Consider the following 72,089-nt stretch of genomic DNA (forward strand, 5'->3'; position numbering starts at 1 on the left):
ATTAATGGGATGCCATTATTATCACTATTTTAAATGAAACGGATACCTGAGCCCAAGGATAAATAACCTGTAGGGCTAAAGCATATTGTAACCTGTAAAAGAAACATTAGTGGGAATGTGTCAGATTAGCAATGTGAAATTAATGTCTGAAAGAAAATCTACTGGACATAGCCGGCATATTGTGTGTGCGTGTGCGTGTGCCAGATCAACGGCCATTAGTCACAATGGGATCTTAATATGGCTGCCAAGATCCCTGTGTCTCCATTCCAGAAGATATTAATGACGTGTTATTGCATGCAGATTCTGCTAGTGAAAGGGTTAAACCCCCTGCCTGCGCACATTATTCTGCATTAATGTCAATGATCGCGATGTGAGATTTGCATAATAATAGAACTTTATTCCATTCATGGACAACAGGAATGAAAACAGAAACACAACAATAACAGAATAAAACCCTAATGTTACGCGCTCGCCCCCCGCATACTCTGCAGCATTTTGTACATTTTCTTTGTGCTATACCACACGCTTTTCTTCATTCCTGAAAGACAAATATATTCATAGTTAGACTGACTGAAGTCCGTGGCAGCGGCTTATGCCAGCGCACTGGAAACGGGTCTCCCGTTAGAAATCATTCATTTCCGCCGCCTCCTAACGTCACATTTTCCATGGCGCAGTTCTGGGACTCGCGACGTACAATGTTCTCCAATCCATATATCTGATGGTAACTATGTAACTATGTGATGGTAACTATGTAACTATGGTGCTTCAGGCTAAATCTTGTGATTCATCGATTTCCTGCGATATCTGCCACGCTTGTTCATTTTGTTGCATTTAGAATATGCCGCTGTAACCACGATACCGCAGTATTTGCGTCAATCCTTTCAGATTCTGACCTGCTTCTAGTAACCCACTTTGGGATTGGTTGTATAAACCAAAGCGATCAGGTGAGCTATAGACACAGTTAAAATGACCATGTTAATATCTTGTACGTATACGTCTAATGCAGAAGTAGCCACCCAGAATCCGCTACAAACTATCAGGTTTTTAGGATATCCCTGTTCAGCACAGGTGGCTCAATCAGTGGGTCAGTCTTTCATCAAGCCACCTGTGCTAAAGCAGGGATATCCTGAAAGCCTGGCCTGGTGGTAGCCCTTGAGGACTGGAGTTGGCTAATGCATCAAGAATTGTATGTATGTTATGTCATTACTTTCTCTAGCTCATGTACGTGCACGTGCACGTGTGTGTAATGGTCAGCGCGTCTCGCTGTGTGTAATGGTCAGCGCGTCTCGCTGTGTGTATAATGGTCAGCGCGTCTCGCTGTGTGTGTGTGTAATGGTCAGCGAGTCTCGCTGTGTGTGTGTAATGGTCAGCGAGTCTCGCTGTGTGTGTGTAATGGTCAGCGCGTCTCGCTGTGTGTGTTTAATGGTCAGCGCGTCTCGCTGTGTGTAATGGTCAGCACTTCTCACTGTGTGTGTGTAATGGTCAGCGCGTCTCGCTGTGTGTGTAATGGTCAGCGCATCTCGCTGTGTGTGTAATGGTCAGCGCGTCTCGCTGTGTGTAATGGTCAGCGCTTCTCGCTGTGTGTGTGTAATGGTCAGCGCGTCTCGCTGTGTGTGTAATGGTCAGCGCGTCTCGCTGTGTGTGTAATGGTCAGCGCATTTCGCTGTGTGTGTAATGGTCAGCGCGTCTCGCTGTTTGTGTAATGGTCAGCGCATCTCAGATCCGTGATCTGCATCACGTGGGAGACAGCGGATCACCACGTTTCTTACATCGGACAGACGTAGAAAACACATTGTGTTCGACTTGCTTTTGTTTTTTCCTTTAGATGAGCTCGATACATCGGACCATATTTACCAAGCAGTGCTAAACCCTCTGGCAGCCCATTTACTCAAGCAGGACGCATGGTACTGTAACTTCACGGTTTAGCACCGTGTAGTAACATGGCCCTATGTATCTCAAGATAAGTGTAAGATACATCTTGTATTCTCCTGCTGGGAAATACTGCTGGAGATTTTATTTCTTGTTTATGGATATTCCGTCCGACATTATTTATAAAATATTTTACCAGGAAGTAATACATTGAGAGTTACCTCTCGTTTTCAAGTATGTCCTGGGCACAGAGAAAAACAAATAATACATGGTTACAAATACAGTTACATAAATGAACAAGGTATACATTATATACAAGACATTGCGTGCACAGTTAAAGAAAATATATATTATGGGCGTATGTAACAGTTACAGACCAGATTAAAATGTGAGACAGCCTTAGATTTGAAAGAACTTAAACTGGTGGTGGATGTGAGAGTCTCTGGTAGGTTGTTCCACATCCACCACCAGTTTAAGTTCTTTCAAATCTATGGCTGTCTCACATTTTAATCTGGTCTGTAACTGTTTCATTCGCCCATAATATATATTTTCTTTAACTGTGCACGCAATGTCTTGTATATAATGTATACCCTGCTCATTTATGTAACTGTATTTGTAACCATGTATTATTTGTCTTAACTCTGTGCCCAGGACATACTTGAAAACGAGAGGTAACTCTCAATGTATTACTTCCTGGTAAAATATTTTATAAATAAATACATAAATAAATAATATTTAAAATGAGACAAATTAAGCATTTGATGAAAATGTAGAATACATAGAGAAATCGTAAAATAGAGAAAAACCTGGCGCCAAATTGTCAGTGGAATGTCCTGTACTCCTCAAGGGATCCGCACACTTGCTCGACAGACCATGCAAAGAAATAAACACAAACAAACAAAAATCATAGCGCAACACTGTAGGGTGAGCAGTAATGCACTAATATATACAAACAATTAAGAATCCTAGCGACAATTAAAACAACTATTTATTAAAAAGAAGAACTATGCCAAGACAAAGGACCGCAGGTCATCTGGGACACAAAAATTGGAGCCCTACTTACAGACAGCAAGGCTTAAACTCGCATGGTAGGAACAAGTCCTAGATAGAGATGGTCTCCCTGCCGGGTGATGTCTCTGCTCCACTGCGGCTCAAACTCCAGTCAGTCCCTACGATGGTAGCCGGAACCTCTCCGGCCGTGGAGGCTGGTGTGCGGGGTCCACAGCTCTGCACCGCGTGTAGACACGCCTCACTTCCTCCTCCAGAGCAACGGGAAGTCTCTGCGCGCCCGCGCGCGATAGTACCCGTGGCCTTAAAGGGACAGCTGGCAGGCAGAATGAAAAGCAGGTCTCCAAAGCCAAATGACCTTAAACGTCCAAAGTCAATCAAACAGTGGCTGTGCCACTAGCCCTACGCGTTTCGTAGATGTCACTCTACTTCCTCAGGGGCTCTATTAGGAGGGAGAAAGACCACCATTGGATCTATATCCAGCAGAATGAAAGGGTCCTTTCATTCTGCTGGATATAGATCCAATGGTGGTCTTTCTCCCTCCTAATAGAGCCCCTGAGGAAGTAGAGTGACATCTACGAAACGCGTAGGGCTAGTGGCACAGCCACTGTTTGATTGACTTTGGACGTTTAAGGTCATTTGGCTTTGGAGACCTGCTTTTCATTCTGCCTGCCAGCTGTCCCTTTAAGGCCACGGGTACTATCGCGCGCGCAGAGACTTCCCGTTGCTCCGGAGGAGGAAGTGAGGCGTGTCTACACGCGGTGCAGAGCTGTGGACCCCGCACACCAGCCTCCACGGCCGGAGAGGTTCCGGCTACCATCGTAGGGACTGACTGGAGTTTGAGCCGCAGTGGAGCAGAGACATCACCCGGCAGGGAGACCATCTCTATCTAGGACTTGTTCCTACCATGCGAGTTTAAGCCTTGCTGTCTGTAAGTAGGGCTCCAATTTTTGTGTCCCAGATGACCTGCGGTCCTTTGTCTTGGCATAGTTCTTCTTTTTAATAAATAGTTGTTTTAATTGTCGCTAGGATTCTTAATTGTTTGTATATATTAGTGCATTACTGCTCACCCTACAGTGTTGCGCTATGATTTTTGTTTGTTTGTGTTTATTTCTTTGCATGGTCTGTCGAGCAAGTGTGCGGATCCCTTGAGGAGTACAGGACATTCCACTGACAATTTGGCGCCAGGTTTTTCTCTATTTTATGTTATTCTGTTAGTACTGGCAGTATCACCGGGCAGCCATCCTTTATTAGAAGTTTTTTTTTAATATCACACTGTGTTTTACACTTTAGCGCTAGTTCACATTTATTTTCACATAGAGAAATCGTGTTATAATCTTGCTATTGTTATAGATATCCACTTCCCCTGTAACTCCTGCTCAGCTCCCAGGTATTATTATCCTTAGTCAAAGGTAATAAAGAGGTGCAATAAGGCTTTTTTGTTTGCGCCCCCTGCCTGCTCTCTCCTCCCTTACCTTTCCCCTGGCACCAACGACGTCATGGCGACACGTCGCCAGAAGTCGCTGGAGAGACAATAACATACAGAGACCTCGCGCATTTTATTTAAGAGTTGTAAGGAAGAGCGAGCGGCCTCTAACCGCCACCCAGGCCGCGCACCCCTACAATAAGGGATACAGGACTAATAACTGGCCACGTCTCATTATAACACCCATCTCTGCAGAGAATTACTGCCCGTGTGCTGACGTTTGTCATGTTATATATTGAAAACAAATCAAACTTGATTCAAAATACTATTTTTATTTAAAATATACTTGTATGATTTTATTTCGATCCTCAAATATCAAGATTTATCACAAACCTAGCACGGCCATTACCTCACCCTGGGCCGCACCGTTAAGCCAGTCCCGGGCCAGTCCCGGGAAGAGCCGCGGATTGCACATGTGCAACAATAACACATGTAGTTAGTTACACAACGGCTTCCGTCCTACAGAAAAACAGTGTTAAACTTTCCAGAACGCATTAAAAAGGAATTAAATCCATCTCAACAAGATCTTATTAACCGTTACATTTTTATCCCGCGTTGCCCTATATTCGCACCTTTTTAGGGTGCTCTGGTCCAGGGGGGCCCCGCGCTTTTCCCCATAACATTACCATTAAATGGCAGGGGAGCGAGCGAGGCCTCTGTATATCCCTTCCCTGCTCTCCGGCGGCGTCTGGCGTGGGTCAAATGACGCCGTGTTGCCATGGCGACGTCACATGACGGAGCAAAGGGGAGGGGGAGGGGCGCAGATGAAGGTTTTTGCGCCACTGCTCCAGTCCATCGTTTATATGATATGTATTACTGCTGTGAAGCGCTATGTACATTTATGGCGCTATATAAATAAAGACATACAATACACTACACTAGCTGTGACCTGCATCTTCCCTTCACACAGTATCTTTTGCTCTAGTCCCGCCTCCTGTTGCTATGCTTCTTTACAACGGAGCTGTCAATCAGCCGGTTGCCTCAGCACCTCACTTTTCCCACCCCTGGGGTTTGGTGCAGCCAGGCCTGTTACCCTCAGAGCTGCCTGCGTTAGTTCTTTGCAGAGTTTGCTGCCTTGCTTCTCCCCACTGCTCCCTCATAGCGTTGTTTCTTACCCATTCCTGATGTTTATACATCCCCAAACGTTTTACCCTCATTTCTGGTCATGTTCCCGCGATAAAAAAAAAGCTGTGTGTGCTGTGCACGCGCATAGTAAGTGAAACTTCTTTGACTTTTGTCACAGAAATTGTATTTGTATTGGTGATGTTTTAATTAAAAATCAAAATACAATTTCATTGACAAAACGCAAATAAATTTGACTTAGAACATGCGTACACATCCCTTGTATTTGCACTAAGCGTGAATTCCTCGTGTGTGCGTGACTGTGTGTGTGTGCGTGACTGTGTGTGTGTGCGTGTGACTGTGTGTGTGCGACTGTGCGTGTGACTGTGACTGTGCGTGTTACTGTGTGACTGTGTGTGACTGTGCGCGTGACAGTGCGTGTGCGCGTGACAGTGCGTGTACGCGTGACAGTGCACGTGACAGTGCACGTGACAGTGCGTGTGCACGCGACTGACTGTGCGCGCGACTGACTGTGCGTGTGACTGTGTGTGTGTGCGTGTGACCGTGTGTGCGTGTGTGTGTGACCGTGTGCGTGCGTGTGACCGTGTGACGTATGCGCAGCCCCCCTGCACCTCACACATCCCCCTAACCTATTCACAGTCAGTGTGTGTATGTCAGTCAGTGTGTGTGTATGTCAGTCAGTGTGTGTGTATGTGTCAGTGTGTGTGCATGTGTGTCAGTCAGTGTGTGTGTATGTGTCAGTGTGTGTGCATGTGTGTCAGTCAGTGTGTGTGTATGTGTGTCAGTCAGTGTGTGTGTGTGTATGTGTGTCAGTCAGTGTGTGTGTCTGTGTGTGTATATATGTATGTGTGTGTGTCTGTCACTGTATGTGTGTCTCTCTTTCTGTGTCCTGCCCCCTCTCTCCTGACTCCTCCCCCCTCACAGACAGGCAGAGCTGCGGACTCGCGGCGGCTCTGCCTGAGACTCTCCTCCCTCCCCTCCCCCCCTCACAGACAGGCAGAGCTGCGGACCCGCGGCGGCTCTGCCTGAGACTCTCCTCCCCCCCCCCCCCCCCCTCACAGACAGGCAGAGCTGCGGACCCGCGGCGGCTCTGCCTGAGACTCTCCTCCCTCCCCCCCCCCCCCTCACAGACAGGCAGAGCTGCGGACCCGCGGCGGCTCTGCCTGAGACTCTCCTCCCCCCCCCCCCCCCCCTCACAGACAGGCAGAGCTGCGGACCCGCGGCGGCTCTGCCTGAGACTCTCCTCCCCCCCCCCCCCCCTCACAGACAGGCAGAGCTGCGGACCCGCGGCGGCTCTGCCTGAGACTCTCCTCCCTCCCCCCCCCCCCCTCACAGACAGGCAGAGCTGCGGACCCGCGGCGGCTCTGCCTGCGACTCTCCTCCCCCCCCCCCCCCTCACAGACAGGCAGAGCTGCGGACCCGCGGCGGCTCTGCCTGAGTCTCTCCTCGCCCCCCCCCACCCCCCGGCGAGACGCGGCCGCACCGGGCAGATACCTAATAAAGGCCCCCCCCCTCCGGAAGTGCTGCGTGGGCAGAGGCAGTGTCGGCGGGGAAGGGGGGCAGCGTGTCATCGTCAGCGGGAGCTGGCTTGGTGCTGTGGGGAACGCAGCTCACTCTACCCCCCCCCCCCCCCGTTCCATGCCTCGGCCGAGGGAGGTCAGCAGGAGTGGCGGCAATTAAATTTTGAGGGCTGCCGCCGCCGCATGTCAGCGGGTGGGGGGAGCAGAGCTCGTTATGAGCTGCGGCGGCGGATACCCTCCATGATCCCTGGGCTCCTCTCCTCGACCCCGGCGGCGCTGAGTCAGCGGGACGCAGGAAAGCGGAGGTAGGGAGGAGAGAGGCTGCGCAGCATGTCAGCGGCCGTTAGGAGCGGCGGCTATCGCCGCCGCATATGTCATGGTGTGTGGGGGGTGTGGGGCTGGGTGGGGTGTGGGGGGTGATTAGGAGCGGCGCCGGCGGCTATCGCCGCCGCCGCCGCATCTGATTTGTGGAGCGGGTGTGATGTCAGTGTTGGGGTCGGGCTGAGCCAGAACACAGCCCGGCCTCAACTGCCAGCACTGACGTCACATCCGTTTCATTTCTGTCTCCACAATTCTTTTTTGCCCCATCACGAATGAGGTGCCACTAAGGAAGTTTCACTTCAAAAACATCACAAATTCAAAGACTCCATTTTGTATGAATGTAGGAATGGAGTTAACTGCTGGTCCAGCTTATTCAGCCGCAGTAAACCGGGGAAAGAACATACTTTGCAATCCAAGCAGGAAAAGGGCTTGTAAATGAACTCATTATAGCCAGTAAAAAGTGACAATCCTTTTAAGATTGACAATTCTGTGCTTTGGCCTAAGTAGCATACACAATATTCCCAATTTATACACAATAATGCAAAAGGTAAGAAGGTCCATTGCACACCTCAAATACACAGCCAGTGGACAAGCCTATGTGCAGAATATCTGTGGCCTAGCTGCGTATCTCACACAGGAACTTGGACGGTTTTTCCTCTGCGCGACCGAAAGTTATAACGGGTTCATACAAAAATCACCCATCAAAAAAAATAAAAAAATAAAATTTCTCAATCTCAAACCTTTCTCACTGACTGCCCCGCACCTCTGGAATGCCCCTCAATACCCGACTAGCACCCTCTCTATCCACATTTAAGACCCACCTTAATACACACCTGCTTAACAAAGCATACGAGTAGCTCCGTGGCTGATACTATACACGATACATAAAGCTTGGCCCCCTGCAGACGCACTTACCAGAACTCCCTCCTACTGTCTCTGTACGTTCTCCCTACCTACCAATTAGATTGCAAGCTCTTCGGAGCAGGGTCTCCTCTTCCAAAATGTTACTTTTATGTCTGAAGCGCTTATTCCCATGATCTGTTAATAGTACTATTTGTTATTTATATGATTGTCACGTGTATTACTGCTGTGAAGCGCTGTGTGCATTGATGGCGCTTTATAAATAAAGATACATACATAATGTAAAGGCAGTCCTGAAATAGTTGCTGCTCCGTTACTAATTGAGTTATTAAAATGGACAATCCCTCCTAGGATCACAGTGATCTGATGGTAGTGTTTGAGTTTTATGGATTAAATGCAGGTGAATGGACATAAGGGGTTTTCCTGTACTAGGTGGGGTCATATTGAATAGCACCGCTTAGTAAATATGGTCCGTGCTCTGCCAACTGCACCCGACAGTAGCGTGCCGATGTATAATGGGCAGAATAACGGAGCAGCAGCTTTACAAATTGACAGAGTCTCCGATAAGTGAATATGGAAAAAACGGCTTTATTGGGACATAAAGACGATACTCTCCATAAAGAATCTCTGATGCGTTTCTCAAGGAGAAGGAAAGTGGCGAGCACACAAGGCAGTGCACTCAGAGTAGAATTCACTTAGGTGCACACCACATACATTTAAAATATAACCTTTATTGACATTACATGAAACATATATTACCGATAATGTAGGTGTAACCAAGATTAAAAATAAATTAAATTAAATTTGACGACTGTCTGTCATCTGATCTAGATATTAAGCCACTGAATAGCACATAAAGCTAATGATCTAGGAGATACAAGGCAGATACAGCAGTGGTATAGGTAAACCACCTAGGACCAAAACCTAGTTTGCACCTAAAGTTGCAATCATAGGTAGGGAGCTCCCTTAATAGCAAATGAGGTATGAAATAGTCCTAATACCAGACTACTGCTCCTAATATGATGGTAATACTAGGTCAGATACACATAGTGATTATCATAGATATAGTGTGATCCAGACAGAGACTAGAGGTGTATGCAGCAGAAAAGGTGGCACTCCCTAAGCGAGCAGGTTCAAATGTGGAAAAGCCTAATATCCTGGCCCAACACTGCACCAGTCACACAGATATCACCGCAGATGTAATGAGCCTTAGGCACCGCACATATATACACGGGCACAGCAAATTAGTGCCAGTATGTGAAACCCACGCTCAAACTATGAGAATGTAACTATTGGTCAGCTGTAGATTCGTCAATTTTAAAATAAAAGACTTCCAAGTAGGAGTCTTACAACATCAATACGTGCCTTTTATGCACCTACCTGGTACTATCAATATATGGGATTTTATATTCATATTTTCAGGACCTGACTCAAGTGCTAGCGCCATGGTCTCCATCATAGATCCCCTGACGACAAGCAAGTCTAAAAGATAAGACTCTTTGACAGCTAACGCCAGAGCGTACAACAGTACACACTTGCACATGATATAGAATGGGATATGTTTTTTCCTATAGCAGTATTTAATTGGCCTATAATTGGTGTCATTTTGATTTATACAGTTTTCTAACTTTGTTATTTCTTGAAAATATCAGAATTCTGGTTTTGTTTTAGTAAAAACCTCAGCACAAGTTGTTTTCACTAAATACACATCAGAAGCGTTCAAGTCATGCAGTATGTTTTAACGATCAAATAAGTGTACTACCAACTTGCTTACCGGCAGTAAGTATCCCCTTAGCACTCTGAGTCAGACTGGAAGATTTCACAATGCCAAAAATAGCTGCAAAAAATAAATACAAATAAATAAACAGATGTTAAGTCAGAAAATATATCTGAAAGCAAATCAGAACTGAAATATTTTGTTTCCTTGAATGACAGTATATACGTGCGTGTACGTAAAGAGATTCTAGGAATTAAAGTCATGAGAAAGTAATGTTTACTTTTAGCGATTTTTCCTAGTCGGTCTCACATTAGTTTGCTGCGTTTATTACAGCGGTGAAGCGCTAGGTCATGCTTGATGCTATACAAAGAAAGATATACATACAGCAAAGAAGAAAAGGACGAGAGGGACGGAGTGGTACCCACACGCAGTGAAACCCCGGTAGGAACAGCATACGCCTACGAAGTGTCGGGCGAACAAGGCACAAAATAAACAAGCAAATAGCTAAAGCCTAAAGAAGTAACCACCTCATAAAATGACAATAAAGTATACACAAAAAGTGTGTCACTGCATGGGTATTACAAGAAATAAATACAGATTATTGAACCGCAACGTTGTGCAAAAATACAAGGGGAATGATTATAGTACACACAGGAGATATTGAATACCATAGAATGATTTGGGGTAGGTGTCAGGAGTTATTAATATGCCCATGAAAAAAGATAAAATAACCAAGCGTAAAAGATTAAAATTATCTTAATTAGAAAAACAAAACATCAATCTGGAATCGGGCACAATAAACATGTATATGTCTCTCATCTTCCGCCTTTGTTGATCCACTGATGGATGAATTCCTCCCCAATGATCTTCCAGATAAACTGCGGTTACAAGCTGCATTTCTCCTTGCTGCTCCAACACATTGTCTGGTTGCATCGTCCCATCTTACTTTTGGTCGTTGTCTTGGTCTTTTAATCTCTTGGAATTCAGTCGCATATCATCTCTGTCCAACAGTGGTCATTTTCATTTCTTCACCCTTGTGATGATGATCGAAACCAAACAGAAGTCTGACATTTATATATACTGTACATATATCCATATACCTTAAAGAATAAAGGAACCACCAAAAGAGCACTTTATTAATACAGATTAAAACAGACAGTTTACAAACAGCACACTCTAGAAGTAGTAGACCCCAAACATGCACATAAGATAAAGCAGTGAGAAATAATGCGTTAGGAGAATAAGCCGGAGAACTGACCTTCCTGCAACAATAACGAACGGAGTGCAGTGATTTAATCAGACACTCCATGTGCATGCCTAGCCCTAAAAGCCGTGTTTAATTTCAGGCAAGTTAACACAAAGCTACGCAGCAAATGCAACACCAGACCCATAATAATCGGACCTAAACACTATGTTCCGGTTAGCAAAGCGCCTGCCCCAAAGCCCTCATTTAACTACAAGCAGAAAAATGTAATGAAAATGTCCGGTTCTTTATTAAATGGGACTTCGCCCCCGAATTCAGCAACCGCTCTCGAAATACACCCCGACCCCCACTGGTCCGGCCGCGCCCATAAAAAGCTGAAGCCCGATTTTGGATGCCGGCCGCTCCTCCCGTTGTAACACTGCAAAAACTCCAATCGCACCCCCAAATCCTTCCGGATCTCTGCCGTTATCAGAATGAAATGATGCGGACGCCTCCTCACAGCGTAGCGGCCACCGGCCGCTTGGAAATACTCTCCCTACCGACATAATCCTGGCCGCAAGAACCAGGTGTTTCATCAAGGACTGAAACTGCTGCAATGACACGGAGACAAACACCTCCAAGGAACTTTGTAATGCCCTCAGTTTATCATTGGGTAGTCTATACGCCAGGGGTCCCCAACGGCACAATAGGGTTCAGGAGCGAGTGGTGGGCACCAACCAGTAAACGCACACGCACAATACACTGCCATCTCTCCCCCCCACCCCCAGAGAGCGAGAGAGAAGAGGGCGAGTGGGATTGTTCCGTATTGGTGCATGTGAGGTAGGCAGGAGACCCAAAAAATAACACAGCACTGCTCCTGACAGAGGGACCAGGACCTGGTTTGCTGTAACAGTACGACTGAGCGCGGGATAGATGAGAGCACGGCTACTGCGGGGTATGTCCTGTGTCACAGAGCGCGGGAGAGATGAGAGCACGGCTTCTGCGGGGGTATGTCCTGTGTCACAGAGCGACACATTGGGCTGTTATTAACCCTTTGGGTGTCCGGTAACATAGCTGCGGATGTTCTATTTGCTTGTTTTCTATGGGAGATAACAGGAGCAGAGAATGCCGAGTGCTGAACGCGATCTGGCCGGCTGTGTGATGTTAGAGGACAACTCCTCCGTTCCGTCATCGCCGACGTTGCGATGGCGCCCAAGAAGCGGTCACATGATCGCGGAGTGTCACTCTGGTACCGCAGCTTCTCAGCACACAAACGGTTAACCAATATAGCCTAAAACTGGAAGCACACCGATATTAAACAAAAAAATGCATCTACATACCAAAAAAAAAAAAAGTGGGAAAGAACGTGGTAATTATTTTACCAAACACGGTTTAAAATAAATACAGAGGAGAGTGGCGACCGGAACAGGAAATTCAGGATGAATGAAAAAGACTTACAGATTTGCCAGCACAAAATATTAAACACGGCATTAGCAATTTTTCATTGGGGAGGGCAAACTTATTCTATCAAGTGACTGCAACGGGGTTTCTGTGCGGTATAAGGCCCTTAGAATGTAAGCTCTGTGGGGTAGAGATTCTTTAATCCTACTGTGTATATTCTGCTTCTTGAACATCTGTTTATCGCTGCGTCCGTGGATCGCTGCATCCGTGGATCGCTGCGTCCGTGGATCGCTGCGTCCGTGGTTGACACGAAGTAAAAACAATAAGCATGTACTGTTCTGGAATTCTCAACCTCCTGGTTTCTCCAAGACGTTTGGCGCCCTTAAGGCCACGCTTCGCGGTGACGCCTTCACGCCACTGGTATTATCAGAGGCTTAAATGCATTGACGCTCATTACCAATACGAATGTACATTACTTCTGTAAAATCCCATCTTATTCCGGCTTCTTCTTCACATGGCAGTAGATACAAGTTAGTGCCAAATAAACCTCAATGCACGAGATACTCAGACACATCATACGTTCCCACAAATCAAACACAGCGGCCGGCTTCCCGAGTGCGGTGAAGAACGCCGCAATCATTTTATTAGAGATTTTACGGAGTAGCAAACCTATACCTTTCCCACAGAGAAAACTGCATTACCGGTCCAACAAGTCGGAGATCCTGTTTACAGAAGCGTATTCTTTTTGTACATGGACTGGTGTATATTTTCCATAGTTACATTTCATTAAGTGATGAAACGCTTGCCAGCATTTTCCTGCAATTATGTCTAACATATATTGTATATAAAGTGTATATTAGATGATACATTATATCTTTTCTCCTCTTTAAATATAGATAGAACACAACAATACAGATTTCTATTGTTTAGCAATAAAAGTGTGCTAAACCTAGAGCATCCTTTTTTTTTTTTTTTTTTTTTCAAACAACTCACGCTTCATTAACAAATCCAATAATGTGATTATTTGTTCACAATATGCAGGTTATCGTGAATGGATGAAACACCGTTTAAATCAACCATAAGGAAGATATGTTTTCAAGCAATATCTCATATTCAGGAATGTAGTTTCTTTGAAGTACAGTTGTGTGTATATAGACAAGACATCAATAGCATATAAATGAATATAATGTCCACATGTACTTAAGGGATAATATTTACTTATCGTCAAATGATTATGCATTACGTTTATTGTATGGTATACATACAAAGAAAAGCTAGATCTAGTTAAGTCTCATTATGCAGTGTGTACATCGTTTCCCATCTTACACAAAAACCCAAACAAAAGCTGGCCGAAGAAATGATAGAGAAAGCTTGGGAAGGAAATACTTTGGTATTTAAAAGCTCTGTTGTCCATATGTTAAAAGGTAACAAGCAGTTAGTAGATCACACCTGGGACAGCAATGTGAAGGTTGGGATCACTCAACATACTGGGCTGTCTTTGTAATGAGCAGTTGTTAGGAGCTGACGGTTAGGTTTCCCCAAGGCAGAATAACACGAGCTTCAGATTCCATGTCAACAGACACAGAAACTGATCTAAGGAAATGTAGTTGGTGAAATGAAAGCCTACAGGTGTCATTAAAAGCAAGTCACGCATTGCCATGCAGTCCCTGCTCCTAGGTGTGACACTCAGGCAGGCGACATACAAACTTTTACTATCACATTCAACATGTGAAAATGGAAACGCCCTCCAAAAATATCAAAAATATCAGTATATTAAATGTATATTAAATGTGCCCAAATGTCATCTAACCCACTGGTTTCTTTTACTTAATAGGTGGAATACCCATAGGCAGAATGTAGCTATTTAATGCCCCTTGGGGCGCCGGAGGGGCGGACACGGGATTGAGGCGGCCCTAAAGGTAGAAACTGAAGTCCTCTTCCATTTCCCTGCGTTAAGGGTGCCAACCGGGCGCGATCTCCCCTAGAAAACGCGTACTATGCGGGGACGACATCATATGGCCCCCGGGTGGGCCCGACCCCATGTAGTGGCCACGTCTTGGGGCACCAAAAGGGTTGAATATTAACATTTATGACGCGCAGACATAAAGGAATAAAACAGGGATTATTTAAGATTCCATGTGTTTTTTTTTTTAAATACATCCTGGTTTGGGGGAGTTTCCAGATTTGAACATTCTTCGGGCAATTAAAATAAAGTATTAACGCCCTTAATGCCCGTTCCTTACCTACCACACGGGCATTGGGTTGTCCCCATTTTTAGCTTGAGAACAGCACAGCAAGTCTACGCCAAGAGAATCCAGGCTGTGCCATATCTTGGTGCCGTTGGCATTCCAGCCCTCCAGGAGTAATCAAACACTATCCAAACTACCTCCATTTTAAGAACCCAGACAAGTTTTCAGCCTTGCGCTGCAATCCGCCCCCACCCCTAAACGCACTCTTCTTACTTTAGTAGAACCGGAGGCTCCCGTAGATCACAACCATGGTGCTTCCAGTCCCAGGCACTCCCCGTGCTGCCGGTAACCAGAATATTGTAAATGTGAACTGGGGATGAAGGCCGCACCACTACCCAAACCTGTAACATACAGGGGTGCTCCCTAGAAACAATGTCAGCGAAAAAGTGTGATGGGGTACCAAAAAATGTCACATATAGTACCCGCTATACAGAAAAAGTACCCCTAAGAGTGCAAAGGGTGCAATAACCTCACAATAAATCTGTAAGGTCCCGGAGGGGTCAAAATATGACCTCTCCTGAAAACTGGGATGTCTGTCCAACCGGTAAAATGGAAGCAGGGGTGCACATCCAATCAGGGGTGCACATCCAATCAGGGGTGCACATCCAATCAGGGGTGCACATCCAATCAGGGTGTTAGTAAATACATATGTAAGAGTGTTAGCAAAACCAACGCATGTATGATACATAGTAACCCTGGTGGAAAGTAGCAATTGCAGATAAATACAGATGGTGATAATGTAGCTACTAGGTGAGGTATCAGATGCTGGGAGACAGTAGTAGATGCTGCTGGTGGGGGGTCTGTTATTGGACTGCGATTGTCACGGTCGCGCAGACAGAGCAATTAGGGTTTTTTTTTTTATAACTCTGGAGTATTTCCAATGATCTAGTTTACTACATTTATATAACTCGGCATCTTACCCTTTATCAATTCAAACACCAGAGCTCGTTTCTTTGTGCATTATACTAAGTTAGCGGGAAAGGGAGTTTAACGCTTGTGCCTAATCACATTCCCATTTCAGAACCCGCACATTCTGCTCACGCTTATAGCATTACCAGTTTAGTCATATAATATTTTACTTGTCACACGACGGTCAGCCACTCCAGCGTCCGCGATAATAACACGCTAAGAAACCGCTGTTATTTATGGGAGTACATCGGTCACTTACCCTGCTGGACCACCGTCCCACAATCAGGATCCTGAGCAACTTGCAGTAAGATCTCCTCCACATCCCGATTCCTCCCGGGAGGGTCTACAAGGGCTGTTATTTTCTGTTGTAAGGTCTTTGGCAAAGACATGAGCTGCGTGAACTGACCCTCTGGACTTTTATCTACCTACAAACACAAAATAAAACACACAGGATCTCTGTAACGTTAGGTGCATTACAGAGCAACATATATTTACCCTGCAATAAAAGCAGCAAGCACTCAAAATCTATTTAAACCACACGCAAGGCAGTGATAGGATAACCTTAGCATGAGGTTAAATTAAGGAGTTAAAGGGCCTTTGGTTTCTGCATATAATTACTTTTGTAGATATGCATTAAACTCAGGGAAAACAACATCTGTTATTAATTAAGGTAACCCGCCGACATAAGGGTGCGTGGTGGGGGGGGGGGGGGGGGGGGTGCGTGGTGGGGTGCGTGGTGGGGGGGGGTGCGTGGTGGGGGGGTGGGGCCCAAATAGAAAATCTTTACGATGTTTCATTGAAATACCCACTTATTTGTAACAGGCTATGTTCATTTTCAAGACAGAAGGGTGAGATTATTCAGCTCATAAGAAAGCAATCACTCTTTAAGGTGTTAGAAAATGTAGGTCATCAAACCTGTAACAGGACTTAACATTCACTGAGCATCGTTAGACACCGTGATAACCTTACCTCTACAGTGCTCTGCTGATGCTTATACACTGCTTGTGGGTACTCCTGCAGTATGTTACTGTACAGCTTCTGAAAATGTGGCAGGTTGGGTTTCACAATCTTCAGCACTTTTCTTTTGTCTTCACCAACGATCATTCGAAAATCCCCTAATTAAAAATTAAAGTGAATAATCAGATGACCGGGATTGTGCATCTGAACGGGAAACACTGGTGAAAAGCTCAAAACGTACCGGAATACATGATAGCAAATAGGTTTCTTTTGCAACCTCGTTATACACCATAAAAAGATTAAAGCACCAATAACGGATGTTTTATATGCAAGTCACTAAACTATTTAACTGCATATCAACCTGCCGGAGAATTAACATCCACTTCCCCGGCTGAAAGAGAATGAGGAGAATCGCACAAAGTACGTGAAGGTTTTATTTAGAGAATGCAGAGACACAGGAAACTAAAGAACGTGTCGGGGGGTGCAACGTGTCGGGGGGTGCAACGTGTCGGGGGGTGCAACCCCTTCCTCAGAATTAACACCCACAGAAACACGTGACCTAACGGAATCCAGCCACAGTAACTGGTTATTGGTACATGTTGGCACCAATGACAAAGTTAGAGAAAGATGGAGGGTCCTAAAAAATGATTACAGGGATCTAGGCCAAAAGCTTAAGGCAAGGACCTCCAAGGTAGTATTTTCTGAAATACTACCAGTGCCATGCGCTACCGCAGGGAGACAGTCAGAGATCAGGGAGGTTAATGCATGGCTAAGAAAGTGGTGCAGGAAGGAGGAGTTTGGGTTTTTAGAGCACTGGGACTCCTTTTCTGAGAGGTGCCATCTATATTCTAGGGACGGATTGCACCACAATGAAGAGGGATCTTCTGTGCTAGGGGGGAGAATGCTAAAAAGGTTGGATGAGATTTTAAACTAGGATGGAGGGGGAGGGGAATGAAACAGATAATGAACTAAATGGAATAGATGAGGATACAAGGTGGTATGGAGGTAGAATGGGGGCCAGTGCAAGTTTGACAAGCAGTGAGACACCCATAGTAAATACAGATAATACTACAAAACTTCTAAAGACTAAACCAAGTGGGAGCAGAAAGGAAGGAGCAGATAAGATAATAGTACAGGCTGAAAAAAAACTTAAATGCATGCTTGCTTAGGCCTCGGCCATGTTACGTGCTTGCTGGCGGAAGCGCGCTGAGGCGCGCTCCCGCTCAGCACTGAGCCCCTACAGCCGCAATTAGAGCGGCTTTAGTAGGGGCTCACCTGCGCTTCCGCGCGCTTGCGGAAGCGCAGGTCTTGGGGGAATTTAAAATTCCCCCGCTTGCCGGCGAGACAGGCCGGTCACGTGAGCGGTTCGCCCAATGAGGGCGAACCAGCTCCGTGACGTCACTGGCCCGCCCCCGGCCAGTGACGCGCCCGCCCCCGGACTGCCCCCTGACGGCTGCTGAGAGCGCTTGCGGTAAGCAACCGCAAGGCCAGGGAAAGCACCCGCTTTCCCTGCGCCTCAGCGCGCCTCAGCACGCCAGCAGGGACCGTGGACTCGGCCTAATGCAAGAAGCCTGACAGATAAAATGGGGGAGCTTGAATTAATAGCTACAAGGGAGCAGTATGATATCATAGGCATTACAGAAACATGGTGGGATGAAACTCATGACTGGACAGTTAATTTAAAGGGGTATTCTCTTTTTCGGAAGGATCGAACAAATAGAAGGGGAGGTGGAGTATGTCTATATGTTAAACCAGATCTAAAACCTATTATAAGGGCTGATGTCTATGAAGGGAATGATGAAAATGTAGAGACCTTATGGATAGAAATTAGCAGTGGAGGTAAAAGTATAAAGAAAATGTTTGTGGTAATATGCTATAAACCACCAAATATCTGTGAGATTGAGGAAGCTAAAATACATTTGCAAATGGAGAAGGCATCAAAACTGGGTCATGTTTGCATAATGGGGGATTTTAATTATCCAGACATAGACTGGGGCAATGAGATTAGAGTTACAACAAAAGGAAACGGGTTTTTGGGGGTGCTTAAAGATAATTATATGACCCAAATTATTGAGGAACCAACCAGGAGAGGGGCAGTTCTGGATTTGGTCATATCAAACAATGTAGAAGTAATAACAAATATTCAAGTCCTGGAACATTTGGGTAACAGTGATCATAACATGGTCTCATTTGAAATAAATGATCAAAAAACAGATTACTTGGGTTCAACAAAGACTTTAAATTTTAGAAAGGCAGATTTTAATAAACTGAGGTCTAATCTAGTAGTAATACAATGGGATGATGTTTTTGCAGGGAAAAATGTAGAAGATAAATGGGCAGTCTTTAAAACATTGTTAGAAAAGCACACTTATCAGTGTATACCCTTGGGTAATAAGTATAAAAGAAATAAGTCAAAACCAATGTGGCTAAATAAACAGGTAGGGGAGGAAATGGACAAGAAGAGGAAGGCGTTTAGATTCTTTAAGTCAGAAGGGACATCGTATCAGAATTATAAGGAATGTAACAAAAATTGCAAAAGGGCAATTAAATTAGCAAAAATGGATAATGAAAAAAGGATTGCAATAGAAAGTAAGGTCAACCCTAAAAAGTTCTTTAAGTACCTTAATAACAAAAAAATGAGAAAAGAAAATATAGGACCCTTTCAGTGTGAAACGGGTAGGCAGATTATTGGAGATAAGGAAAAAGCAGATGTATTAAAACAAATTCTTTGCCTCTGTGTTTACCAGGGAAGAATCAAGTTCAATAGTAGTGCCGCAGGAGGAAGCCACAACCTCCATATTAATGACCAATTGGTTAACTGAGGAAGAAGTTCATAAGCGACTTGAAAAATTTAAAGTAAATAAGGCACCTGGCCCCGATGGCATACATCCAAGAGTACATACATCCAAGAGTATTTAATATTCAAGGACTCCATTTCCACGGGCTCAGTACCACAAGATTGGCGTAAAGCAGATGTGGTGCCTATATTTAAAAAGGGAGCTAGATCACACCCGGGGAATTACAGACCTGTAAGCCTGACTTCAATAGTAGGGAAACTACTTGAAGGTTTAATACGGGATAATATTCAGGAATACCTAATGGTAAACAAAATTATTAGTAATAGTCAGCATGGATTTATGAAGGATAGATCTTGCCAAACTAACCTTATTTGTTTCTTTGAGGAGGTAAGTAGGAATTTAGACCAGGGTAATGCAGTTGATGTGGTCTACTTAGATTTTGCAAAGGCTTTTGATACGGTTTCACACAAGAGGTTGGTGTACAAAATAAAGAAAATTGGACTCAGTAATAATATATGCACCTGGATTGAAAACTGGTTAAAGGACAGACAACAGAGGGTTGTCATAAATGGAACGTTTTCAGGTTGGGCTAAAGTCATGAGTGGAGTACCTCAAGGATCGGTACTGGGACCCCTGCTTTTTAACTTGTTTATTAATGACCTTGAGGTTGGGATCGAGAGCAAAGTCTCCATCTTTGCTGATGATACTAAATTGTGTAAGGTAATAGAATCAGAGCAGGATGTAATTTCTCTTCAGAAGGACTTGGAGAGACTGGAAACGTGGGCAGGTAAATGGCAAATGAGGTTTAATACAGATAAATGTAAGGTTATGCATTTGGGATGCAAGAATAAAAAGGCGACTTACAAATTAAATGGAGATATATTGGGGGAATCCTTGATGGAGAAGAATTTAGGAGTGCTTGTAGACAGCAGGCTTAGCAATAGTGCCCAATGTCATGCAGTAGCTGCAAAGGCAAACAAGATCTTATCTTGCATCAAACGGGCAATGGATGGAAGGGAAGTAAACATAATTATGCCCCTTTACAAAGCATTAGTAAGACCACACCTTGAATATGGAGTACAATTTTGGGCACCAATCCTAAGAAAAGACATTATGGAACTAGAGAGAGTGCAGAGAAGAGCCACCAAATTAATAAAGGGGATGGACATTCTAACTTATGAGGAGAGGCTAGCTAAATTAGATTTATTTACATTAGAAAAGAGGCGTCTAAGAGGGGATATGGTAACTATATACAAATATATTCAGGGACAATACAAGGAGCTTTCAAAAGAACTATTCATCCCACGGGCTGTACAAAGGACTCGGGGCCATCCCTTAAGGTTGGAGGAAAGGAAATTTCACCAGCAACAAAGGAAAGGGTTCTTTACAGTAAGGGCAGTTAAAATGTGGAATTCATTACCCATAGAGACTGTGATGGCAGATACAATAGATTTGTTCAAAAACAGGTTGGACATCTTTTTAGATGGGAAAGGTATACAGGGATATACAAAATAAGTATACATGGGAAGGATGTTGATCCAGGGATTAATCCGATTGCCAATTCTTGGAGTCAGGAAGGAATTAATTTTTCCCCTAAATGGGGTTTTTTGTTTGCCTTCCTCTGGATCAATAAGTATAGATATAGGATAAAGTATCTGTTGTCTAAATATAGCATAGATTGAACTTGATGGACAGAAGTCTTTTTTCAACCTCATCTACTATGTAACTATGTAACAGAGGGTTACGTGACCAGAACATCTAAATGGAACAAAAACAAATATGTAATCTGCCCCCAAAATACAAACTTCTCACTGGCCTAAGACAGGGGGCTCAAGTCCAGTCATCAAGCCCCCCAACGGGTCAAGTTTTCAGGATATCCCAGCTTCAGCACAGGTGGTTCAATTAGCATATGAAAATCTGACTGGGGGGGTGGGGGGGGAAGAGGAGGAGGGCTTGATTACTGGAGTTGAGCGCCCAAGGCCTAAGGCATGGTTATATAGCGGGGATACGGAGCCCGTGCCATGGTTATATAGCGGGGATACGGAGCCCATGCCATGGTTATATAGCGGGGATATGGAGCCCGGGCCGGTTATATAGCGGGGATACGGAGCCCGTGCCATGGTTATATAGCGGGGATATGGAGCCCGGGCCGGTTATATAGCGGGGATACGGGGCCCGGGCCGGTTATATAGCGGGGATACGGAGCCCGGGCCGGTTATATAGCGGGGATACGGAGCCCGGGCCGGTTATATAGCGGGGATACGGAGCCCGGGCCATGGTTATATAGCGGGGATACGGGGCCCGGGCCGGTTATATAGCGGGGATACGGAGCCCGGGCCGGTTATATAGCGGGGATACGGAGCCCGGGCCATGGTTATATAGCGGGGATACGGAACCCGGGCCGGTTATATAGCGGGGATACGGAGCCCGTGCCGGTTATATAGCGGGGATACGGAGCCCGTGCCATGGTTATATAGCGGGGATACGGAGCCCGTGCCGGTTATATAGCGGGGATACGGAGCCCGGGCCGGTTATATAGCGGGGATACGGAGCCCGTGCCGGTTATATAGCGGGGATACGGAGCCCGGGCCATGGTTATATAGCGGGGATACGGAGCCCGTGCCGGTTATATAGCGGGGATACGGAGCCCGTGCCGGTTACATAGCGGGGATACGGGGCCCGGGCCGGTTATATAGCGGGGATACGGGGCCCGGGCCGGTTATATAGCGGGGATACGGAGCCCGGGCCATGGTTATATAGCGGGGATACGGAGCCCGGGCCGGTTATATAGCGGGGATACGGAGCCCGTGCCGGTTATATAGCGGGGATACGGAGCCCGGGCCGGTTATATAGCGGGGATACGGAGCCCGGGCCGGTTATATAGCGGGGATACGGAGCCCGGGCCGGTTATATAGCGGGGATACGGGGCCCGGGCCGGTTATATAGCGGGGATACGGAGCCCGGGCCGGTTATATAGCGGGGATACGGGGCCCGGGCCGGTTATATAGCGGGGATACGGAGCCCGGGCCGGTTATATAGCGGGGATACGGAGCCCGGGCCGGTTATATAGCGGGGATACGGAGCCTGTGCCATGGTTATATAGCGGGGATACGGAGCCCGTGCCGGTTATATAGCGGGGATACGGGGCCCGGGCCGGTTATATAGCGGGGATACGGAGCCCGGGCCGGTTATATAGCGGGGATACGGAGCCCGGGCCATGGTTATATAGCGGGGATACGGAGCCCGTGCCGGTTATATAGCGGGGATACGGGGCCCGTGCCGGTTATATAGCGGGGATACGGAGCCCGGGCCATGGTTATATAGCGGGGATACGGAGCCCGTGCCGGTTATATAGCGGGGATACGGAGCCCGGGCCGGTTATATAGCGGGGATACGGAGCCCGTGCCGGTTATATAGCGGGGATACGGAGCCCGTGCCGGTTATATAGCGGGGATACGGAGCCCGTGCCGGTTATATAGCGGGGATACGGGGCCCGGGCCGGTTATATAGCGGGGATACGGGGCCCGGGCCGGTTATATAGCGGGGATACGGGGCCCGGGCCGGTTATATAGCGGGGATACGGAGCCCGGGCCATGGTTATATAGCGGGGATACGGAGCCCGGGCCGGTTATATAGGGGGGATACGGAGCCCGGGCCGGTTATATAGCGGGGATACGGGGCCCGGGCCATGGTTATATAGCGGGGATACGGAGCCCGGGCCGGTTATATAGCGGGGATACGGAGCCCGTGCCGGTTATATAGCGGGGATACGGAGCCCGGGCCATGGTTATATAGCGGGGATACGGAGCCCGTGCCGGTTATATAGCGGGGATACGGAGCCCGGGCCATGGTTATATAGCGGGGATACGGGGCCCGGGCCGGTTATATAGCGGGGATACGGGGCCCGGGCCGGTTATATAGCGGGGATACGGAGCCTGGGCCGGTTATATAGCGGGGATACGGGGCCCGGGCCGGTTATATAGCGGGGATACGGAGCCCGGGCCGGTTATATAGCGGGGATATGGAGCCCGGGCCGGTTATATAGCGGGGATACGGGGCCCGGGCCGGTTATATAGCGGGGATACGGGGCCCGGGCCGGTTATATAGCGGGGATATGGGATATTTGCATATAATTACCTCTGCAGATATGCTTTAAACTCAGGGAAAACAACATGTATTACTAATTAAAGGTAACCCGCCGACATAAATGTGTGTGGGGGGGTTGGGGGAGGGGGTGTGTGTGTTCTTACCCGAGTAGGAGAGCCCGGCTATTTGAAGGTATAGGTCTTCTTCAGAGATGCTTTCTGGAAGCATGAGAAAGGCGGCCGTCAACGCACTCTTCAGATTGCTGATTAACGCGGTTTGTAGCCGGGCATTCTCCTTCTGGGTTAGCATTTTTACCTGGAAAAGCAAGAAGAATGCAAACAGTAAGCGGGCTGGCTCAAAATATGAGAAAAAGGACGAGTAAATTTCATCTCCCAATGTTCCCCTGCATTCTAAAAGCAGAGAGTATTTTTATTTTATTTATATAAAACATTACCTCTTCCCGAAATATACTGCAAGTAGTTTATTTCCCCCCCCCACTGGGAATGAATATTTGCCTGGGAACACAATATGGCCGCCATGGTTAGCCTCGCAACGTCAGTCATCAGGAAGTGACCATGTCATTGGCAGATTGCGTTGTGACTTTTTATTGGTGACCACATTCGTATGTTTTGGTCACAGTGGCATAAAGTATATATCTATATCTATATCTAAATAAATGGTACAAATATCTCTGGGACCGGGGGGTCTCTGGGGGTCTCTGGGGGTCGGGCCCCGATAAAGGGCAGTTTGACTGAAATGTTGGCAAAGTAAACAAAGCCTCTTTAATAAACACAGACATGTAAAAGCTGCAGAGAGAAGGTGAATACTGTATCTTATCTTTCCTGAAATCTCTAAGCAACACGTGACGATTATGGTTGAGAAGTAATAGCGAATACTTAATGCTGTTTAACAGCGATATAATGACGGCTTTTCCCCCCCGGCAGGCTCCTTGTCAGTTCTGCCGCCGCACACCGCAAAGTAACGTTTTTATATTACATGCCTCGCATACAAAGTAGCGGCTCAGCCATTGTTATTAATGAAGTTCAGCCAGGGACACGTCCTACACACAGCTTCCCAGAATCCAACACTTTCACCCAGGCCAAAGCCACAATCATCCATCAGCTGAAAAGCTGCAGCAAGAAGTGGGAGATGCACAAACGTCCGCTGCGGGTTCATGTGCGCGATACCGCGTTAATTGCCATTCAAAATCAATGGCAGCCAACACCGGATTGGGCGCGTTATTCCACGGCTCCGTGAATTTCCCGGTGAGAGTCAAAAACAAAAAAAAATAAGTTTTATTCCATTGATATTTACACCTGTGTGGTTCCCCGCCGATATTGGCACAATAAAAATATGTAGGAATTTAAAAAAAAAACAACCTTCTAATAGTTTGAAATCTACCCCAAAGATCTTACAATGTCATTTTGGAGCCTGCGGCACATGGTGATAAAGGGACTGTCTCAAAGTTAGAAGAATGGACAATAGGATTCACCCACTTCAAAGACATTAGTCAGAGATGTACACAATCATGGTGTACAATTAGCAGGTGCTTGCATCAATAGCCAAGTTTGGGGGCGAAGGTGGAACGGTGCAGCAGGCGTTAGCCGATATTCTAAACAGAGGCATCAATAACGTTTTTTGATTAGTCAAATTTCATGTTTTTCTTGGGTAACAAATATGCCAAATATGAAGTGATTCACATGTCTAACAGGTCTACAATTTCCCTATTATCACTTGGCATACAAAGAATCCACTGCAGCCAGGCATTCTGGGTAATGACATGCAAATAAGCACTCACATAATGACAAATTAAACGCTAGACATTTCAGCAATTCTAAGCATACATAAAGTGGTCAACCAAAAATGCTGAGTTTCCCAGGGCAGCAAGTCACTGTCCCAACCGGAAGTCTAGTGCAAAGTGTCTCGCCATAGTGACTACGTTACATAGTGACTACGTTACATAGTGACTACGTTACATAGTGACTACGTTACATAGTGACTACGTTACATAGTTACTTGCAGATGTAGACAATGTGGAAGAACACAAGAAATAGAATACTGCATACATTAAGGAGATAATGTCCTTTACAATTGTTTTCAAAGGCGCTCGCTGTAAAACACGTGGTAATAACGCAGAAGAAAATGAAGGTACCCGGCTCTGAGCACCACCCCATCCTGCAGTTCCCTGCCATGTACCCGGCTCTGAGCACCATCCTGCAGTTCCCTGCCATGTACCCGGCTCTGAGCACCATCCTGCAGTTCCCTGCCATGTACCCGGCTCTGAGCACCATCCCCATCCTGCAGTTCCCTGCCATGTACCCGGCTCTGAGCACCATCCTGCAGTTCCCTGCCATGTACCCGGCTCTGAGCATCCCCGATCCTGCAGTTCCCTGCCATGTACCCGACTCTGAGCACCATCCCCATCCTGCAGTTCCCTGCCATGTACCCGGCTCTGAGCACCATCCCCATCCTGCAGTTCCCTGCCATGTACCCGCTCTGAGCACCATCCCCATCCTGCAGTTCCCTGCCATGTACCCGGCTCTGAGCACCATCCCGATCCTGCAGTTCCCTGCCATGTACCCGGCTCTGAGCACCATCCTCGGCTCTGAGCACCATCCCCATCCTGCAGTTCCCTGCCATGTACCATCAGACAAAGCCCTCATTACACATAGGAGACCTTACCAACTCCGTCATCCTCTATACCTCATGTTTAAATAGGCAGAATAAATCACATTGGTTTAAAATATGTATTTTTCAACATGAAGGGATGAAAACCTAAATAACCAATTCTCACACGTGCGCCTGTGACCTCACAGGGTCAGGAAAGAGCCCGTTTGCGATTTCTATTCAAGTATAACAACAGTATTGTATTTATCAGTAAACATGCTCGAGCCTTGTAAACACGAGAACAACGTCAAGTAACACCCAAATCCAACGTGTTCTATCCTGGTTTTTAACTGCTACCCATAAGCATTCTGGGATTTGTAGTCACGACTTAAAAAAAACAAAAAAAAACCACCACACAACATTACTACAAATCCCAGAAAGATATGGGACATGGGACATGAGATATGGGACATGAGATATGGGACATGAGATATGGGACATGAGATACGGGACATGAGACATGAGATATGGGACATGAGATACGGGATAGTTGAGACATATTACATAAGTCTTCAGACATCCAATCAATTCACTCGTCAGATGTGAGGTTTTACAGTGACAAATGGGAAGATGAGACGGGTAGAAATGCCATTGATTGTTATTTCTTCTGCCGAAGTGAGCAGAGTAAGAACTGCTGCCCTCTAGGGGATACAATGATATATGCGAGATACTCTTGTAGTTCCACTGTTATTCATACAATACAACTTATTCCGCAGCGTGGTACAATGGGGTACAGAGTGATGTATATTACACAAACACAATGACATACAGATAAGCACAGACACGCAGACAGATACAGAAGGTAATCAGGCCCTGTTCCTGAGAACTTACACTCTATTACCAGCCTGGAGATGGAAATATAAAAGGATGTATATTTACCGGTTTATGCAAACGGCCGGCAATGTACAACGTCTTCCAGTGAAGCAAGTCTTCAATCAGGGTATCAGTGCTTACAATGCCGTACTTAATCATCTGCAAAGCGGAGAGTACACGTCACACACGCACGTGGGCTGGATACTATCAGGGAAGAGACGGGTTATTGTACCCAACAGGAATAAAGCGTAAAATCCCATGTGTAGAAGAAGTTGCAGCACATTAAATGCAGCTAAAGACTGTATACAGACGTAGCAATGCCAACGGGTTCACCTCCGGGGGATTAACGCGGTGGGAGGAGCCCATTAGGAAGCATGGATGACGCCAGCGTGATCTCAGTGACAGAGTGCGGCGCCGGACACAGAGTCTGGCTATATCTGTATGTCTGACACGTATGAAGGCAGAAGTGACTTTTCTGCTGTGTCAAATACAAGACATTAAGCAGTTTGTCTTTATATATTAATTAAATACCACTGACAAGGTATGCAGCGCTGTACAGAGAATTAAGTCACTGTTCCAAAGAGCTTACAGTCTAATTTAAGTGCTTGACACACATAGGGGGTAACACAGACATTACCAATGAGCTTCTCTAGACCCAAAATTTATGTGGTAGATTTTTGGGGGAAATCACAGTTCTCTGAACAAGGGAACAAACCTTGCACCCACTTACCTTCCCATCGCAGGGCACCAGGGTATTATAATACACTCCTGCACCATAGTTTTTCTGTAACTGAGTGATTTTCTTAGGTCCCAAGTATTTCATGAAAGAGTAATGGCTTCGGTTCTGCATGATATTCATTGTATGCCAAGTAACCGGGTCATCCACAGAAAATACCAAGTCCAGCATATTGTTCTGGGGAGAAAAACAAAAGCCTGTGCAAGTGATCAAAACCATTCACAGAATTATAATGTTCTAACTGGCTACTGGACAGGAGGGATAACATTGGCAGAATCCAATGCATAATATACACAGTTTCATTTAACTCATTTACACAATATTAGCATCGCATTGGCTATAGATTTTACTTTCTGTGTTTTATTTCTTCCACTTCCTAAAACAAAAGCTAACAAAATGCACTTTCCTGCAACAACAATTATTTAATTATTTCACATTACTATTACGTTGATGGAAAGCAATAATAATAATAATAATTAATATTATATATATATAAACCATGATACTGAGTTAAGTTATGGTGAGTAAAAAAAGTGACAAAAACCCTCCACAGGAAAGCAAATATGCAAATACAACTGTATGCTCATCTGCATGTCTTAGGCAGGTCTGCAACCCCGCCTTTCCCCATCATCACCCAGCATACAGCACTTCCACTGCAGCAAGGGATTCTGGGAAATGACATGCAAATGAGCACACAGTGTCACTTTTTGCCTCAATAACCATTTTTAACATGGTTCCCTATAGGCTTAAGCTTGCTGCATGGTCACAGCTTTGAGCACAGCCAGGGTTAAGGTGCATACCCAGAAAACCACCCACAGACAGCCGTTTCGACCTTGATGGGTCTCATCAGTGTGGGGTTGATTTTACTGGGAATGCAAGAGAGGCTATGGGATAGGTTAAACCATAATACTGAGTTAAGTTATGGTGAGTAAAAAAAGTGACAAAAACCCTCCACAGGAAAGCAAATATGCAAATATAACATAGGGAACCATGTTAAAAATGGTTATTGAGGCAAAAAGTGACACTGTGTGCTCATTTGCATGTCATTTCCCAGAATCCCTTGCTGCAGTGGAAGTGCTGTATGCTGGGTGATAATGGGGAAAAGCGGGGTTGCAGACCTGCCTAAGGCATGCAGATGAGCATACAGTTATATATATATATATATATATATATATATATATATATATATATATATATATATATATATACACACATACATACACACATGTAGAGGTATCAGTACCGTGTTAGCCGAGCTTCAATAATCAAAAAATAAATAGATGATACCGTTCTGTGGCTAACGAAATGCTTTTATTTGTGCGAGCTTTCGAGATACACTGATCTCTTCTTCCGGCGATGTTACAATGAATATATATATATATATATATATATATATATATATATATATATATATATAAAATCGGTTAGCTGATGTTTTGGGAACAAAACAGGGCATACCTGTTTTTCTTGTTATTTTCATGTAAGGTAAAGCAGCACAGTTTGCATGTATTTTTCCAGCCCTGTGGGAAATAAAAATGGCTCCTAGTCGCATGATTGCTGCAGAACGGATGATCGCGGAGAGACATGGTACTGTATTTCCCGCTGGGTTGAATTAAGATGTGAACTGCGATTTCCATGTGAGTGGCTCACAAACCTGGGGCCCAGAGATGGGCGGCCAAAAGAAAAATAAAAGAAGGTCTATAGAACGGTATATAAATATAACAGGTGTAGCTGGTAATGTACTGTGGGTTACACGTAACGTATCAGAACCCCGCGATCATCTCAACAAATCCAAACCTACTTGCATAAAATATTCTTTATTGCGCTTCCAGTCCTATTAGTGACCAATGAAAAAGCTGAAGTGTAGGATGATGGGGTTTTTATAAAACATTTACAGCTGTAGACAGACTTCCTGTCCCCAGCGGTGTGCACAAACAAGCAGAAGTCTGCTGTGCTGGGGACAGAGCGGGCCGTGATGGAACCGTGGGGGCTCATGCTTCTGGATGGGACACCCGGAGCGTTATCCCTTTGGTGCCGTGGTCGGTGGCAGTAGCAGACACAGTCATGCTACATCTGTACATGGAACTGTAATTGAGTCATTAGAACATAACTCAGGCCATTTCGAGTGGACCACCATATTTACGGTGGTTTGGCTCTGTCACAGCACCGCAAGTTGTTGGCATGGTGGGCACCTTTGCACGTCACTCTTCCCGGTGACGGCTGTGGGGAGATAACTTCTCCACCCATTTGTGCTAAATCAACAGCACACGTGGCAGCTCGGGAGGTCACGTGGTGCGGTACCCGTTTAGGGTTGCAGGTGACAGTGACAGACGTTCCTTCCACTTGGTAAAGGTTGCATGCAGGATGCCTGCCGGCCTGGGGATTTCATGCTGAAGTTGACTGCAACCAAGCTGCCCAACCCACCAACCTATTGAATTTAGCAGTCATTTCAAATGTTGATTCTAATGTTATGGACTGACAACAACCTGACCTTACTGGCTGTAAGGTAACTTTAAAATGGTAATGCAACAGTTTAAACAATTCAGTGTTATGCTAAGCAGTCAGCATGCTGGAGCAATAAAGCAACCTTTAAAGCAGTAGTCCAAGCTGCGGGTTTCTCCTCTCCCCCACAGTTTTACTCTCCGGCAAACTAAGACCCGTTTTATAGTGGCGGGTGTGCGCAACGCCGTGCGCGCGGATTTTTAGTTGGCTGACAGCTTTTCTATAGATGTGCCGTGCACGGCAGGGAGAGGGGAGCGACAGACAGCGGCAAACATGAAGAAATTCATCTTTTCGTGCCGCTGCCTGCACTCAAATGTATGTGTGTGTGTGTGTGTGTGTGTGTGTGTGTGTGTGTGTGTGTGTGTGTGTGTGTTAAATAAATGCAGAAGTAAAAAAAATAAATTATTAAACTTTTTTTTAATTTAAAAAAAAAATCTTACTTACACTTACACAACATATACACACTCATATATACATTACCTGCAGCTCCCGGCACTATATACAGTAAAAGCATGCGGCACGTGCACGCGCGTTCGCATAGGAACGCACCGCCGCATCCTGTATATAACAGCCCTAAGGCTGCGTCCATAGTGCGAGTGACGTGCGCGAACAAAGCGCAGCAGCTCTATAGGGGTGGCCATAGCGAGCGATGAAGAGTGACTGCGCGGCAGAATTGAGCCGACAGAAAAAGTCGATTTTGTCATGTGACGGCCGGATCACGTGAGCGGTTCAGCCGAGGAGGGTGAACCAGTCTCGTGACGTCACGGCCACGCCGCCTCAGATCACTGTACAGGGAATGCTGGAGTGACAGGCGCGCACGCCTACTAGAAAACGCTGCCTTATGCCACATCAACAAGCAGAGAACAGTCAAATTCAAAGCTGCAGCTCGGACTATCTGATTCTGGTGATAGGGTTAATCTGTTCTGATGTAATACTTTCTAACCCACTATGGAGTTTCTTTAGGGCAATAATGTATCAAGGCAAAAGTGGTGCGACTCTGGAGCAAAAAATAATTGCTCCAGATCATTAAAAAAAAAAATAAGTTCTATTTATTTCAATAATAATAATTAAAAAAAAAACTTGAATACATGTGGTGCACATCTTCTGCTCCAGAATTGAACCACATTAGTCTTGATACATACACACTGTAGAGAATCAGAGCTGCAAAAACCAGGCAGTATGTGTCAATACAAGGCTGACATCCAACCCAAGCATAAACCTACAAAACCCCAAATGTCAGTGTGTTGTACTTGGCCGCTTTATGCTCTTCCTTACCCCGATATCACTTGGAGGGGTGCCGGATTGTCTTAACACCCCTGATCCATAAGCAAAGGCCAAGGTGACATCCTGGGGGAAATGGGAGAGGATCCTCCTGAAGTGGAAGCCCGTGCTGTGTATAGTTGGCACAGCCATGGCTGCCCACACACACACAGCATCAGCTGCAGCAACACACACACAGCATCAGCTGCAGCAACACACACACAGGACAACCTGCCCAGCTCCCAGCCCACGGGCACATGTGCGCATCACTTCCGGGAACACAAATCCAAAGCCTCGTCTTATTGGCCGCTCGAACAGCAGCTTCTCATTGGCTCTTCTGCTGGCTGTTTTGTGATTGGTCAGCCTGACCTCGTGTCCCTGCATTGGAAGTGCTGGGTTACTTCCGGTATTCTGTTTGTCATTCTGTGGGATGAGTGCTGTGTGTAACACCTCACACCTAACAGGGGGATCCCATTACACTCACTGGAAAGAACTCATGTGTAAAAAATTAATGTTGGTGTGAGCAATTAATAATGCTATGAATGATGCTATTACTAATCTGTTTCTCCTATAAAGCCCTGCTGTGTACGCAGAATGTTTCAGGCACATGACCCTGCCCTGAAGAGCTTACAATCTAATTGTATTCCTTGAGGCACAGAGAGAGAAGGTTAATTTCCCGACCTTCTCAGGAAAGCTTGCACAAGGACCTGGGGATGACTCTGCTCAAGGGCAGTGAGAACTACACGAACACTTATTTACCGCAGTGGTGGAAGTGGGTTAAAACAAAAGTATCAGTCCTGTATTTCTACGATATGTATGCTGAGAACGTAGAAAAGGAGAGGGGCTTCCTAAATGAAAGCTACATTTCTACAAATAGAAAGTGGGGTTCTGGGGGTCGTTGATGAAAACATTTGGGAGGACCCGTAGCAATTACCACAGAACATTTACTAAACACAAAACTGAAATAACACAACACACAAATATATTTATTTCATTAAAATAAACTAAGCTAACATTTTTTTGATACATTACATGAAAAATATTTTTTTATAATAAGATACATTGTACTAAAACAAATTAAAGATCGTTCTGGACTACTAGTGTTACCAACTGCAAAATACATGTAAGTGTTGAGGAAGGAGATAAAGGGTTCTTAGAGATATGAGAAGAGGATCTGATAAAAAGAGGTGGTTGAGATAGTTTTTTAGCTAAGTGTATAATGACAATAAAATACATAGAAGAATTCTGCAAGCTGCATTTTCTGGTTGAAGACATGACGGCTTTAGCATACACTGGAAACCATCTGTAAATATTTATAGATCCTACTTAAAAGGGAATTCAGCCCCTATCCCCCTTTAATTTAGGATTATTATAGGATAACATTGTGGGATTCAGGGCCTTATTGTGTAAACTGTATGCCGAAGTGGCTTTTTGGGACATTTTCTGGTGAAAATCCCATAGACTTCAATAGAGATTTATGTTGGAAAAAGGCCGCTTTAGCAGATATTGAATAGGGCCCAGATGCACTGAACTCTGTTAAATTGGGGCAATTAATGTGACAGGTAACAGGCGATATTTTCCCTGAGTTTAAAACTATAAAGCTGGAAACTCCTTGCAGGAACTTCCTGTTGAACAGGAGGAAACATACCCTAACCCTGAAAGAGGTTCCAGAGAAGGAGTATATAGCTCCAGCTCTGTCATCTACACCAGGGGAGCACAATCTTTTTCCCCTGCCGGCTGTCCTGCTCTCCGTGCGCCCCCTCCCTCCTCCTTACCATGGTTCCCGGCATCTGGGCATCATAACGTCACGTTGCCATAGCAATGTGACGTTACAAGACCCCGTGGCGTCATTTGATGCCTTGTTGCCATGGCAACACGTCTCCAGAAGCCGGCTGAACCACGGTAAGTTAGGTTTACAGAGGTCTTCACCACTTCCCCGGCACTTAATTTAAGTGCCTTCGGGAAGCGCGCGGGGCCTCTGTAAACCCAGCCCCCCCCCGGGGGCCCACCCCCCAGTTTGCGCACCGCTGATCTACACCACCAACTCCGTCACCTGCTGCACCACCAACTCCCTCCCCTGCTGCACCACCAACTCCCTCACCTGCTGCACCACCAACTCCGTCACCTGCTGCACCACCAACTCCGTCACCTGCTGCACCACCAACTCCGTCACCTGCTGCACCACCAACTCCGTCACCTGCTGCACCACCAACTCCGTCACCTGCTGCACCACCAACTCCATCACCTGCTGCACCACAACTCCATCACCTGCTGCACCAACTCCCACCTGCTGCACCACCAACTCCCTCACCTGCTGCACCACCAACTCCCTCACCTGCTGCACCACCAACTCCCTCCCCTGCTGCACCACCAACTCCCTCACCTGCTGCACCACCAACTCCGTCACCTGCTGCACCACCAACTCCGTCACCTGCTGCACCACCAACTCCGTCACCTGCTGCACCACCAACTCCGTCACCTGCTGCACCACCAACTCCGTCACCTGCTGCACCACCAACTCCGTCACCTGCTGCACCACCAACTCCGTCACCTGCTGCACCACAACTCCATCACCTGCTGCACCAACTCCCACCTGCTGCACCACCAACTCCCTCACCTGCTGCACCACCAACTCCCTCACCTGCTGCACCACAACTCCATCACCTGCTGCACCAACTCCCACCTGCTGCACCACCAACTCCCTCACCTGCTGCACCACCAACTCCCTCACCTGCTGCACCACCAACTCCCTCACCTGCTGCACCACCAACTCCCTCACCTGCTGCACCACCAACTCCCTCACCTGCTGCACCACCAACTCCCTCACCTGCTGCACCACCAACTCCCTCATCTGCTGCACCACCAACTCCCTCACCTGCTGCACTACCAACTCCCTCACCTGCTGCACCACCACCTCCGTCACCTGCTGCACCACCAACTTCCTCACCTGCTGCACCACCAACTCCGTCACCTGCTGCACCACCAACTCCGTCACCTACTGCACCACCAACTCCCTCACCTGCTGCACCACCAACTCCCTCACCTGCTGCACCACCAACTCCCTCACCTGCTGCACCACCAACTCCCTCACCTGCTGCACCACCAACTCCCTCACCTGCTGCACCACCAGCTCCGTCACCTGCTGCACCACCAACTTCCTCACCTGCTGCACCACCAACTCCGTCACCTGCTGCACCACCAACTCCGTCACCTGCTGCACCACCAACTCCGTCACCTGCTGCACCACCAACTCCGTCACCTGCTGCACCACCAACTCCGTCACCTGCTGCACCACCAACTCCGTCACCTGCTGCACCACCAACTCCATCACCTGCTGCACCACAACTCCATCACCTGCTGCACCAACTCCCACCTGCTGCACCACCAACTCCCTCACCTGCTGCACCACCAACTCCCTCACCTGCTGCACCACCAACTCCCTCACCTGCTGCACCACCAACTCCCTCACCTGCTGCACCACCAACTCCCTCACCTGCTGCACCACCAACTCCCTCACCTGCTGCACCACCAGCTCCCTCACCTGCTGCACCACCAGCTCCGTCACCTGCTGCACCACCAACTTCCTCACCTGCTGCACCACCAACTTCCTCACCTGCTGCACCACCAACTCCGTCACCTACTGCACCACCAACTCCGTCACCTGCTGCACCACCAACTCCGTCACCTGCTGCACCACCAGCTCTGCCACCTGCTTCACCACCAACTTCCTCACCTGTTGCACCAACTCCCTCATCTGCTGCACCACCAACTCCCTCACCTGCTGCACCACCAAGTCCTTCAGCTCCTGTAGATGGTTCACATGAGCACTATGGCCAGGCCATCCTGCAGTGCCAGTTGATGTGCATGTAGAGTTCTGCCTACAGTAAGCTACATAGTGATCTTACTAATCTTTCGCAGAATTGCAACCAGCATTTCTGCACCATGACCCAACTGACACACACCAAATGTGACAACCAGTTTAGCCCTGCTGAATATTGCTGTTGATGGACTCACCTGGGCAGTGCAGCAAGCAGCTAAGAACATTCGACCAGCATCGATTGTGTCCACTCCTGCTGCATTAAGTGACTCATTGGCTATCTCGGGGGTTTTGGTGTGGTTTTGATGATCAGTCCCATTGTTCCTACTCCTGCTATTTCCCCTTGTCCAACTGGGCAACAAGTGGCCGGTAGGCATGGGACTCCACATACAAGGGGGACTGGTCAGCCTGTCCCTTCTGCTGGAAAAGAGAGGAAGAGAATGTGTTTTGGTTTTGGGGTCATTGTCAATTGACATTGTTTATGTTACATTTTGTTTGATCACTTTATTTCTCAGCCACAGTGTTTACCTGTGTGTATTAATAAATGTTACGTTAAATATTTTCATCTTTCTAATTATTTCAATGAAGAGTTGTAATATAATTGTACTCACATCATTTAGTTAGTACACAATATATAAGATATCATGATAACTGTTAGAAACATATCCTACATTAACTTTAAGCAAATAAATACATTATACAGTTATTACATAAGCGAAATTATACTTTATCAGACGCCCCTCTTGATGTGTTTCTGACACGTATAACTATTTCAGTGGAAAGTGCTAAGTACCAAAATAATATATTAGGCTACTACTTTTTACATCCCTTTGTCAGTGTAGCCTACTCACTGAAATAATGTTAAGATAATCATGGTTTGGCTGCGGTTAATGTGAAGTTTAGGTGTGACTTATTTATCGTAATGGTATTTGCCTGTGCTAACCTTAGCGGAGTTTAGCGATGTTAGGCTAACGGGTCTTTAGCATCCTATTTGCTAATGCATTACCCTAGCGTCCGTAGAAATGTATCGATACGTTATTTCATTGGTTAACTCGAGGTTATCACAAGGTTATTCTCTCCAGGGCACAGGCGTTAAGATAAACGTAACGTTCATTTTGGCTAAGAGAGCGTTGTGCATCTGGGCTTAGGGTTTTTAAAGAGGCGTTATGAGGACCAAGAGGAACATGAAAAAGGTGCCTTGTAATTAAAACTCTGGTCCTCTAATAAAAGAGGAGCACACTTTGAAAACACAGATTTACTCAAAGATGTTTGTATCTAATATAAAAATGACACTGGGTAACATTGCTGGGGGAAGGGCCTTATTCTATATATGCTGAACTAGCCGTTTGGAATGTTTTCAGCCCCATAGACTTCACTGGGGACTTTCAGCCACAAATAGCTGCTGGTGCAGATATAGAAGAAAGCCCGAGGGGCTTTAAATGGGGTGTTCTGATAAATATGAAAATGAAAGAGGGTGCCTTGTAATTAAAATGGGTCATTTAGTAATCCCCACAGCACTGGGGCACACGCCACAAAGGGAACCACCACAAGTCAATGCTCCCTCTGCCTCAGTCAGAGACGGCTTAAAGGAAAGGGTCAGCGGCGGCGTGTTGAGCCCGCGACGCGGTCACAGCAGCACACCAAGTCCGTAGGGAAGCATCGAGAGTCCCGAGACGTGCCGCCGGCAAATCAAACTGCCGGTTTGCATTCTCGGTCAGGAAACAGTTCATGGGCAGTGATCAGAGCAGGAATGGGGAGGGAGAAATGGGGCCCCTACACAGCTGCTTACATTGCCTTTATGGTAGCGCCGCCAGTGGGGGAACTATACATTTGTTTGCCAATAAAAAATAAAAGGCCTGCAGGAGAACGGTCCCTTTAAGGCCTCGTTCAGGGTGCCAGAGACAGGAGTTGGAGGGAGGGCGTTCGGGAGGGAGGGCGGCAGTCTGCTGGGCGATGTGTGTTCATCCTCCCCAGCAGACTGTTTCAGGAGTTGAGGAGGAGGCGGGGAGGGGGCGAGGCTACAGACCTGAGGTTAGGAATCCAAGTTGCAGTCATGAAATCATTCTCAAGAATGATTTCATTGGCTGCCGAGGTCCCAGTGACGCTGCTGCAGCTTCAAAAAACGATTTTTTCGTTTATTGAAACTGTAGCCAGCGCCAACTCCGGGCTTCGGAGACAGGGCAGCTGCTACCCTGACAACCAGTGTTCAATGTGAATACTTTGTGTCCCACGGCAGCTCGCACGACAGCATGCCCTCCCTCCGAAGCCTGCACCCTGAACGAGGCCTAAAGCTGCAAAAAAATGCGTTCAGTATATCTAGATTTCAGATTTACCTCTAGAGGGAGCCACGACCACTGTATAAAATAGTGATCAGAAAACACTTGTGTATTCACATCTCACACTGGTCGCCCAAGCGTGTTCTGCTCTGTGAAATATGATGTACTGTAGGTTAAAGGAGCAGCTCCCCCTGCAAACATGTCCCATCACTGACAGGGGCCCACTCTGGGGCTATTTAATAAGTCCTGATTCAAGTCAATGAAAGTTTATCAGCCGCTTTGGATCTTATAGTATCAGCCCCTGAGGCCCAGGTGCAATGCGATCCGTTACATGGGGGCAAATAACCCAGGTGCAATGCGATCCGTTACATGGGGGCAAATAACCCAGGTGCAATGCGATCCATTATATGGGGGCAAATAACCCAGGTGCAATGCGATCCATTACATGGGGGCAAATAACCCAGGTGCCATGCACTCCATTATATGGGGGCAAATAACCCAGGTGCCATGCGATCCATTATATGGGGGCAAATAACCCAGGTGCAATGCGATCCACTATATAGGGGCAAATAACCCAGGTGCAATGCGATCCATTATATGGGGGCAAATAACCCAGGTGCAATGCGATCCATTACATGGGGGCAAATAACCCAGGTGCAATGCGATCCATTATATGGGGGCAAATAACCCAGGTGCAATGCGATCCATTATATGGGGGCAAATAACCCAGGTGCAATGCGATCCATTATATGGGGGCAAATAACCCAGGTGCCATGCGATCCATTATATGGGGGCAAATAACCCAGGTGCAATGCGATCCATTATATGGGGGCAAATAACCCAGGTGCAATGCGATCCGTTACATGGGGGCAAATAACCCAGGTGCAATGCGATCCATTACATGGGGGCAAATAACCCAGGTGCAATGCGATCCATTACATGGGGGCAAATAACCCAGGTGCAATGCGATCCATTACATGGGGGCAAATAACCCAGGTGCAATGCGATCCATTACATAGGGGCAAATAACCCAGGTGCAATGCGATCCATTATATGGAGGCAAATAACCCAGGTGCAATGCGATCCATTATATGGGGGCAAATAACCCAGGTGCAATGCGATCCGTTACATGGGGGCAAATAACCCAGGTGCAATGCGATCCATTATATGGGGGCAAATAACCCAGGTGCCATGCGATCCATTATATGGGGGCAAATAACCCAGGTGCAATGCGATCCGTTACATGGGGGCAAATAACCCAGGTGCAATGCGATCCATTACATGGGGGCAAATAACCCAGGTGCAATGCGATCCATTACATGGGGGCAAATAACCCAGGTGCAATGCGATCCATTACATGGGGGCAAATAACCCAGGTGCAATGCGATCCATTACATAGGGGCAAATAACCCAGGTGCAATGCGATCCATTATATGGGGGCAAATAACCCAGGTGCAATGCGATCCATTATATGGGGGCAAATAACCCAGGTGCAATGCGATCCATTATATGGGGGCAAATAACCCAGGTGCAATGCGATCCGTTACATTGGGGCAAATAACCCGGGTGCAATGCGATCCATTACATGGGGGCAAATAACCCAGGTGCAATGCGATCCATTATATGGGGGCAAATAACCCAGGTGCAATGCGATCCATTATATGGGGGCAAATAACCCAGGTGCAATGCGATCCATTACATGGGGGCAAATAACCCAGGTGCAATGCGATCCATTACATGGGGGCAAATAACCCAGGTGCAATGCGATCCATTACATGGGGGCAAATAACCCAGGTGCAATGCGATCCATTACATGGGGGCAAATAACCCAGGTGCAATGCGATCCATTATATAGGGGCAAATAACCCAGGTGCAATGCGATCCATTACATGGGGGCAAATAACCCAGGTGCAATGCGATCCATTATATGGGGGCAAATAACCCAGGTGCCATGCGATCCATTACATGGGGGCAAATAACCCAGGTGCAATGCGATCCATTATATGGGGGCAAATAACCCAGGTGCAATGCGATCCATTACATGGGGGCAAATAACCCAGGTGCAATGCGATCCGTTACATGGGGGCAAATAACCCAGGTGCAATGCGATCCATTACATGGGGGCAAATAACCCAGGTGCAATGCGATCCATTATATGGGGGCAAATAACCCAGGTGCAATGCGATCCATTACATGGGGGCAAATAACCCAGGTGCAATGCGATCCATTACATGGGGGCAAATAACCCAGGTGCAATGCGATCCATTACATGGGGGCAAATAACCCAGGTGCAATGCGATCCATTAAATGGGGGCAAATAACCCAGGTGCAATGCGATCCATTACATGGGGGCAAATAACCCAGGTGCAATGCGATCCATTACATGGGGGCAAATAACCCAGGTGCAATGCGATCCATTACATGGGGGCAAATAACCCAGGTGCAATGCGATCCATTATATAGGGGCAAATAACCCAGGTGCAATGCGATCCATTACATGGGGGCAAATAACCCAGGTGCAATGCGATCCATTATATGGGGGCAAATAACCCAGGTGCCATGCGATCCATTACATGGGGGCAAATAACCCAGGTGCAATGCGATCCATTATATGGGGGCAAATAACCCAGGTGCAATGCGATCCATTACATGGGGGCAAATAACCCAGGTGCAATGCGATCCGTTACATGGGGGCAAATAACCCAGGTGCAATGCGATCCATTACATGGGGGCAAATAACCCAGGTGCAATGCGATCCATTATATGGGGGCAAATAACCCAGGTGCAATGCGATCCATTACATGGGGGCAAATAACCCAGGTGCAATGCGATCCATTACATGGGGGCAAATAACCCAGGTGCAATGCGATCCATTACATGGGGGCAAATAACCCAGGTGCAATGCGATCCATTAAATGGGGGCAAATAACCCAGGTGCAATGCGATCCATTACATGGGGGCAAATAACCCAGGTGCAATGCGATCCATTACATGGGGGCAAATAACCCAGGTGCAATGCGATCCATTACATTGGGGCAAATAACGTCAGGTTACTTAAATTACTAATAGACTTGTATGAATCCATGTATGTATATCTTTATTTATATAGCAGCACTCAGGTACATAGCGCTTTACAGGTATGAGCCGGAGGGAGGGAGAATGTATGAGCCGGGGTGGGTGGGGAGAGAAGGTATGAGCCTGGGGAGGAAGGGAGAGAAGGTATGAGCCGGGTGGGGGGGAGGAGAAGGTATGAGCCGGGTGGGGGGGAGGAGAAGGTATGAGCCGGGTGGGGGGGAGGAGAAGGTATGAGCCGGGTGGGGGGGAGGAGAAGGTATGAACCGGGTGGGGGGGAGGAGAAGGTATGAGCCGGGTGGGGGGGAGGAGAAGGTATGAGCCGGGTGGGGGGGAGGAGAAGGTATGAGCCGGGTGGGGGGGAGGAGAAGGTATGAGCCGGGTGTGGGGGGAGAAGGTATGAGCCTGGGGAGGAAGGTAGAGAAGGTATGAGCCGGGGTGGGGGTAGGGGAGAAGGTATGAGCCTGGGGAGGAAGAGAGAGAAGGTATGAGCCTGCGGAGGAAGGGAGAGAAGGTATGAGCCTGGGGAGGAAGGGAGAGAAGGTATCAGCCAGTGTGGGGGTAGGGGAGAAGGTATGAGCCGGGTGGGGGGAGGAGAAGATACGAGCCTGGGGAGGAAGGGAGAGAAGGTATGAGCCAGTGTGGGGGTAGGGGAGAAGGTATGAGCCTGGGGAGGAAGAGAGAGAAGGTATGAGCCTGCAGAGGAAGGGAGAGAAGGTATGAGCCTGGGGAGGAAGGGAGAGAAGGTATCAGCCGGTGTGGGGGTAGGGGAGAAGGTATGAGCCTGGGGAGGAAGGTAGAGAAGGTATGAGCCGGGGTGGGGGTAGGGGAGAAGGTATGATCCTGGGGAGGAAGAGAGAGAAGGTATGAGCCTGCGGAGGAAGGGAGAGAAGGTATCAGCCGGTGTGGGGGTAGGGGAGAATGTATGAGCTTGGGGAGGAAGGGACAGAAGGTATGAGCCGGGGGGGGGGGGGGGTGTAGAGAAGGTATGAGCCGGGGGGGGGGGGGTATGAGCCGGGGGGGGGGGAGAAGTTATGAGCTGGTGTGGTGGTGGAGGAGAATGTATGAGCCTGGGGAGGAAGGGAAAGAAAGTATGAGCCGGGGGGGGGGGGGGTGGAGGGGGAGAGAAGGTATGGGCTTGGGGATGGGGGGGAGGTATGAGCTGGAGAAGGATGGAGGAGAAGGTATGAGCCTCGGGAGGAGGGGAGAGAAGGTACAGTATGAGCCTGGGGAGAGAGAGGGGAGTGGGGGGGGGGGGGAACTGCCTGCGGATTCCCTGCTAGAGGCCCGTGGAGGAGAGGCCAGCGGTGGAGTGGAGGAGTGGCCGGCGTGGAGTGGAGGAGTGGCTGGCGGTGGAGTGGAGGAGTGGCCGGCGGTGGAGTGGAGGAGTGGCCGGCGGTGGAGTGGAGGAGTGGCCGGCGTGGAGTGGAGGAGTGGCCGGCGGTGGAGTGGAGGAGTGGCCGGCGGTGGAGTGGAGGAGTGGCCGGCTGTGGAGTGGAGGAGTGGCCGGCGGTGGAGTGGAGGAGTGGCCAGCGGTGGAGTGGAGGAGTGGCTGGCGGTGGAGTGGAGGAGTGGCTGGCGGTGGAGTGGAGGAGTGGCTGGCGGTGGAGTGGAGGAGTGGCCGGCGGTGGAGTGGAGGAGTGGCTGCCGGTAGAGTGGAGGAGTGACATAGAAACAAGGTGGATGTGATGCTCCCAATTGTAACCAGTCCTGTATTGGATTTCCGGTATTATTTAAATCCACAATGGGTTAATCCGTATTACGATAGAGTGCCCCCAATAGAGTTGATTAACAACTGGTGGGACAGACGTGGAATCAGCCAGACTCTCACTGGATTACAGTAAATCAAACCCAACCAGTGTATAAGAAGTGAGTGGTCAGTGACCATGGTAAGCAGGGATAAATAAAAGGCACTGCGGCTCTTTACCTGTACTACCAAGGGGGCACTCGTGTCATTGGCGGCGTGCGGTCCATCTGTTGAAGATCCACAAGAATAGAGAGCGTTGATAGCGCACTGCCAGAGAATCCTGTGAAAATCATTCAGGAAAAGGAAACAGCCCGGACACTCCAAGAATGAAAAAAATGCTTTGGATTTAATGCATGCTGAAAATTACACACAAAGAACGGACAGGTAAACGCACCTACGCGTTTCGTACTTAATGTACTTTATCAAGGTCGTACATTAAGTACGAAACGCGTAGGTGCGTTATCAACGCTCTCTATTCAGAGTGGAGGAGTGGCCGGCGGTGGAGTGGAGGAGTGGCCGGCGGTGGAGTGGAGGAGTGGCCGGCGGTGGAGTGGAGGAGTGGCCGGCGGTGGAGTGGAGGAGTGGCCGGCGGTGGAGTGGAGGAGTGGCCGGCGGTGGAGTGGAGGAGTGGCCGGCGGTGGAGTGGAGGAGTGGCCGGCGGTGGAGTGGAGGAGTGGCCGGCGGTGGAGTGGAGGAGTGGCCGGCGGTGGAGTGGAGGAGTGGCTGGCGGTGGAGTGGAGGAGTGGCTGCCGGTAGAGTGGAGGACCTTTCTAGCCTGCAGATTGGGCCCCTTCACTCACCGGGCCAGGGACAGCAGTCCCGGCTGTACCCCATGTCGGTGGCCCTGGTCAGAGCCATTGGTGTGTTTATATCACTTGTAATTTCGTGGCCTGGCGGTAAGTGGCTAATGTTATACGGTATATTGGAAATTAAAATGTTGTTTTTCACATACAGACTGGTTAATGTGGATGAAGTTGTGCTGCGGCCTTCCCACCGCGTGTGTCTGTGTCCTGCGCAGTTATTACCATGGTTACGGGGAGGGGTGTATCCTACGTCATTATCTAATGATTGGTAGATAAGAAGTGTACAGTGAAGAGGCTTTTTGAGCAATTCAAACCTATTAGATGTGCTATAATGGGGTTATTTGCCCTGTTCCCGGGCCACGTACACACCCAGTCGTTATGTTCTGACAATTTCCTTAAAGTAGACGGGCGCGTATAAGATAACGATGAATGCCGCTATTACCATGTTACATTTCTACATTTATTAGAAAATAACTGACACTAAAGTTAAACAGTTCTGCCTTTCAGCTAAATGATATTACTTGATTCATAAAGACATCTTCAACAAAAAATCTAATGATGTCCTTGCTGCAGGCGATAGAAATAGAATGGACATGTTCTGTGCTGTGTAATGTATCATTTCTTTTTAAAGTTGATGGTCTAAGAGAAATTGTGACGTTCATTGGCTGGCATCAGCTGTTACTATAGCAACCGCTGGTACCAAGAGTGTGATTGGAAGTGGCCACTTTAACCTCCCGGGGGGGGGGGGGATTATTAGACCCTCATATGTATAGAATTGTACTACAGCATATTAAAAGGTTGGCAATCACAGTGGTAAAAATAGACATTGCCCGCGCTGGAGATCACGCCAGTCGGAGCTGGGATGGGGAAGGGGTAGGGTGTGCATGTGCAGGGTGTCCGTGACCCCTGCACTAGGCCAGAGACCCCTTAGGTCCCAGCTAAGCCCCGACTGCCACATAGATTGTGGCTGCGCTAGGGACTTGCCCTTATATAGGGACATTGGCCGCTTAGCACCCCAGCTCAGGGGCACAGCCATTACGCGGCTGCGGACAGGTTATCTGGTGGTCTGAGACCAGACCACCATATCGAGAGACTATCTGCAAAGGTGACACACTCCTCGTGGGAGGTCGCCCCAACGTGTAGAGGGGGACGTCATCGCTGACCACCGCCGTCGTTGGATCCTATCCTTCAGTGTGGCGTTACCGGGTGTCGGAGCACCCGGCAGGTACTACAAGTGCACCAACTATAAACACGTTAGTGGGGGCAGCGCCGTCTCACACATTTGGGCAGGAGTTGCTACTCGTGGACACCAGGGTGGTTGGGTGCCAAGGGCCCATCAGGATTTTAGGGGACTATATCGCCAGTGTGTGGACACCGGGTTGGTGGTTACTGGAGGGCACGGTCGTACGTGACCGGGTGTGGGGTGCTGTGTATATATATAGACCATACGATACCGGTTGCAACACGACATCAAGGGACAGCACGCAGGTAAGTAAATCATGAATTTTCTATATTTGATAGAAGACACAAAAACCGACGTTTCGGTCCCCCAGTGGGACCTTTCTCAAGGTGGTGCACTGGGGCACAGAAACGTCAATTTTTGTGTCTTCTATCAAATATAGAAAATTCATGATTTACTTACCTGCGTGCTGTCCCTTGATGTCGTGTTGCAACCGGTATCGTATGGTCTGTTATTGCTTTATGGGATAAGCACCAAAACTTATTTACTTGCATATGGTGTGCCGGCTGTACATTGGATTCTATATATATATATATATGTTCAGTATTCTTTCGCATGCAGTAAAACTGTTATACGTACCAGCGTGTGTTTTATTACATGGGGTTCCTGTAACGGGGTTATCCCACATATTAGGATCCCGTACAGGTGGAGGTGTTACCGTGTACATACTCAGATACATCCCAGACTGCCAGCAGCGGAGGCTCAGGCCTCCTGTGAGCCACAGGTAAAGCAGCACATACACCGTAGCCACCATATCTCCCAGGGGAGGGGGAACATGCACTACACACGTGAGCACTGATACTGATACATATGTGCACTGATACACTGATACACGTGTGCACTGATACTGATACACGTGTGCAGTGATACTGATACACGTGTGCACTGATACACGTGTGCACTGATACTGATACACGTGTGCACTGATAAACTGATACACGTGTGCACTGATACTGATACACGTGTGCACTGATACTGATACACGTGTGCAGTGATACTGATACACGTGTGCACTTATACACTGATACACGTGTGCACTGATACTGATACACGTGTGCACTGATAAACTGATACACGTGTACACTGATACTGATACACGTGTGCACTGATACACTGATACCCGTGTGCACTGATACACTGATACACTGATACATGTGAGCACTGATACACGTGTGAACTGATACACGTGTGCACTGATACTGATACACGTGTGCACTGATAAACTGATACACGTGTGCACTGATACTGATACGCGTGTGCACTGATACCCGTGTGCACTGATACACTGATACACTGATACACGTGTGAACTGATAGACTGATACACGTGTGCACTGATACTGATACACATGTGCAGTGATACTGATACACGTGTGCACTGATACACTGATACACGTGTGCACTGATGCACTGATACACGTGTGCACTAATACTGATACACTGATACACGTGAGCACTGATACACTGATACACGTGAGCACTGATACACTGATACACGTGTGCACTGATACACTGATACACGTGTGCACTGATACTGATACACGTGTGCACTGATACACTGATACACGTGTGTACTGATACACTGATACACGTGTGCACTGTTACTGATACACAGATACACGTGTACACTGATACACTGAAACACGTGTGCACTGATACACTGATACACGTGTGCACTGATACACTGATACACATGTGCACTTATACATGTGCCCCAACATTTCATGCATTTTACGGTCCCTTAATATATTCTCTGCAATGTCCACTGTTTCAATGTTGATGCTGTAACTTTTATTACAATTGATTTGATTTTGTTTGATTCTCATTGTTTAGTTTCGGTTTGATATTATAACGTAATAAAATTCCACTAAATGTACTTAACAGTAATGCAATTTGTGCAGTTCTTGCATAGTGGGTATTTATGAAGTGTATACCGGGGGAAATTACCTTATATTGTTTATGCAAATCTCTTACATCCAATATAAATGTGTTTAACATCTTAGCTGCCAGAGGTGTGCTGGGAATGAATTGCAATCCCAAGGGGTTAAGAAATAGAAATTCTGCAAATAATAGCATTTTATTTTTCATTCATTTTCTGCTAGGACCCAGCTTTCACTTTTCTCTTCAGTAGCCTGCAGAAAAAAAGATATATTTGAATGACAATGTTTCCTTTGTTGTATTATTGTGTGTTTCATTTTCCCCATATCCTTCTATTACTGTCCACATATTGTTATGTTATTGTATCTTGTGGGTTTTATGTAAATTACTTTACCATCTATCAGTCTGAAATGAATAAATGAATATATTTGCAAATGTAACGAGACACACACACACACACACACACACACACACACACACACACACACACACACACACACACACACACACACACACACACACACACACACACACACACACGTATATGTGCGTTTGAACGATCACACTGGCGTGTGTAACGGTTATATCTGGGTGATTTATCAAAATCTATTTTTCAATGTTTTAACATTAGTTTGTAACAATGTTGCGCTGAGACATGGTTAGGGTTTAATTTGTTCTGGCTGATTTCACTGTATGTTCCACATGAGTTTGCAAAGGCAAACCCCCTCTGCCGTTATCTTTATTGGCCCTACGATAAGGACAGGGTGGGCTAAGGTTAAAGAAAACACTTGATTGCTAAACACTTCCCCGTTCTGAGCCCCCCTTAGAAATGCGATTGGTAGTTTGTTTCCAGATAAAAGCCACACATTTGTTTAGAATGGTTATATTAGCTCAAATGAGGATTTTACATATCACAACCTACAAAATGAACAACACTGAGCAGAATAACAAAGATATCCCGTGCATGCTGTTTGCAAAGAGAGAGGTAACCCAGACAAAAAATGCAAGCTCTGTTGGAGTCAGTGGAATAAGGACACAGCAGGACTCCTTAAAACACTTTGCTTTGTAAGGTTGTATTTAAAGCCGTTTGTGTCTTATTCTCTCCATCTCTGTGAGACCAAATGTAGGTTGCTGTGACTTGTTCAGATGTGGTCCTGTCTCGCAGCAGGGCGGGGTTTCTTTCTCTGTGTGTCACAAAAGACTCTTGTGTAACCTTCCAGCTACCTGTAATGCATGGCAATACAGGGGTTAAAAGGGTAATATTTCCAGAGAAGGCGACACAATTAACCCATTTAATATTAGTATTTTGCCCCTGAGACTGCGGTGTGGTGGTGGGGAAGTTTGCTTTTAATTTTTTCCTAGTTTGTGACGTTATCACCTCCGTTATCCTTAAAGCTCACTGTCATGAGAGAGAGGATTTGGCCCGGGATAAAAGGGGTTTCCCCATTTGGCCACCCTCTACTCTCACCTGGGAAGCAAGGGGTTAACTGGACTGGGGTCCAGTAATGTGTTTTTGCCTTGCTTCAGCCATCCAACTGTTTATTCCCCTGTATAAATGTATTGTTGCTATGCCAGTGTCTGCACCACACACACACTGGGGCTTACGGGGTTAATGAGCTACAGTTTAGGAAAATACAAATATGTGTGGTGTCTTTTCAGAAATATCTGGGCTTCAAAAGGCTTGATTGAAGTTGGGTGTGAAAAGTACAGAGGGGGTTTAGTGTACAGTATGTTAATACCTAATTGGCAGACCAAGGGTATATTGCTGGTAGAGACAGCTAGGCCCATGTCTGGAGCATTGGGTGTGAAATCTAGCACCTGTGACAAATGTTCTCTACACACGAGTCCCTGCTTCAAAGGATTTATTGACCAGGGGTTATGGGGGTCAGGGGTGCGGTTACCCAAGGAGATATCAGAATGAGTGACCTTATTAAATATAAGAATATTATGAGATGTCCTCAGCTGAACGTGCTAAAAGCTACATATGTGTATTCGTGGGACTGATTCGCACAAATGGATTACAGACACATGATGTCTAGCATGTACTAAGAAACAGATATGAATATCTCTCAATTTTAATATTGCACGGTAATATTTAGTCTTATTGGGAGCGTCATGCGTGCCGGAATGTATTAATATGTCTCACGTGCCAGTAAGTACTGCTGAACTGAAGATATGAAGTAATTTAGATAGGAAAAGCAGTTTTTAAACATCCTTGGGTGAGAGGAGTTTTACTCTGGGGAAAACTGTCAACCTCACCACTGATTTATGAGAGGGGCTGGGTTTAGGTTGTGTTCAATGGGAAATAATTGTATAAGAACCAGGCTCAGCCGATGGTTATTGTCTTTCGTGTCTTTGTGTCATTCTGAGATCGCTGTATGAACTGCTAATCAAGATTCGTGATTATTTCATAATTCCAACTTTAAGTAAGTGCATATTTTGTCTGTTATTTGTATAATCTCATGTGTTCACCTTTTTCAAGGAATAAATTATATTTTATCATATCTCAGCCGTGTTCAGTTCAACCCAGGTATATTTTTGGTGTATTATTATAGCCTGTCACAAAGCTCCCGTCACACTCACCTCTTAAATGTAGCATTTCAGTAGACTGGACTCATTGTTACTGTCCCACAGCCACAGTCGCTCCTACCAAGTACTGCATGTATTCCCTTACCTGCTGTGTCTATAAATCTCCCAACATACCACATAGATTGTAAGCTCTCCGGGGCAGGGATTTCCTTGCCTGTTGTCTGATTTTTCTGCGCTTATTCTATAGTAATTCCCTATACTGTATTGTCTCTCATGTAAAGTGCTGAGTACAGTGTTGGCAGTGGTGTAACTCCAATATTTGGCTACACCAGCAAAAAATGTTTTTAAAGGCCCCCCTCCTTATCTGCCCCACCTCTAACTCTCCCTCTAACCCTATCTCTCCCTCCTCTTGAACTCTCTCACTCTTCCTCCTCCTCTGTAACACACACACACACACATATATATATATATATTTTTAAATAGAACAGTTGGCACTCCTTAGGTGCTGATAGGCTGTAGGTGCTTGCCCCATATGGATAATATAGACATACGTTACTGTTACAAGGTCTGGTAAAGCAAGAGACAGCACTCAATTGTAGAAAACTTCACAAAGTGTATTGGTGAAAATAGTGGTACATCAAGAAACCCAACGTTTCGGTCCTCCAAAATGGGACCTTCCTCAGGGGGAAACCCTTGTTTGGCGCTAGACAGAGCGCATGACAGTTCATTCACTCCTGTATCAATGTTTCACCCTCAAATCCTCAAGAGCCAAATTCTGCAGAACATTTTTAAGCCAGTTACTTAATGCAAAAACATCTCCGCTCCTGCCTTCTAGTTCATTAATATTTATGAAGCGCTTTGCTTTCCAAACTCTGCAGAGTACTTTTATATTTTGTTTATATGACTTATATCCCAAGTGACCCAATGTCAACGGTGTGATATACAGAATATGCAGACTAGCGTTCCATAAAGTCTTACACAGTTGCCAGCAGAATACCCAATATGATTATATGATTTTAATCCATGGCTGGATCACATCACTCAGCTGAGTTAAAGGAGCAATCATTCCTAGGATCAAAGTTGACTAATGACAATTACATGTTTAAGGGATTATATCTGGGGTCTTTACCCCCCCCCCAAATCTGACACCTATTAGTATTTTTGAATATTAGTTCAAGTCAGTTTGCAAACATGGTGATCCGAGACTTTGGGAGGAGTTTGATTTCCTCTGGTTCCTCCCTTTTGTGTGATGTCACTGTGTGATGTCACTGTGTGATGTCACTGTGTGATGTCACTGTGTGATGTCACTGTGTGATGTCACTGTGTGATGTCAGTGTGTGTTCAGCAAGTGCTTCTACAGTCAGAGTCCCCTCTAACCTCCGTCCCTTATCTTTTAAATTTGAGTCCAACCAATTGGCCCCAAAATCAGAAGGCCCACACATACCATACACCAGCTTTCCTGGGGCCCCGGCAGGGCCGCAGACAGCTTTTCTGGGGCCCACAACTAGAGTCTCCATCTGGGCAACCCCTTGTCGATGAACCTGGGAGTCCCCTCTTTCTCTTGCTTTTCTCCCCCTCACCCACCCCCTCATTTTTTCTACCAATCTATGTCACTCTGCCCCTCTCTCACTCCCCTCCCTCTCTCACTCACCCCATCTCAGTCACTCAACCCTTATTCATCCCATCACTCACTCACCCCTTCTTTCTCTAATTCAGCCCTTGTCTCTCAGCCCTAACTCACCCCCTCACTCACTCAGCCCTTCTCTCTCATTCTGCCTCTCTCTCCCAATATCTGTCACTTTGACCCTCTCTCACTCCCCTCCCTCTCTCCCTCAGCCCCATCTCACTCACTCAGGCCTATCACTCACTCAGCCCTCTCTCATGCACTGAGCCAAGACAGACCACGGGGGAAGGCACTTACGGGGCTCATACCCAGCAATGGTTTCCCTGGCTGGCCGAATATCTCCAAGAGAGACAGGCACCTCAGTGTCTGGGAAGGACAAAGACTCCACTCTTCAAGCCAACGTCTCCCAGACTTGAGTCCCGCCCATTCCCACTCTTACACTGTCCCCATATCTTCCAGACCTGAGTCCCACCCATCCCCACTCTCACACTCTCCCCATGTCTCCCAGACCTTAGTCCCACCCATCCCCTCTCGCACTGTACCCACATCTCCCAGACCTGAGTCCTGCCCATCCCCACTCTCACACTGTCCCCACATCTCCCAGACGTGAGTCCCGCTCTCCTCACTCTCACACTGTGTCCATGTCTCCCAGACCTGAGTCCCGCCCATCTCCACTCACACCGTCCCCACGTCTCCCAGACCTGAGTCCCATCCATCCCACTGTTATACTGTCCCCATGTCCCCCAGACCTTAGTCCCGCCCATCCCCACTCTCACACTCTCCCCAACCTGAGTTCCATCCTTCTCCACTCTCACACTGTCCCCACATCTCCCAGACCTGAGTCCCGCCCATCTCCACTCACACTGTCCCACATCTCCCAGACCTGAGTTCCATCCTTCCCCACTCTCACACTGTCCCCACATCTCCCAGACCTGAGTCCCGCCCATCCCCACTCTCACACTGTCCCCAAATATCCCAGACCTGAGGCCCACCCTTCTCCACTCTCACATTCTACCCACATCTCCCAGATCTGAGTCGCACCCATCCCCAACCTCACACCATCCCCACATATCCCAGAACTGAGTTGCGCCCTTCCCCACTCTCACACTGTCACCACGTCTCCCAGACTTGAGTCCCTATTAGAGAGGGTTGGGGTTCCTTACAATGCATCTGATCTCAGACGCGCTATTAGAGAGGGTCAGGGTTCCTTACAATGCATCTGATCTCAGACGCGCTATTAGAGTGGGTCAGGGTTCCTTACAATGCATCTGATCTCAGACGCGCTATTAGAAAGGGTTGGGGTTCCTTACAATGCATCTGATCTCAGACGCGCTATTAGAGTGGGTCAGGGTTCCTTACAATGCATCTGATCTCAGACGCGCTATTAGAGAGGGTCGGGGTTCCTTACAATGCATCTGATCTCAGACGCGCTATTAGAGTGGGTCAGGGTTCCTTACAATGCATCTGATCTCAGACGCGCTATTAGAGAGGGTTGAGGTTCCTTACATAGGGATCTTTAACCAAAAAAAAGGTTGGAAACTACTGCATAAATCTTGGGTGCAAACATAAACCCTTTTTCCTATGAATGTAAAGGCCATTTTACAGTCTTCTGCCATAAGACACCTTCTGGAGCTGGAAGACATCTTACAGACGATTGGCTGGGCTGTAAGATGTTTTGGAGCGCCAGAAGGTTCTCTATACAAGAACCCTGCTTAATAAATATTGCCTAAGTGGTAGGGTTCAGCGGGTCCATCAGAGCAAGGGGCAGCCGATCCGGAAGTTGGGCTCGACTTCTTCTAGTCGGTCAGACCCAACGTCTGGGATCGGCCGGTCGGTCCCGCTCTGCCGCTGGGCCCTGACGATTGAACCCGGTATCACGTCGTAGTGAGATATCCTGACATTGAATCCTATGGAATCAATTAGATTGTAAGCTCCTCGGAGCAGGGACTCCTCTTCCGAAATTTTACTTTTATGTCTGAAGCACTTCTTCCCATGATCTGTTATTTGTATTATTTGTTGTTTATATCAGGGGGGCACAAACTTTTTTCCCTGCACCCCCCTGCCGGCGGTCACCTCACCCCCGCACCCCCTGTCACCCCCACTTACCTCGGCTCCGGCGTCATGACGTCACGTTGCCATAGCAACGTGATGTCACAAGGCCTGACAATGGGGCCAAGTAGAGGATGAAACAGCATGGAGCGGAGGGGTGTGTGTGCCTCGAGTGTGTATGTGTGTCGAGCGCGTCACACCTTTCCCCATTGTGTCCAGTATTTTTGGAAAAGCCGCCTGCCCGCCCTCCACACAGAAGACGGGGAAGGGGCTCAATTTGTGCTTCCAAAATACTTGGCATCTCTGGCTCCCCAGATAGAGTGTGTTTCAGAAGTCTAACTATAAAGCATATTAGGACGTACTGTATCTTGTATTAAATGTGCTCGATAAATGCCTTATTATATTTATTTGTTTTGGTCATTTCCAGCTGAGTTAGGAATAGAGAAATCAACATTTACTTTATGTCCAATACATTATTTTATTTTATTTGAAATAACTTTCCATTATAAATTGTTCCGCAAGAATACGGAAAATTGCGATTGGAAATAAAAAAACGACATTTATATTGGAAACATGAAGCTATAACATTTCATTAGCAGTGCTACTTATTAATAATGGTTTATAGTACTATTAAACGGTGTGTAAACACAGCCTTGAAAATAAATAAGTCAAATGTTTTGCTGGTTTTTATCTTATTGCATTTTTGTTAATACTGTAGATCACAAAAACAACCCCAGTATGGAAATTGAAAACTTATTATTTTTCCTATACACTGAAATAAACACATACTGTAAAGCAATAATTATTTCCAATGTGCTACATTACAAGTAAGCAATATAAATCACAAACTCTTTCCAGAATATGTTTTCATTTTGATGTAGAAAAGTGAGTTTATGTGTAAAATATTCACCATGTTCGTTCATTCTATTTTTTTTATGAAACTGAAAGGCAGCCATTTAGTGAACCCTGGATCTATGCTGATCAATTACGGGTGTACTAATCGATCGACAGCTTAGGAAATTAGTTTTCAATAAAGGTAATCAAAGGCTGCATATAATTAAAACAGAAAAAAATATTTTTTTACAGGGCCACACGGACTGCCTCTTTTAAAGAATATTTTTCAGGAAAGAAGGTGTCTTTAGATAAAATATACTGAAAGCGAAACAAAAGGAAATGCCTCTGTGCCTGGTGCATTACTGGCTCCATGTATGCACGCCCTTTCTCTAGTACACACTTCAATGAACTGCAGGTTATCACATGGTATACGTTCTGTGTCCCAATCCCGCAAGATAGAAGTGACCGAGTATTTTAGTGGTTTATTTTCTTCCACACTCTTTGATGTGTCTCTAAATACCCATAATTAATCAAAACCGCCACTAAGACCTTCTCAACCTAGCAACACATACCTTATTGTAACTCAGTGACACGCATTTCCAGCTGGTCTTTTGTCACAGGGTATTACTGGATGGTAGTGAATGAACTAAAATCACTCAGCAAATGTAGTTGATTGGAAAACAATATAAAGAATATAAAATGTTCTCAAGGTTCCTGTACAATGTACATTATCTGTTTTTTTAAATTAGGTAGCCATTATTTTCACTCCCTGTCTGTATTGCGAGAACGTTTGTGTCTGACATTCTAACGCCAAAGGTAACGCGTTTGTGAAACACAATTTCTACACCTCAGGTCATTAAGTAAAGTCGGGGGAAGCCGTTGGAGACCTGGTGGGTGTTCTGATGCTAAGAAACTAGAACATAAAGATGGACAGAAGCAGAATTTGATGGATCCCACATGGGTTTCACTTATAGTAGCTTCTCCCCACATCACACGCAGGGATTTCACAAAGTTGGGTGAAAATAATACAGTTATGGTAAAATACTGAATGACTGAAATGCCTCAGTATCAATTAACTGTATCATACACACCGTGCAGCATTCAGAGTTTGTTTGTACGTATAATTATCACCGCCTGTGCTGTTAATATAAGCGTTAGCTCAATCAATGTTATTTTTCAACACCGATTTTCTACATCCCAATCTCTCTCAACCAAATATGCAGTTATACTGCAGCAAACAATGCACGTCAAGATTATCCATGGTGATAAAAAAAATACGTGTTATTATGCTCTAAAATGAAAAAATATATATGTTTTACTGGCTTCATCATTAGTTTAAGCAGAATAACCACATTAGTCTGCTGGAAATACATTACGGGATATTTACAGTACAAGTCGGAAGGAATTTAATGGTAATAAATAATAATAAAGAACAGTGCTCTGAGCCGTTTTAGGTATCAGAAACACTAATCCATATTTGGAGATGAGTTATGGAAATAATCAATAAAGACATTCCATTTCTATTACACTATAAACTTGATCTATGATCTGTGTAGCTGAAACTAAATTGTACCAACACAGAACAACACAGCCGGGAGTCTATATCTGCCGGGCGAGGGGTGCGTTTTCATATTGTTCAAATTGTGTGACGCAAAAACAGACTTTTGTGTCTTTTCAAATGGTTTGTCCCACACGTTGTTAGTATATTGAGGACGCCTTCTACTCCTGAGATGCTGAGCACTGAAAAACAGGCTCTCAAGATGGATTCAAATGACAAAGCACTTGCTAAGCGCGAAACGCGTCAGCGTTACCTGTTGCCCACCCATCCCTGATGTCACCTATAATAAAATGTTTTTAATTTGCTTGATGTGCTGAGCTCCATTTTTCCTGTTCCGGTTGATGTGCATGGCTGACCCTACCCTGGGATTCACACTAACTGCTATTTTCATTGCGGGAAGCATGCCAAAAAGGAGTCAAGAATTTCTCATACACTGTGAGTACTAATCAATACCAAGGTTGTTTCACCTATCACCTGGGATTTCTTATCCACATTGTGACTTGCTGCATACACTCTAAGTGGTTACTCCGTGTACTGTAAGTGGGGTGAGGAACAGGTCAGACTGGTCTAACCAGCTACATCTGTCCCTATTATCCATAAACCCCAATCTTATTTTTCCACTAAACTTTGAGTGAGATTATTATCACATACTACTATTAAAACAGATGGACTGAACGTTTCTGAACACCATGAATATATATTTCTATTTCTTGGACTCATATGGGACTTTGCATATATATATATATATATATATATATATATATATATATATATATATATATATATATATATATATATATATATATATATATATTGAAAGGCAGGGTGCAGACCTGTCTAAGACATGTGAATGTGCTCACAAGTGATATTCTTTATTGGCTATATGCTAACGGTGGAGGTTTTCTGTCGCCTTTTTCACCCACCATAACTTAAAATGTATGGTATGGTATATATATATATATATATATATATATATATATATATATATATATATATATATATATATTCATGTAGAGGTATCAGTACCGTGTTAGCCGAGCTTCAATAATCAAAAAATAAATAGATGATACCGTTCTGTGGCTAACGAAATGCTTTTATTTGTGCGAGCTTTCGAGATACACTGATCTCTTCTTCCGGCGATGTTACAATCTATATATATAAAAACAAAAGAGAAAGCGCGCAGCCCATAGCGTAAAAAGCATAAATATTTAATAAAAAGTTTGAGGAGAGGGAAACAAGCTCACTCACTCCTGAGATGCTGAGTGAAAAATCATATAAATGATCAAGGACAAATATAATCTAGTAATATGTTTAAGATTCAGTCAGTTTGTGGATTTGGAAAATAAAACATTTCCACATATAAAACATCCGTAGAAACCGTCTCCAATGTAACAATAACCTGCACATGTAGCCTGCTCCCTGCTCCCTGCTCCCTGTTCCCTGCTCCCTGCTCCCTGCTCCCTGCTCCCTGCTCCCTGCTCCCTGCTCACTGCTCACTGCTCCCTGCTCACTGCTCCCTGCAGCACATTATGCTGGGATATGTGGTAATATATATTGGACCAGCACTGCCATTGAATCCTATGGAAATGGGGCGAGAGTCTATTCTGGTGCAAAACAGTATATATATCCTGCATAACGTCTTCTCATGCCCACTTGCAAGACTTTCCTGGACCGTAGCTGACCTTTGGGGGTCACCCATCAGGTTCTGCCTGGGCCTTCACATATGTATGAGGAAATGGATCAGGAAGCTTATGTCACTTCCCTATGTGATATCCTCGCAGTTCCCTCTTGCACCATGACGACATCTTTCACCAAAAAGCCAAAGAGGAAAGTGGATCCCAGATGCTGCCAGGCAGATAATGAGCGGTCATGTAACCTTAGTTATGAGGAATAATCAAAGTTTGCCTCAAAATAATAGCTGGTTTGTGCCGGGACCAAAGATAAACCCTACAGTGGCGCACACCTCACAAATGGAACGATATGAAATAAAAAGTAACTTGTAATAGTGATGGATAAAAAACTGGAGACATATTTAAAGTGCTCTATTTATAGGAGAAAGGCAGACACATACAGCACATAGACAATGTGTATCAAGAAACCATAACGTGAGTCAACATACAGTGAGATTAAAAGGAAAAGGATGAAATCAGAGCTACCCCTGAAGTATTGTTTGTCCTTAAAGTGCGATTCAAATGTATCGCTATACACTTCAAGCAAGAAACTGAGAATGATCGCATCCAGCTCTGTCCGAGTATTATCCACGTGAGTAGTGCGGTATAGCAGCCTTTGAACTCTCTGTTACACTTATTTAGTAAGTTATTGTTGTATTAGCACAAAGTTATAGTGTACAGAGGAGAGGACGTATTGGGGAATGGGATAGACATATGAAATGGAGGACACTTAGGAGACAGTTCCTCATAATGTGCTGACTGGAGGAGAGATATCTAGGATAATAATATTAATAAGTAGTATCACATCGAGGTTCAAAAGTATTGATCACTAGTATCCCTTAGGTTTTAGGCTTAAGTATCACGTATAAGCGAAATAATACATTATTTAAAATAGATGGTGTATAATTAAATAACACGCCTCAGACCCCAAATTGCGGGCTGATCTCTCTCTGCCTCGACGCTGCTCGTCATGGCGTCTGATGTCACACGTCACGTCTTAGACCCCACATATGTTTCACAGAATTTGTCAGGGTCTGTATTCATAGAGCCATTCTTTTGATTGTACATCTATCCATTGATGAAGATGCTTGTGTGGCATCCGAAACGTCGGCTTTTGAATACAGCATGAGTGTTTGAAACCTCAGTCACAGCAGCCTCAACACTATCTTTAACCGCCACTGTACTATGCTGCAGAATTTATAGGCACCTTATATAAAATATATTACGAAATTAATACCATGCTACAGTATGTATGTTTGAAGGAATATAATGAAAGTATACAGTACATATTCAGTAGGATTACTTTCCTAATTATTTTGGACTAAACATGTTGTGCTTATATTAGAGAAAATGTTTCATAGTTAAGAGAGAAATGTGGCTTCTACCTATTCAGTAATAAGGTTGTAATTTGTTAAAAAAAACAAATACTTTTTCAACATGTCTTTCAAACTTGAAGACTTACTTATGCGGTTATTGTGCCGGTGCAATAATGAATAAATAGAACACTGCATTATTCTGTACTATTATTGCATTTTGTACAACTGTACATTTCAGTTTTTATTGTTGCAATTGAAACTTAAATGTCACTAGTCAATACAGAGAATAGCCCTCTCCTTACCAAAAGTCTGGCAGCACCAGAGCATCACCAGGCTGCAGGTAATCTCTTGGATGGTGAGACCATGTGATCGCTTGGATGGTCAGACCATGTAATCGCTTGGACGGTCAGACCATGTGATCGCTTGGACGGTGAGACCATGTAATTGCTTGGACGGGTCAGACCATGTGACCGATTGGACGGTCAGACCATGTGATTGCTTGGATGGCGAGACCATGTCATCGCTTGGATGGTGAGACCATGTGATTTCATGGACGGTGAGACCATGTGATCTCTTGGTATTAGGATCCCTCAACATGGCCGCCAAGGCAGGAAGTCAGCCTCATTCTGGATCGACTAGGATCTCCCAACATGGCCACCGAGGCAGGAAGTCTGCCTCTACCAACATGGCTGCCTAGGCAGGAAGTTAGCCTCATTCTGGACTTACTGCTTGCACCTGCTAGCTCCCTTTATAAGGCTTCATTCCCCTCTCTTCCTTGCCTGTGCAAGGGTCTGCTAACTTTGTTCCCCGTTGGAAGCCGTGTCTTACCTGTCTTGTTCTTGCCTATCGTTGATGACCTCGAAACTGTGACCCCCTGCTACTCTGCCTTCTCCAGCCCTGACCCCAGAACAGTGACCACGTTTATCCTGCCATCCCCTGCCCTGACCTCGGACTCAGACCTTACTACTCTACTCTTCAGGAATTGGCATCCCAGGTACGGGTTGGTCTCTACTCTCCACCTCTGCCTAGCGGGTCTGTCCCCTGGACAGTACACAGCGACGTACGCGACCATAACACTTGGATGGTGAGACTATGTGCTCTCTTGAAAATTAGTACATTTCCTGAAGATCATAAAGGACGTCGGCTATAACAATAAGCTCACAATATCAGCTTGACCAGAGTCGCAATAAAAAAGGTATCACAAGTGAAGGATTCATTTCCTATTGCACAGCTTTCCTATTAAACTGACACGTTGGCCCTTGTTCAACATCCTGTGGAGTTGTCTTTCTGCACAGGGATGATGCTTTACATCATATTGAATAAGGACATTAATAGGTTATTTATCAAAGTCTCAAAAAAAAGGAACTTGGGGAAATGTCAGCTCCACGGCTGAGAAAACTTTGAAAATTATATTCTATTTTTCTTATACAGTGTTGCTTTTTCCACTGAAGAAGCATTGATATATATAACCCTCTCTGGATCACTTCACGCATTCATTTTTTAAAGTCCAATGTACTGTATCAAGATACTTTTCCATGATTTCTCCCGGATTTACCTAGGATGTGATTGTGATAAATTATTTCGAGCAATTAAAGAAGTCAGAAGAGAAATTGCTTGATGCAAATATTCCTTTCAACTGCCTGCATTTCATGTTTTCCATTAATAAAAGGTTATTGCATTTGCAGTAAACGGTGTTATATTTGTATTTAATAATGCGCTATTTCACAGAACACAAATTTATAAACTTTTACTGAGCTACAGGGTATCACATTTATCTCTCTTTGGCCTGGATATAGCAAACAAAAGGTGTTATTTTGATGGTACAATACGTTAACATTGCACCGGAGGGGCCTAACCACCCTCCCCAGGACAACTACCCCCATCAACCAAACCAAAGCTTTTGTCTAACATTAGATAGAGTTTTTTCCTTTGTTTCCAGATTGCCGCCATCTCACACCTGGTGGCTGTGGCAATTTGGCAGACAGAGGAGAGCAGGAGCCCCACACCTCCACCCCTGCCATCAGGGCGAGGAGTGTGTGAGACAGAGAGGCCACCATAAGAGAGGGCAGCTTCCAGAGCAGAGTCAGACTGAGTGAGCCAGATCTCAGTTATAGCAAATAGGAGCAGAGAGTGAGAGAAAAATAAGTCATGTACAGAGAGGAACTTAAACACAAATACAAATACAAAATACTAAATGGCGCTCAAAACACTCTATCTAAGTGCAACAGTGCAGTAACAATGCTAATATACAGTGAAATAACACAAAATACTCGTGCACAAAAATATGAAAAAAAGGACACTCAAACCCTTCACGGACTAGTTCCCACGTCCACACTCAAAGCAAAAACGAAATATCAGGGGAGCGTCAGTATCTGAAATAAAATAAATAAACTACCATAGTGCATAACGTTACAATAAAACATTGAGCAGGTAGAACTCCATAGGAATATGCTAGATTATGGATGATAAATCAAACATCAGTCATAAACCAGGAGGTTGGGAGAAAAAAGACCCAGTAGAGAGACACACAGCCAAGATGTTAAAATGCCAAAAAACACTTTATCCGACAATGATAAAAAATCAAGGCTTACAGGATACCAGATGGTATAAGGCGTTGGTTTTAGAGTGATCTTGATGCCGAGTCGCGACCTCGGGAAACCCCTCACACAACCGCCTCATTCACTGGCTCCGTCCTTGCTGCTAGTCCACGCCGACACGTCACTTCCGGTTTGCACGCTGGTAGCTGGCATCACCGGAGCTGCTGCTGCAGACTGTAGCTTGTCTCCCTCTAGGATCTCACGCTGAGGGTTACGCTCAGCGTGAGATCCTAGAGGGAGACAAGCTACAGTCTGCAGCAGCAGCTCCGGTGACGCCAGCTACCAGCGTGCAAACCGGAAGTGACGTGTCGGCGTGGACTAGCAGCAAGGACGGAGCCAGTGAATGAGGCGGTTGTGTGAGGGGGTTTCCCGAGGTCGCGACTCGGCATCAAGATCACTCTAAAACCAACGCCTTATACCATCTGGTATCCTGTAAGCCTTGATTTTTTATCATTGTCGGATAAAGTGTTTTTTGGCATTTTAACATCTTGGCTGTGTGTCTCTCTACTGGGTCTTTTTTCTCCCAACCTCCTGGTTTATGACTGATGTTTGATTTATCATCCATAATCTAGCATATTCCTATGGAGTTCTACCTGCTCAATGTTTTATTGTAACGTTATGCACTATGGTAGTTTATTTATTTTATTTCAGATACTGACGCTCCCCTGATATTTCGTTTTTACAGAGAGGAACTTGTTAGAAAGGGAGCGAGCATTCCAAAGGGCCCAGGAGGGAGGGTGGCAGGGGACGGGTATGAGGGGTTTACACCAGAGGGAGTGGAAGTTGTATGTGGGAGGCGAGGACGGATCTGACAGACCGAACTGAACTGGTGACGTCATCAATCGGAGACGGCGAGAGACGCATCCTCATAGACTCGCGCAAACACAGATGCGCGCAAACACAGATGCTCACAAACACAGATGCTCACAAACACAGACTCACACAAATACATACTCACACAAACACAGACTCACACAAACACAGACTCACACAAACACAGACTCACACAAATACATACTCACACAAACACAGACTCACACAAACACAGACTCACACAAACACAGACTCACACAAACACAGACTCACACAAACACAGACTCACACAAACACAGACTCACACAAACACAGACTCACACAAACACAGACTCCATACCATATGTATATAATCGCCACCACCTGTGCCCACGGGCTCCCTTGTGTACTGCACGGTTACATTACTGGCAATCGATATTTCCCTGAAAGAATGCGACATTGGAAAATGTAAAATACATTTTGCAACATTATTAATGCTTTGAGGCTGGGAAAATGTTCAGCAGAGAATCGAATTTGGAGGAAAAACTGCTGGAAATGTTGTGAACGCATTTGTGACAATTTGCCACATTTTTACTGCAAATTTCTGAAGCTATTACATTTTCTTACTTGATTAGATTTATGTTTTTTATTATCTTATGAGGAAATATACATTAAAATGTATACATTTTACCCAGATATGTTTGCATACAAAAAAGATAATGATATACAGTATACATCTTATCAACTATTACAATATGAGCCTATTTGTATTCATATAGCACCAACAATGCATGCAAAGCAGACATAATAATACAGCAGACACAAAGGAAATGAGTTCCCAGTACACAGGAGATGAAGAGATCGAATATTCACAGATATGTTGCATTTTATTGTTCCTTCTCTAAGCTGCGAGGGATTTTTGGGAATCCAGTAAACCAATGTAAGGGTTGTTTCGTTCCAGGTAAATTGAGATTGGTAATTTTTCTATTTATTGAACCTGGGGGACAATTGACCTGCTTGTGATAGATCTGAGCAGGTCAGCATTGGCTGCACCGAAAGTATTAATCTGCTCTAGTAACTGAGTAACTTAACGTACGGGCTCCTGAAGATAACATGAGAAGACTGGAAATCACTGTCCAAGATAGGTTCTCTCCTGATACTGGTGAATACACTGCCACAGGTGCCCAGTAAGAGCTGTCCCGGAACGTGGACAACTGCTGATATCCGAAGAAAGAAACTCGTGGCACTCCAGTGGGCTTCAAATAAAAATATATTTTATTGAACAAGGTTCGACGTTTTGGTCCACACAAAGGTTCTTTGTTCTCATCGAAACCATAATTTAAGAGCACTGGGGTGTCACCGCTTTCTTTCTTCTTAAAACTCACTGTAAGCCAAAGAGCCGTTTGCACAATGGCGGCACGACTGCAGTTCAAATTGACACCAGGCCAGAAAGGATTATGTTTAAGGGGAAATAAATAATCGATCAGATGGAATTGGAGAAGTGGAAAGAATGGTGTGAAGTGAGGAGCAGAACGTGACATTTAGTCATGGCCATTTTGGTGCTGGGCCACAGACAGACCCTCCTCTGCAGCCAATCCGCCACTGGACCCTCCGCTTCTAGGAGAACGTCAATTTTAGTGGTTAGGGGATTAGACTAAGGGCTTAGGGTAGAGGTTTTCGGGTAAGGGTTAATGTTAGGCACTTACCTTAGTGGCAAAGTGGCCGGGGTCGACAAGGTCCGATGCCGGGGTGACGTGGCGAAGAGCCAGCAGTCATTTGGTCAAGGTATACTGTATATACAGGGCACCCCCCTGCCCGTGGCGAGTTGAAATTACTAGCTGTCGAGTATGGAACAACAGAGGAGGTGGATGTTTAATAAGGATTTTAAAAAAAACCTCATTTGTATATTCACATCACAGACTGTGGTGGGCAGCAGCACCCCCAGATATGCCTGTATTATGAGTGCACTCACCCCTCAAAGGTTATACACACACGCCCGCCCACGCATACACGCACACACACACACACACACACATTTTGTATGTGATATTTGCAAAAGAAACAGAGGGCCAGTTATTCACACGTTATTTGTGATATGTGTCCAAACCAAACAGAATTCAGCTCCATCTAGTTTGCTGTGAAGCATCTAATCCAAATATAACATCTCCAGACCATGCTATAAACACGCACTGTGACTATCGGAGGTATTTGTTTAAACAGAGCTCATTCACTTAATACCCTGCGTGTGTTTGCTTTAATAGTGAATATAATGTCTTTATAAATCCTTACAAGAGAATAGCTATTTTTTCGGTGTGCCAACATGAGAACGCATATGCTATTTGTTTGATATAATATTGATTTTCTATTCTATTTATTGATATCACTACTGCTTTAAACTTAATGGTCAAGAAGGGGTCATTTAGTGGCAGTAATAAAAAAAATAAGTATTCAGGTAATAATACCTAGCCATACTGTATAAGACATTATCTAATTCATATAGGTCCATATTTACTACGCAGTGCTTTTCCATAAGAAATCTTTACGTAACCTTTAGGTCACTCCTTGAATTAGCAGTAACATTTTACTCAACCATTTCTTATCCCTTAATAGTTTCCCTTTCCCTCGTACTCCTTCCCAAATGTGTGTGCCTGGACAGATGAGGTATAGCCTTTTCTAAGCGATCAGTGTCATATATCTTTATACAATATATTGGGCAATAATCGGAATGGCTAGGTTATTGGTTTATTTATGCTCCTGTCCCTGAACAGATGGCACTATTATTCCCCACTCCCAAAATAAAATGCATTGTAAATATGAATGCAGTTAAGTGACGTTAAGTTGATAGACCTTTTATTTAGCTTTATGGTCCATAAGCTTCCTGTCTCAACAGAATTCTTTGTGTATGAGACTAGAACTGAAATAAACACGTCCATTTTAATACTGAGCCATACGCTTAGTCTACAACAGATGGTGCAGTACTCAGGACCCGGCTGTGTGCCATCCAGTGATTGGATCATTCTCAATGCCTTGAACCACCCACTCCATAAGAACAGCAATTATTTCATCTGGAAATTGCTCACAGTAAGAGTTGTAACATGCTGTCCGAATCATCCAAATATATTTGAATACATAGCGATATCCAAACTGCTGTTTGTATAAAATGCACATTGAAATGTTTAAGAAAGCATTATATCGGCAGCCAATGCTGCTTGCTTTTTCTTATTTATATTTTTGTATTTAGATTTTCATTTTATGCAGTCAGAACCGAAACGATTGTTCCTGACCATGTCTAATACACATTAGGGGCCCTTAAATTCTGGTTAATACTTTTTAAAAGGCCAACCCACAGGTGTCCTGGAATTGCAACATTCTTGAGGGCAAAGCAATCAATAATGGCAATGTCATAAGCAAGGTCACTGAAGATGTCCCTTCTATTGAACCCTGGCTTGGGATATTTTTTAAGATTCCCCAGAATATAACGTTTTCTGGAGATGTAATAATGAATCCAGTACAGTTATCCACCTAGATACTTTCCCAGTTCCAATAAACACATGTCCTTTTTATATCATGGCTTATCTTTGATTACAAACTTTACCAAGTGATGGGTTAGATTGGCTGCTTTGAAAAGTATCTAAGGAATCAAGATGATTTTTAATTAGAAACCCTTCCCATTTTTTTTTTAATTACATTTCAATCTATGGTTCTATTGATAAATAATATAATTAGTCAAAAACAGGATTACTCCCTTTCCTGTGAGATATGCAAGGTAAACATTTTGGAACGTGTGTGTTAAAAAAAGAAATCGTATGCTTGCTTATTAATCAGGGCGATGTCCCTGGTGGCTCTTGGGGGCTATATAGGTGTATATATATACCTATATATATAGGGGCTTTATAGGAAAGTTTTCCAGTTGCAAAATTGGAGCAAAGTCTGTGCCAGTCAGATTTGGAACCTTTTCATTGATCAATACAATGCATTTTTTATGCTCCAGTTGTTCATTCGTTTTGCAGTCGGGACATGAAACCCTTATTGGTCCATTTATCAAAGTCTAATAGCTGCAAAACGAGGGCAAATCGGGTGCAAAATATAACAATCACGAAAATTGAATTGGTTTCAATGGAAATCTGGCGCAGCTTGCATGGGCGCAGCTTGCATGGGCGCATCATGCATGGGCGCAGCATGCATGGGCACAGCTTGCATGGGCGCAGCTTGCATGAGCATTGCCTGCATGGGCGCAGCTTTCATGGGCGCAGATTACATGGGCGCAGCTTGCATGGGCGCAGCTTGCATGGACGCAGCTTGCATGGACGCAGCTTGCATGGGCGCAGCTTGCATGGGCGCAGCTTGCATGGGCGCAGCTTGCATGGGCGCAGCTTGCATGGGCGCAGCTTACATGGACGCAGCTTACATGGACGCAGCTTGCATTGGCGCAGCTTACATGGACGCAGCTTGCATGGGCGCAGCTTGCATGGGCGCAGCTTGCATGGGCGCAGCTTGCATAGAGACATAGAATTTGACAGCAGGTGAGAAGCTCTTGGCTGACCTCGTCTTCCCGTCTTTTAGACCATATTTGCTGATATTTAGTGGGCGGTAAGATGCCTTATAGCTTAATAACACTCAGTAAATATGACCCTATGAGGCATATGCATCAAGTGCTGGCAATGGGTTATTGCACCTGTTCCAGTCCTTACTCCCATTGACGTGAATGTGAGTTAACGCTGAAACGGGTGCGATAACCTGTACCAGCCCTTGTAACCTTGGTCAAATCACTTTATCTCCCCGAGCCTCAGGCACCAAAAAACATAGATTGTAAGCTCTACGGGGCAGGGACTGTGTCTGCAAAATATCTCTGTAAAGCGCTACGTAAAACTAGCGGTGCTATACAAGAACAAACAATTATTATGATTAATTATGCATGTGCACCTTAGTGCTATTCACTGGGAATGCAAAGACTTAAGGGAGTGCCAAGGCACCGGGTGTCTGTCTGCAAAACCAGTTACAAATAACCAGTTACAAAGTTATCAAGGGAACAAGCTTATTGCTTTCAATACAGCCTTTTTCTTTTTTTTTTTTTTTTTTTTTACTTAAATTTTTATTAAACATTTTTTTTCATACAAAAGAAAAATTAACAAAACATATAACATATAAAAGGGGGGATAGGGGAGGGGGGGGAAGGGATAGCATTTGTAAAAATATAGCATTGTACACAACAATTTAACTGTCACATATATCACTCTGTTCCAAGTATTCTAATCTATGTATGGGGATATACCTGCATGGCGAAACCAAGGAGCCCAAATCTCAGAGAATTGTGAGGTCGAGCCATTCAGATAGGCTGAGAGTTTTTCCATATAAACTATATGCCAAATTTTATTGTTTATTTGGTTTAAGGATGGGGGGGCAGGTTGTTTCCAATTTTTGGCAATTGTACACCGTGTAGCATTTAACATTTGGGTTTGTACTCTAGCTTTTTTTCGGGGAATATTGGCTATTGGCTTGCCTAACAATATATATACTGGGTCATGTGGGACAGTGATATCTAGGATCTTGTGTATTAAGGTGAACACTTCTGTCCAAGTTTGTTGGATTTTGGGACATGACCAGAATATATGCAGAATATCCCCAACTTCGCCACAACCACGCCAGCATAGTGGGGAGACCCCTGGGAGAAAAGAGTGCAGTCTGGCAGGAGTCATGTACCATCTGTATATTAACTTGTAAATATTCTCTTTTATTACAACGCACGATGAATTTTTGGAGGCAGCTTCCCAGATGTCTTTCCAAATATCGAGATCTATACAGACATTAAGATCTTTTTCCCAGGATACCATATAGTTATCGGGGGTTTGGTTGCTCTTGATAGAGGATAAACTTTGATATACTCTGGAGGTAATGCCCTTCATATGGGGCTGGTGTAGACACCAGTCTTCAAATAAAGTCAAAGCCTGGGGTTGACCTGATTTGTAGACTGATTGGATATAATGCCTAACCTGGAGAAATCTGAAAAAGTCGGCCGTGGGGATGTCATAATTCGTTTGTAAAGAAGCGAATGGGGGGACTTTCCCTTGAGTGAGAATATCCTTGACTCTCGTGAGTCCTTTTTGAACCCAGGTATGGGAGAGTGGGTTTTCTGTGTAAAAAGGAAGGGAGGGGTCCGAGAATAGGGGTTGCATGAGGGAAGGGGAACCAGTTAGTTGAAACTTGGATTTGAGGGAGTCCCAAAGATTACAGGCAAAGGATATCACCGGGTTCTTGAGACTCTCGGGTGGTCTAGACTTTTTGTTGAGCCAGAGAAGATTTTTTATTTTGCATGGGGAACAGATCAAATCCTCTATCTCGACCCACCTCCTTTCGGTTGTGTTTGAATGCCAGCTAACAAGTTGCCCTAATTGAGCTGCTCTATAGTAGTTTTGTAAGTTCGGAAGAGCTAAGCCTCCTTCTAATTTGGACTTATAAAGAATATCTTTGCGGACTCTAGGTCGCCTGTTTTGCCAGACAAATTTCAAAATTTTCTTCTGAATATTGTTTAGATCTTTCTGACAGATTTTAACCGGGAGGGTTTGGAAGAGGTAGAGGAGTCGAGGTAAAATGTTCATTTTAATAGTGGTTATTCTCCCAAACCAGGATATTATATATGGGTTCCAATTGGCTAAGTCCTTGACTATCTGCTCAAAAAAGGGTTTAAAATTTGCGTTGTATAGGGTCGAATAATGTTTTGTTAGTTGCACCCCTAGATATTTAATATGGTTCGCATTCCATTTAAAGTCAAAATTTAGTTGGAGTAATTTTACTAATTCTTTAGGGAGGTTTAAACTAAGGGCCATGGATTTGGAATGATTAATTTTATAACCTGAAAGTGAGCCGAATTCTGATAATACATGGAAAAGGTTAGGGAGGGATGTGAGGGGTTTTGAAAGTGTCAATAGAATATCGTCCGCAAAAAGAGCTATTTTGAATTCTTCCTGGCCAACAGAAATACCCGCAATATTGGGGTTCACAGCCTTTTTCTTTATTACATTTAGCTCTATGTTAGGCTCTGGCTTTGCAGTATGAAAGCCACAGTGATAATAATTGATAACGTGATAACGATGATGCCACTTGCTTTTGAGAAAGGATCTTGAGGCCGAAACGTCAACCACTGGCTTTCATTAAATCGCTTTTTTAGCAGAAATCCGTAGCGCTTAGGTACTTCCTTTCGTACATGAAACTGGGGGTACCACTCAGAGATTCCTGAACCAGGAGCACCGGTATTTGTATCAAGCTTTGCATTTATTTTGGGGTGTGCAGTTATCCTCCAAAACGGAAGGCTCTGGCTTTGCAGCCAGGAGAGTTTGATACATAGAACCATCCTCCATGTAGTAACATAGTTATAATCATGCTAACCCATACCAGTTCTGAAACAGTTCTGCTGTTCAGAAATATACAGTAACAACCTTCTTTGCGGTTATAGAGGTCAAGATTTTCAATCTTTTAAAATCACAAAATTAGAACAGTGGAATAATTGTCACACGTTGCTGCCACCATTCAAACATCTAGTGCTTTCTGAAACGAATCATTTTGCAATCATTGTGTCTTTGTCCTTAGGTCTCAAACTGTTTTACAGAGGCAATAAAATAATTGCTAAAGTGATTATTATGAATTCATAATTGCTATCTGTTTCCCAGTGCTGGGAAGCATGTATGATTATCTTAGCAGCCACTGTGGCTGTCATTCAGTCTTCACATATTTTCATAGTCCCAAAGGAATCTGTGTGTAACTGCTATTAGTGACTTACTACTTTTACAAGTTTGTGGATTTTGTGTGCCATTCACATTTTCCATTCTTTTACCTTTACAACCAGTAATCCAAGAATAAACATGCAATATCCCAGGAAAATTATAGCCAGGAAACTTGCCTCCCTTAAACATACCAATTAGTGCTTTGGTCAAATTTAGAGATGGCTGCCATGGCCTGTGTACTGAAACAGGATTAGGTTTTTCTCCACTCTCTGGTTGCCAGCTCACTTGCCCTGAAACTAGTAGTGCATTTCTCCCTCTTATGTGATTCCTGCCACTGTTCAGTGTAACAGTGTGTGACGGGAGCTTTGTGACAGGCTATTAATAATACACACCAAAATATATATATATAACTGGGTTGAACTGGGACGAGACTTAGATATGATAAAATATAATTTATTCCTTGATAAAGGTGAACACACGAGATATACAAATAACAGCCAAAATATAGACACTTACTTAAAGATTATGGGCCTCATGCAGTAAGCGACGATTATGTGAAATCGGCAAGCTTATCGATTAGTCATGTTATTGGCGTTTTTCCCTCTCCGTATGCAGTAAGTGCCGAATACATTCAAAATCAACCAGAAAACAAATCCGCCCACTCTCACGATGATGAGCCGATCACACACAGGTGTATCGGCGTGCGTGGCGGGGTGCTGTTAGGTTGCACAATCACAAATCTTGCTGAATCAGGCGAAACAAGCATGTTTTTGATTGCGCGCCATATTTAAAGGCAACGTGTACTGCTAATCATTCTCTGTGTTGTTGGGAGTGAGAGAGAGAGAGACGCACAGAGCTGGACGATTGAAGATTTGCATATTGACTGAGAGACTTGTTGTGTATTGGGTGAGCTTTGTCCTTTGTTGTTTTGTTTACATCTTTGTCTTGTTTTATATGTGGAAGTGGGTCGTGTGATTGCCTGTACATTTCTTGTCTGTTTTTTGTGAGTGCTGGAAGTATGCCCGCAAAGCGTGGGAAGAGTGATGCTGGTGGGAGTGGGAGTGCTACTCGTGCGAGTACGCGTCGGAGTGAACGTTCTGTTCAGGGGAGTGATGTTGCTGGTGCACCGAGTGGTGTTGCTGGGAGTGGGAGTGCTGGTGCTGGGAGTGGGAGTGCTGGTGCTGGGAGTGGGAGTGCTGGTGCTGCGAGTGGTGTTGCTGGGAGTGGGAGTGCTGTTGTTGGGAGTGGGAGTGCTGTTGCTGTGAGTGGGAGTGCTGGTGCTGGGAGTGCTGGTGCTAGGAGTGTGAGTGCTGGTGCTAGGAGTGTGAGTGCTGGTGCTAGGAGTGGGAGTGCTGGTGCTGGGAGTGCTGCTGGTGGCGCAGTTGCTGATGGGGTGTCTGGTGGTGGCGTGCTTGCTGGTGGCCAGCTTTTGGAGGCTCTTCCATTGGAAGAAGGAGAGTCCAGTCAGCACCAGCCAAGCTCTGACCCTAAACCTGCTCGGAAGAAACGTGTGGAGAAGCCACGTAATCCTCGCTTCAATGACCAGGAAAATAGGGCTCTTGTCACTGGCATTCTGGAGCACTATGACAGTCTCTATGGACATTTAGTAGGTAAGTGTACCTTTACATTTATTATTCAAATACATGTGATCCTAGGTCATCTGAGTTTTGTTCATATGCAAATATGGGTACACAATATCTTTCTATGTTCATTAGTGTGGAAACACAGCTTTTTATCATGCCTTACAAGGACAAATAAACACAGGCGGTCAATTTGCCAGAACTGCATACAATATGAATGCAACCTTGCTTACATGTATAGGTTTAGTAGTGAATGCTCATGTGCTGCACATATTACACATAAAACAGCATGTTTGCTATCTCTTGGAACAGCTAGCAGTGTAGGAAACTGGTGCTTATATTATTATTAATTTACCTCATATCTTTTATATGTTTTTCAAGGGCGGACAAGTGCAGCAAGCAAAAAAGAAATGTGGGACACAATAGTCATTGGTGTCAATGCCTGTGGGAATAGTGTCAGGGACAAGTATCATTGTCGGAAAAGATTTGATGATATTAGGTCCAAATTGAAAAAGAAAATACAAGACCAACGCGTGCATGCTACTGGCACTGGAGGTGGGCCCACACCACAACGTCTCATATTGACTCCATTGGAGGAGCTGCTTCGGCCAAAATTACTTACCGTCGTCGTGGAAGGCTTGGCTGGTGACCGTGACATTGGAATTTATCCGTCACAATTTCCAGCAGGTGATAAATATTACTGTACTAGGCGTGTCGTTGCTTACAGTTATTTTGCATATTTACACTGCTTTTTATACTGTCTTCACAATATAAGCATACCTGCATCTATATATGTATATGTCTGATTCTGTATATATATATCTCAAAATAGACATATATGTAGTAGTCCTACTAAAAGCAGTAACTAATATAGCACGTGCCATTGCGTGCTCATTTACATGTGAATTCCCAAAATGCATAGCTGCAGTGGAAGCAATTGATGGTGGGCGAAGATGGGGAACAACAGGGTAGTACACGTGTAACACATGTTCATGAGAAATTATTAGTAGCTACAGGTACAGAACAGAAATATGTATCATATTATTGTGTATTTTATTGATTTTACTCCGACAAACATGACATTACTGCCTATTTTAAGCATGCATCAAAGAAATTGCATGTAACGGCCTACAAACATCACTGGCACTAACACATCTATAGTTGCTTATGAAAAGGTCCATTTTTGCTTTATGTCATATACAGACAGCATAATGAGGCACACGTATCATATGTTATGTCATTGTTTTCATAACTTAAACACTGCAGATGACTACTTAGCTCATCTACCATTGTGTTAAAGCAGCTGCAATTAATATCTCATCACAGCATACACTTCAACAGAGGGGGTGGGGTTCAGCACACACACTAATTACAGCCTCATTTCACGGTCAACTTAGTTCACACCATTTGCACCTGTTTCAAGTCATTGAAAGGTGTGGCTGATTAGGCTTTTTGGGGAAGGGAATACCTTTCTTACAACCTGAATAGCACAACTGAAGTTAATCACACTCATTTGAAAGCTTAACTCTAGCTACTAAATGCCCCAACAACTCATTACTTATCA

The 72,089-nt window shown here is 45.4% G+C and overlaps 1 protein-coding gene across 1 annotated transcript; it reads right to left on the reverse strand.

Annotated features, from left to right (window-relative positions):
- Positions 1–376: 376 nt before the first annotated feature.
- Positions 377–31,706, reverse strand: TAMM41 (TAM41 mitochondrial translocator assembly and maintenance homolog). Its single transcript, XM_075574944.1, has 8 exons — positions 31,442–31,706; positions 27,659–27,841; positions 26,995–27,087; positions 23,613–23,763; positions 16,577–16,722; positions 15,867–16,032; positions 9,923–9,985; positions 377–538 (listed from the first exon to the last, which is right to left on the reverse strand). The coding sequence occupies exons 1-8, from the start codon at positions 31,577–31,579 to the stop codon at positions 462–464; spliced, it is 1,017 nt and encodes a 338-aa protein (XP_075431059.1). The 5' UTR covers positions 31,580–31,706; the 3' UTR covers positions 377–461.
- Positions 31,707–72,089: the final 40,383 nt, after the last annotated feature.

The sequence above is a fragment of the Ascaphus truei genome, chromosome 17 (assembly GCF_040206685.1).
Source record: "Ascaphus truei isolate aAscTru1 chromosome 17, aAscTru1.hap1, whole genome shotgun sequence".
In the NCBI taxonomy this organism is placed as follows: Eukaryota; Metazoa; Chordata; class Amphibia; order Anura; family Ascaphidae; genus Ascaphus; species Ascaphus truei.

Coding starts and splice junctions, on each gene's coding strand:
- TAMM41 (XM_075574944.1), bottom strand. CDS start 31,579: ATGGCTGTGCCAACTATACACAGCACGGGCTTCCACTTCAGGAGGATC. Junction 16,723..23,612: donor AGCCGGGCTCTCCTACTCGG/GTAAGAACACAC, acceptor ATTTTTAATTAG/GGGATTTTCGAATGATCGTT. Junction 16,033..16,576: donor ATCAGCAGAGCACTGTAGAG/GTAAGGTTATCA, acceptor TTGTGTTTGTAG/GTAGATAAAAGTCCAGAGGG.